Below are 70,476 nucleotides of genomic sequence, written 5' to 3' on the forward strand. Positions count from 1 at the left end.
CTTTCTAAGCTACAGGTCAGCAAGACCGTCTTTGAACCCCAGGGCTAAGGGGAAGAAGACCCTGGCGTGGGGACATTGGGCAGCCCAAACCAGGCCCTTGCATTCACAGCTCGGCAGGCAGGCAAAGGGAAGAGTGAGGTGAGGGACGGGAGTGTAGACCAGCGGGTGTCTCCGCTAGCCCCAGCCCAGCACCAGGGCGGTCTGTAGGTCCGGAGAGGACGTCCAGAGACTGAGGGTAACCACCCGGGTTCCGCCAGACGACCTAGGCAATGCCAATAAGGCGAGTCAAAAACGCACCGCAGGCGGCCCTCCGGCGCCCAAGATGGGTGGGTGGGGTTTGTGTTCACTGAGCACGCGCGCACAGAGGCCTCCGAGTTCGGGTAGCAACACGAATCACGTGGCTCCGCGCCGGCCAATCAGCGGGACGCCGAGGCGGGGCGTCCAGCGGTGCCCCTCGGCGGGAGGCGGACGGCTTCCGGCAATAATTGGACCCTGCAGCTCCGTGCGGTTGGTGGCTCTCTGGTCTGCAAGGGACCCGCAGGTGAGAAGGGACTCGGGACGGGGAGGGGCAGTCGGGCAGGGCGTCCCCGGCCCACCGTCCGGTGACCGCCGTGCTGCCCGGGGGCCCACGAGCGGGCCGTGGGTTCGTCACCTCCCTGGGTGCAGGCGTCCGCCCCCCACCGCCGCTGGCGTGTCGCCTGCAGATCCGTGCGGCCTCCCGAGCACACCTGTGTGTGCACCATCCTTCAGGCCTGCGTGTGCGTTCTCCGCCCGACACGCGAAATTTGCATCTTTGTCCTCACAGCTCGTTTCTGCCTCTGTTCCAGTGGAGTTCCATCTTCATCCCTGGGCCGTTCAAACTCCCCAGAACTCAGGCATTTGGAGAACTGTCCCTGTGAAGCATCCCCCCCTTTTTTTCCTTACCTGCAGCGCCACGGCTTGATTTCCCACCATTGTCAGAAAAGGTCCCCCATTTCCTTCACATTCCATTTTCCTTCGCTCCTGGGCATGTCGTCCTACTACGAAGCATCTGTGACGATCTCTCTGAACTGCTCGGAGTAAACTCCATTTCTGACATTCAGCCTGAAATATGCAGTGGTTTTTTTTTTCATGATCTTTCACAATCAAATTTACCCACATATACAAACTATTCACATTTGATCCAAATTGTTTGAATTTAATTTACTTGAAAATCTTATAAGAAAACTAGAGCGGTAGCAAAATCCAATGCTTATTAGGTTGAAGACAATTCATTTTAAAAAGGGATTTATTATTGTTAATTATGTGTGAGCCTGTGTGAGGGTACGTGCACGAGTGCCCAAGAACACCAGAGGCTTCGGATCCTGATGGACTGTAGTTACAGTGGGAGCTGCCTGCCTCACTGTACAGTGTGGCTGTTGGGAACTAAGGGCGGGGTCTTCTGCAAGAGCTCTTATCTATCTCTCCAACCCAGACCATACATTCTTTCTTACTCTAGAACAATGGAGATTATCCTTCTCAAATTTTAAAATGAAAAAAATAAGAGCGAAGCTTTTTTTTTCTCAGAAATTGAACCTGCCTTGCTATTTTTGTTATATTTTGTTATAGTTTTATTATAGTGCTCTTGCTGCATACTCAGAGCGTTTGTTTGGAAGATAAAGGCAACTGATGTACAATCTAATTATTTTTTCACGTAATTTATAAATAGAGCAACACACATATAAAGTCAAAAGGAAAAAAAAGAAGACGAAGAACAACAACCCAAACCAAACCACCGAAACCTGTAATTTCCTGGAATCTGTTTTAATAGGGTGTTATGATTTCTATAAATATAGTGGCTAAGAGATGGCTTGTGGGATGAGAGTCCGTAATTTTGAGTCCTGTCCTATGGGATTCTTTGCCTCTGTACTGTCATGAATAAGTAGACATTGTTTTGTTATGATGCTGGTGGGTGAACAAACACAGCCTCTTGGATATGCTAAGCTCGCGCTGAGCCTTCAAGTAGAGAGTTAAATTTGTAAAGTGTGGCTCTTTCCTACTTCACAGATTAGTGTGAGGACTAAACTGTGAGCCTGTTCTGAGTTCTAGTGTTTGCTGTAACTGTTTTCATTAGGAGAACAAGTGCTTGTTGAAGAAGAGAGAAGAGAGAAGAGGAGGAGGAGGAGAAAGAGGAAGAGGAAGAGGAAGAGGAAGAAGAAGAAGAAGAAGAAGAAGAAGAAGAAGAAGAAAGAGAAGAAATATTTTGCTTAGTTCAGGATCTTTAGGGTTAGTTTCTCCTAGGACATGAATTTGAAGAATTCATCCTGTTCTCCTGAAGCATCCCATGTTCATGGGGAATAGAAACCCAGAAAAGACTTAAAAGTTTTCGACCCCAAGTGCTTTTTGGCATTAGCTATCAATTCTTGTACTCTTGTGCTTAAATTCTAGCGCAGATAAGGGCTGGAGAGATGTCTCAGTGGTTAAGAGCGCTGGCTGCTCTTGCAGAGGTTGAGTTCCCAGCACCCACATGTTGACTCCCAACCGTATATAACAACAGTTCCAGGAGGATATGATGCCTTTTTCCATCATCTGCTGGGCACCACATTGGATGTGGTACACTCACATGCAAATAAAACACTCGTACACATAAAATAAAAAATAAATGCAACTTTTTAAAAAGTGCGGATTACACAAGCTATGTCACAGCTGAGTAAACTCAGACTTTACTCAGACATAAAAATGTTCAGAAATGATTTCTGGATTTTCTTTATGTGATGACTAGTCTTGGTGGCCACCGTGACACACGTGGGAATAGAGAGCCCCAGTTCGTGACGTTGGCCTATGACAGGGGCTCTCAGCCTTCCTAATGCTGTGACCCGTTAATAGAGTTATTTGTGTTGTAGTGAACCCCCAACCATAACACTATTTTTGTTGCTAGTTCGTAACTGTAATTTTGCTACTATTAGGAATCATGATATCTGATATATGTCCCCCCAAACGGGGCAGAGGCCCACGGTTGAGAACCTGGCCTATGGCATATTTATTGGGTATTTTTTTGATTGGTAAATGTTATATGATGGTCCAGTGTACTTTGGGTTGTACAGCCCTGTGCAGGAGGGTCTGAGCAATATGAAAGCTGTTGTGGCAAGCCACACGTTGCCAGCCAGTTAGGAGTATTCTAGGGTTTCTGCTTGTATTTCTGCCCAGTTTGCACGGAGGATGGACTGTAACCTGTGAAATGAAACAAACCATTTCCTCAACAAAGGTTTTAGAGTATTTTATCACAGCAACAGAAAAGAAACTAGACTGTCTGAGCCTCTGCAAATCCTCAAAATAAAGGTGGTATTAATTTAAATATATTAATGAAAATTCTAGCAGTTCTTGTCTTTTAACTGACGGGTAAATTTCCATAAAATGTGGGTTGTCATTATTTAAAATCTTTCAGTAACATTTCCTGAACAGATGCTCCAGGTTCCATTAAAAAAAAAATAACAGAGGTATGATCCTTTTGTTTTTGTTTTTGTTTTTTGGATTTGGGTTTTTGTTGTTGTTGTTGTTGGTTTCCCCTGAGACAGGGTTTCTCTGTATAGCCCTGGCTGTCCTGGAACTCACTCTGTAGACCAGGCTGGACTCGAACTCAGAAATTCTCCTGCCTCTGCCTCCCAGAGTGCTGGAATTACAGGTGTGTGCCCCCACCGCCCAGCTGGTATGATCCTTTTAAATTACAACTTGCCTTTGTTTTATGAGAAAGGGTCTTGCTCCTGAGCCCAGGTTGGCCTTGAATTCTTGCCTCAGATGCTTGAGCGCGAGGATTGCAAGGTGTGCATGTGTGTGTCAGCTATACCTAGCCCCAGTGGTGGTTTGTTTGGTTTTGGTTTTTAGTGGTGCTTGGGTTTGAACCCAGGGTCTTCTGGGCACCAGGCAAGTGCTATACTACTGGTCTCTAGCCCCAGATCCGGATGGCCATTTGTTGTTGTTTATTAATACATTTGCTTCCAGAATTTGCCTTAGCTTATGAACTATATAGATTATACTTTAAACTAGTGAACTGATACTGCAGTTACAAGACTGTGTCCTGACAAGTGTATGCAGTAAATTGTTAAGAGAACAGATATTTTCCTCTCATTGGGAAATTGGGCGCATAGGACTTTTATTCTTACAGTGTCCTCGCTTCAGTCCATTCAGCTGATGAAATGGTTCTACCAGACTATTTTCTCACTAAATTGTTCAATGAATTATAGACCTATAGGGTTGACAGTAATCAAAATGTAATTGGAAACACCACAGTGGCTCTTTTTATAAGTTAAAAGTTTTCAAAGCTAAAAGGTAAGTATACTTAACAGGGAGTGGCTGCCTAGATTAGTACGGTGTTTGCGTCTTGGGAAGCGTGAGGCAATTTGTTAACCATAGACATGGGTTTACCCAAGACGAGGACGAGGAACTGTTGGTTCAGGAGGGTTTTGTTTGTTTGTTGTTTTGTTTGTGTTTTTTTTATTTTGTGCTGCACTCTTCACATTAACACACTGCTCAAAAAATGAAGTCTCAGGGTTGGAGGCTCTCACGGTCCCAGTCACAGCTCTAGGACGTCAGCTCAACCTGACTTCTGCTCAGGGTTTCAGAGCTGACACACACACACACACACACACACACACACACACACGCCTCCTGCCTTAGTCTCCTCACCCAGGTGCCTGTCACTCTCTCGCTCACTTCTCCATTTATTCTCACATGTATGCATACATACGTACATACATACAAACATATATACATGCATACATGCATGCATAGCCATGTTCTGTTGTCAGGGCCTTCGTAGCTATTCTGCCTTTCTCTCTAGTTTTTCTCTTTATCACATATGGTATTCATCTTCTAAGTCTGTGTGTGTACATGTGTGTACAATGTCTGTGAATTGTCTTTGAATGTTCTCACTCATTTTTCTGAGTATTTTAGTTCCTGGGCTAGGCTGCTTCCCATAGGCAGGTGTGACATCTCATTACTTAGCCTATGCCCAGTGGTTATCATTGAAATAATCCTTCATTTAGTCATTAGGCACTTTTAAGGATTTTCAGGGTTGGTTTACTTTTTCCTGGGCCATTTCTCTGTGATATTGAGAAGCACTCGGGCAGTTATGAGAGCTGCTGGCACCAGCCATGTTTCTGTAGAGCGAGCTTAGGCTGAGGTTTCCATTTAAAGTTTCCCTCACGTCTCCTGCCCTCTAGTGTGTTCTCTGCCCCGCTTCTGAACGTTGTTGACAATCCAGTAAGTCTGGATTGATGGGGTGTGGTGTGAACTTTGCATTTTGAGATTAGTGGTAACTATGAAATAGGTTTGTAATATAGCAGGTTTAAAAATCTAAAGAACATTTTTGTTAGGCACCTCCTAATGCAGGATTTTAATTGATACACAAGAGAAAAAGATGTCTTCTGAGTATAAAGCAGTTTAGAAGGTGTATAAAAAACAAAAATGAGTTTAGCATGCATGTCACATACTAGGCCAGGACCTCTTGAAGATAATACCGGGGTAGTGTTGAAATCTGTATACTTTCCTTTCTGTTTGTTTCTTATAGTATAAATGCCTGTTGGTAACCTGGCCTTGCTGGTTAATGTAAATAGAGTTTGAGATTCCCCCAAGTACTCAAAGCAATGAGCTATCTGCTTGGATTGGCTTATCTTTTCACTGCTGAGGATATTAAACCTAGACTCGCATCCATATCAGACAGATGCCTTGCCACTTACCTGCACCCTGCGAGTGGGAAAGGGCATTCCTTTCTCGTTTTTTAAAATGATTTATTTATTTATTACATGTAAGTACACTGTAGCTGTTTTCAGACACCCCAGAAGAGGGCATCAGATCTCATTACGGATGACTGTGAGCCACCATGTGGTTGCTGGGATTTGAACTCAGGACCTTCAGAAGAGCAGTCAGTGTTCTTAATGACTGAGCCATCTCTTCAGCCCCCGGCTGTTCCTTTCTGATGTAAATACTGCATGTCTCAGTGTCCAGTTTGCTCTTCTGAAGTTCTGTGCAAATCTAGGTGTCTTCTTTATAGCTACACTAAAAACTGTCCACCCGTGAACTCCTGTGTGGTATGGCTTCTTAACAATATTTCTCTTGTCATCCTTTCTTAAAATGAGCTCTTTTGTTGCCTCCCATCTTCCTCTCATACCCTCAGTCTTCTCCCGGCTTCCTCTCACACCCTCAGTCTTCTCCCATCTTCCTCTCACACCCTCAGTCTTCTCCCATCTTCCTCTCACACCCTCAGTCTTCTCCCATCTTCCTCTCACACCCTCAGTCTTCTCCCATCTTCCTCTCACACCCTCAGTCTTCTCCCATCTTCCTCTCACACCCTCAGTCTTCTCCCATCTTCCTCTCCACACCCTCAGTCTTCTCCCATCTTCCTCTCCACACCCTCAGTCTTCTTTCCAGGTTCTTTCCCTGGCATGTTCTTTTTTTGTTTTGTTTTTCTAAAGCTTTATTTATTTTATGTATATGAGTACACTGTCGCTGTCTTCAGACACCTCAGAGCAGAGCATCAGATCCCATCACAGATGGCTGTGAGCCATCATGTGGTTGCTGGGAATTGAACTCGGGACCTCTGGAAGAGCAGTCGGTGCTCTTAACTGCTGACCCGTCTCTCCAGCCCCCATTTGTGTTCTGTAGAACTCCCTTAGCCATCTTCTTTTTCCCGCCATGCTGCTTACTCTTAGGATGCCATGCCCATATCTTTGACCGTGCTTCTGAGATACGGGTCTGTACAGTCCATTCAATAAACAAATGGTTACTGAATCTGCCTGTGCCTGGCGTTGCTTTGGGTATTGGGTAGAACACTAAGCAAGACATTGTATTGTCTTGGAGGAACATTATCTATGGCAAGAACCTAAATGACTGAGACCACAGTGGCAGGGACTGATGAAGGGGGCGGAGATATGGGAAGGGACTTGTTTGCATGGAGAGACCAGGTAAGCCTCTGTAGGGAGACAGCCTCTTGGATGTGCAAACATTACTAGCTGGGGCAGTTCTTTACATTCAGTATATACATCACTTTTGGACCTCCACGCTCAGCCAGGCATGCCTTCCCGAGCCTTCCCGAGCCCTCCCGAGCCCTCCCGAGCCTGCTGCTCTGCGGTGTGCCTGTCTAGAGCCGGGCATGCCTTCCCGAGCCTTCCCGAGCCCTCCCGAGCCCTCCCGAGCCTGCTGCTCTGCGGTGTGCCTGTCTAGAGCCGGGCATGCCTTCCCGAGCCTGCTGCTCTGCCGCGTGCCTGTCTAGAGCCGGGCATGCCTTCCGGAGCCTGCTGCTCTGCCGTGTGCCTGTCCAGAGCTCAGTGGTTGGGAGCATTTGCTGCTCTTGCAGAAGACCTGGGTTCACTTTGTCTTACTGCCTTCCTGAACCTTTGTCAGTGTGCCTCTGGTTGCACTCCCAGCCCACTGCCTCCGCTCACTGTACAGCGCAGGTCTGATCAGCTCGGCTGCTTTCCGACCTCTGGCTCTAATTTTCTTAGGATGAAGCCAGGCTCCCTCCCTCATCTGGCCTCAGGCCTTCCTGACTTCCTGACCAATTCCACTCCGGCTTTCTGTGCTTTCACTCACAGTGTTCTCTGGAGTAAGGTGGGACTGAGTCACCTGAACAGGGGTGGAAGGAGTGGGGAGCACTGTTTAGAATGCTAGTCCTCAGCTGGCTCAGGACACATCTATTGAGCAGTAGGACCCACCTGTGCTTAACCTAGTTACCTCTTCAGTGCAGAGCACTGTATAACCATCACTAGCCAGCGCCTAATCAGGTGCATTCACATGGTAAGAGTTCCAAGTGAGCCGGGCGTGGTGGTGCACACCTGTAATCCCAGCGCTCAGGAGGCAGAGGCAGGTGGATTTCTGAGTTTGAGGCCAGCCTAGTCTACAGAGTGAGTCCCAGGACAGCCAGGGCTACACAGAGAAACCCTGTCTTGAGAAACTAACAACAACAACAACAACAAAAAGGAGTTCCAAATGAGAAAAAAATTTGTGTTCTTTATGTGTATATAACTTAAAAAAAAAGATTTATTTATTTTATGTTGCTGTCTTCAGACACACCAAAAGAGGTCATCAGGTCCAATTACAGATGGTTGTTAGCCACCATGTCCTTGCTGGGACTTGAACTCAGGACCTCTGGGAGAACAGTCAGTGTTCTTAACCGCTGAGCCATCTCTTCAGTCCCTGTATATAACTTTTAATGAAAACTAATTTTTTTAAAATTTTTTTATTTTACAGGAGAACTATGCCATTTCTGGGTCAGGACTGGAGATCCCCTGGATGGAGTTGGATTAAAACCGAGGATGGGTGGAAAAGGTGTGACCCCTGTAGCCACGAGCTCAGGAGCGAGGATACCCAGTACACCCTCAACCACAGCATGTGAGTCCCAGCAAGGTCCAGTCGCTACCGTCCGCTTCTGCATTTGTCGGCTCACTGTAGAGCTCGGTCACCTACAGTGTTGCTCACCACGTTGTCTAGGCGTGTCTAATCCAGGACAGTCATGGGTTAAAGGATAGTCGGCCACAGCCGCTTGCACATGGGTGTTGAGGAGTTGACCTCAGTCTTCCTGCTTGTACAGCAAGCAGTCTTCTTCCCCGCTGAGTCATTCTTCAGCCCAGGCTTGTATCTGAAGCACGCCTGAGTGCTTCGTCCCCGTCAAACATCACCTGCTCCTTCTGTCAGCCCTCAGAGCCCCTCCGAACGCGCTCCTCTGTGCCCCTGCATGACTCGATTATGTTTCCATGCGGTGTCTTCAAGACCCAGCTGTGCTTATCATGTACTGGTAGTGCTGCTTTGTTTCTTAAGGCTGTTTCCTTGTGTGGATCTGTGTGCCCAGACGTGTCACAGTTGTCACTAGTGCTGTTAGGAGCTCAGGAATACGGACATGTGAATGGTGATTGCTCGGTATATTTCCTTCCTTCCTTCCTTCCTTCCTTCCTTCCTTCCTTCCTTCCTTCCTTCCTTCCTTCCAAGATTTATTTTTTTATTAAGAGGTCTCTGTAACAGCATGACTTCTTTTTTTTTTTCTGAGACAGGGTTTCTCTGTGTGACCCTGGCTGTCCTGGAGCTCACTCTGTAGACCAGGCTGGCCTCGAACTTAGAAATCCACCTGCCTCTGCCTCCCAAGTGCTGGGATTATAGGCGTGTGCCACCACCGCCCCGCTTTATTTATTTATTTTAGGTATGAGTACACTGTAGCTGTCTTCAGACACACCAGAAGAGAGCATCGGATCCCATTACAGATGGTTGTGAGCCACCATGTGGTTGCTGAGAATTGAACTCAGGACCTCTGGGAAAGCAGCCAGTGCTCTTAACTGCTGAGACATCTCTCCAGCCCCTCTTCTTCCTCCTCTTCCTCTTTTTATAAAGCTGGATAAGGGACATTTATCTTGGTCATATGACCAAAGGTTATAAAAATAGGAAATGTTTGCTCTAAAATGTAGTTGACTGATAGTTTATATACATGAAAAACTGAAAGGTTTGTATAATATAAATAATTTTATTAACATTTATACACATTAAATTTTAATCCTGGAATCACTTTTAGATTCTCATAAACCTGGCAGTAAAAAAACCATCACCAGAAAGTGTAGCCTCTTTCTACCTCAAAGTACCTCATAAAAACAGCAGCTGGTTAATAATTTGCCAGTGTAGGCGCTCTTCTTGATCATGACCTTTGCATCTCCTCTGTCTCCATCTCCAAGTCGCCTGATTCCCATCAAACCTTGAGCAGCTTCAGAAGCACTCAGCAGGACCCAGGGGACATCCCGCCAGCCAAGTCAGTGATGTGGGAGCTGCAGCGGGTGTGGGGTTGCCACAGCCTGTCTGTGCCTCAGCTGGGAATGAGTCTGTTCCCGCACCTGAAGGTGGCCTGTTAAATATCCCACAGCTCGTGCCCACGGAACCCCCGGGGGGTTAGCAAGCTGGCCGGGCGTCCTGTCTGTGGTCTCCCATGTCTGTGACACTGCTTCAGGACAGCAATAGCATAGCATTTTCCTTTGATAAGTTTGTGACTTTAGTTAAAAAACTTTTTCAGATTCAAAATGATCTAGTATTTGAATCAGTGCTAATAGATGGACATGAGTGTAAGTATAAGATCATAAGACTCAAGGCCCTTGGTGCACACCTGTAATCCCAGCACTTGGGAGGAAGAGGCAGGCGGATTTCTGAGTTTGAGGCCAGCCTGGTCTACAGAGTGAGTTCCTGGACAGCCAGGGGTAAACAGAGAAACCCTGTTTCAAAAAACCAAAAAGAAAAAAAGAAAGACTCAAGGCCCTGTGTGTTCTCTGGAGTTGGTGTCATAACTCGGCTGTGATGGAATGTAGTTGTATGTTTGAGGAGCTCTCTGGCTGCCCGGGTGATTGGCCACCATTGTCTGTGCTGTTCCACCACTGACAGGGATGGACAGACAAGCAGCTTTTACACCATCTTCTCTTCAAGAGCAGTGACAGGGAAATGAGCTTTTAGATCAATGGTTTCCAGTGCCATTCTCACAGGCTCCACCAGCCAGCCTGGATTCACAACACTTTCTTCCCTGCGTTAGACCAAAAACTAACTGCAGAGTATCAAAAAAATGTGGTTTCAGTTTTCATGGTGTAGGCTGCTGTTTATTCTTTTTCTTTGTTTGTTTGAGGCAAGGTTTCAATGTGTAGACCTGACTGTCATGAAACTCATTCTGTAGACTGGGTATAGTTTTAATTATTACAAGGAGAAAATGTTGTTTTAAAGAAAAGATGCTTGTGTTGTTATGACTTGACTTTCATTTCTTGTTTCATAAAAAAGGAAAATTGCTAAAATATTTTAAAAGTATTTAAATATCATAAAGGTAACTGGTTAATCTGGTTCTATTAAGTACTTTGAAATATTTGATAAACACTTATTAAGAAAATGCTCAGCACAACAGTAGTGTCAGTGCAGCAGCAGTCAGTACCAGTGCAGCAGTCAGTGTCAGTGCAGCAGCAGTCAGTGTCAGTGAAGCAGTCAGTGCCAGTGCAGCAGTCAGTGTCAGTGCAGCAGTCAGTGTCAGTGCAGCAGTCAGTGCAGCAGTCAGTGCAGCAGCAGTCAGTGTCAGTGCAGCAGTCAGTGCAGCAGTCAGTGTCAGTGCAGCAGTCAGTGTCAGTACAGCCGTCAGTGTCTGTGCAGCCTTCAGTGTCAGTGCAGCAGCAGTCAGTGTCAGTGCAGCAGTCAGTGTCAGTGCAGCAGTCAGTGTCAGTGCAGCAGTGTCAGTGCAGCAGTCAGGGTCAGTGCAGCAGTCAGGGTCAGTGCAGCAGTCAGGGTCAGTGCAGCAGTCAGTGTCAGTGCAGCAGTCAGTGTCAGTACAGCAGTGTCAGTGCAGCAGTCAGTATCAGTGCAGCAGTCAGTATCAGTGTAGCAGTCAGGGTCAGTGCAGCAGTCAGCGTCAGTGCAGCAGTCAGCGTCAGTGCAGCCGTCAGTGTCAGTGCAGCAGCAGTCAGTGTCAGTGCAGCAGCAGTCAGTGTCAGTGCAGCAGCAGTCAGTGTCAGTGTAGCAGTCAGTGCAGCAGTCAGTGTCAGTACAGCAGTGTCAGTGCAGCAGCAGTCAGTGTCAGTGCAGCAGTCAGTGTCAGTGCAGCAGTCAGTGTCAGTGCAGCAGTCAGTGTCCGTGCAGCAGTCAGTGTCCGTGCAGCAGTCAGTGTCCGTGCAGCAGTCAGTGTCCGTGCAGCAGTCAAGGTCAGTGCAGCAGTCAGGGTCAGTGCAGCAGTCAGGGTCAGTGCAGCAGTCAGTATCTGTGTAGTAGTCAGGGTCAGTGCAGCAGTAGTTACTATCAGCCCAACAGTTGAAAAATGTAGATGATAAACAAGAACATAATGTTTACTCCAACTTTGATTGGAGACATAGCAATTTTAATGTCATAGTCATATTGCTTCTAGAGTTCTTTTCATGGTTTTTCTGGTTTTGTTTATAAATGCTTAGGTCTCGATGATGTTTGGAGAATTCTAAAGCCCATCTCCCTTTCTGGAGTAACGTTTTTAAAAGAAATAAGAATAAATCTTAGTTCCTTCAAAATGAAAAAAAAAAATTATGTAATCTACCCCTTGAGTTTCCAGCTCTTGATTTCCTTGTAACTTAGCTAGTGCTCACCAGGATTTAGTAGGGACTTTATCTTGATCGCCCAAATTACCATCAAATACCCTCTTAATAAAGACATGCTAAATGAATTTCTCCATGAAAAACTTACTTTAATTAAGCATCTTTATTTCAGTATCTTAAATAATGGCGAAGAAGAAATATTCAATAATGAGTGTGAATATGCGGCCAAAAAGAGGAAGAAGGAACATTTTGGAAATGACACAGCTGCTCACAGTAAGAGAGTTTTTATGATAAGTCTATAGTCTTTTTATTTTATTTATTTATTTATTTATTTTTGTTTTTTGGATTTGGTTTTTTTTCAAGACAGGGTTTCTTTGTATAGCCCTGGCTGTCCTGGAACTCACTCTGTAGACCAGGCTGGCCTCGAACTCAGAAATCCACCTGCCTCTGCCTCCCAGAGTGCTGGGATTAAAGGTGTGCGCCACCACCGCCCGGCTAGTCTATAGTCTTTCATGTATTTAATATACATGTAACCACAATGAATTTCACGGCAGTGCCCCATGAAGTACGGTGACGGGGTGTGCACACAAACACCCTTCTCAGTGCTGCCCATCTGTCTGGGTCAGACTGCTTGCCACTAGCTGTGTGCTTGGTAAGGTTTATACATGCAAAACTGTCAAGCCTGAAGCTTACGTCTGCTTCTGAGTACCAAGTGTGGTCCTGCGCTGAGCCTCTTTCTGAGCAGGAAGGCCCCTAGGAGGATTGTCTAGATGTGGGGCCATGGAGAGTGAGGACAGGAGCCAGCAGTGGGCAGAACTGAGACAGAGGGCGATGGTGGACAGGTAGACAGGCTTAGGAAGTTCCATCACATGCACCGAATACCTGCTAAGGTGAGAAGAAGGTAGAGCCATGTGGAGAAGCGCAAAGCTGCTTCTTATAGTTCTTATATTACCTATGTATCTTATCTTATACTGCTTATATTTACTTTATAACTTATATTTAAATATAATGGCTTATTTATTTTACTTATTATACTAATATATTATTTATATATACTTCTTATTTTACTTACATTTACCATGTATGGCTGTAACAGGCAGAAAAAGACTAGAACCCTCTAGTAGGTGTACAATGATAGAGAGACAATATAGTATTTCTTAAGCATTTGTACTTTGGTGTAAAAATATCAGTTTTCTAAGTTAATAAAGTATGGTAGTGTCAAAATTAATAACTTTTCATGTACAGGTGCCTAAACACTTACATGATGTTAGAGAATAAAGTGCATTTTAACACTTACCCGAGGAGAGGCATCTCTTAGCCGGAACAGGGAGTTAATGTTAGCGTGTCCTGTCATCAGAGTGTCCCTAACATACTGAGGTTGGAACGGCTTGCCAGGTTTTAAAGACATTTCATCTTTGTTCTAGGTTTTTATCGTGAAAAATGGATCTATGTCCATAAAGAGAGCACAAAGGAGGTAAGTGTGCCATTAGAAGAGTGCGTAATGTGTGTTTCTGTTGAACATGTCACAACAATTAATCATATTATAATTAATAATTGAATCTCATTAGTAATATGAGGTCTATAACTCACATCCTAACATACACACACACACACACACACACACACACACACTACACATGACTGCTTTTTGAAACAGTGATTACAGTTATGCACATATATGTACGTATGTTCACTGATACATGTATGGCTGTGTACTGGGAAATATGTTCTATAGGCATGCATGTGGTGTTAGATGTATTTGAGGTATATAATGCAATGTTTGTGTTGTATGACCTGTATGTTACATGTTTGTGCTATGTGATAGATGTACATGGTATGTGCCTGTGTGTAATGTGTGCATAGATATGGCATATGCTGTGTACCTCTGAGTGCTATGTGGTATATTTGCATGTGCTGTGTCTGTGGTGTGTATTTGGTATGTAATGTATATGCGATATGTGCATGTGTATGGTAGCATGTGCTGTGTCTGTGGTGTGTATTTGGTATATAATGTATATGCGATATGTGCATGTGTATGGTATATGGCACATATGTATCATGTCTGGCACACATGAATGTGATATGTTTGTGCATGAACAGTGTGTATGCCACACATGTGTGTGATAATGGTGTTTGTACCATATGTGACCCGTGATTTCGGATTATGAGTATTTTTGATCCTCATGCATCTCCACATCAGCAAGGGCCCCTTAAAACCAAGCAGGCATTTCCCCGTGTCTGACCCATCTTCTGATAGTGGCAGTTACTGGGGAAGATTTTCCTTCACCTTGTGTTCTGGATTTTACTGCTGTGGACACCATGACCAAGGCGACTCTTATTTTCCTTTCTAAAGATTTCTTTATTTATTTTTATGTGTATGAATATGCTGTCACTATCCTCAGACACACCAGAAGAAGGCAAAGGATCCCATTACAGATGGCTGTGAGCCACCATGTGGATGCTGGGAATTGAACTCAGACCTCTGGAAGAGCAGACGGGGCTCTTAACCACTGAGCCAGCTCTCCAGCCCCCTCCCCTCCAAGGCAACTTTTATAAAGAACAACAATTAATTGGGGCTGGCTTACAGATTCGGGTTCCATCCATTATCATCATAGCGGGAAGCATGACAGTGTGCAGGCAGACATGGCGCTGGAGGAGCTGGGAGTTCTGCATCTTCATCCAAAGGAAGCCAGGAACAAACTGTCTTCAGACAGCTAGGAGAACACCTCAAGCCCACCCCCACAGTGACACACTTTCTCCAATAAGGCCACACCTCCTAATAGTGCCACTCCCTGGGCCCAGTGTATTTAAACCACCACAAATGCCCTTGAGTTCATCCTTCCATATTGTAAAGTGTCTCATGGGGAGCTGTGTTGAGGTTGGCTCTGCAGAGCGCTATGGACTTTTATCTGCATGATTGCTAAGTTGATGAAAACCTCTATGAGTCACTCTAAGGGTGCAGTTTTACAGTACACAATTATGAGGTTAGGATTAGTTAAGTGTTCCAGAAATGTTATTATCTTTTTTAAAAATTTATCACATTTATTTATTCAGAGCGTGTGTGTGTGTGTGTGTGTGTGTGTGTGTGTGTGTGTGTATGGTAGGGGTGGGGAGGTCTGCTTGTAAGGACGACTTGTAGCTGTCAGCTTTCTCCTTTAACTATGTAGGTCCTGAGGCTTGTTAGACTTGGTGGCAGGCACCTTCTTGATTATGTCTTTAAACTATCTTAGCTTCCTAGAAGATACTTGATTGTGGGAAAGAAAGCTTACTTGGTGATGGTTAACGTCTTTAAGTGATTGTAGCATGAGTCCAGTCCTTGACATACATACCACTGACAGACTCGGAGCTAACCTGATTGTGCAAAGCCGAGCTCAGTCAATACCTCCCTACTTTGTGGGCCGTGTGGATTCCATCTGGGAAAGCAACCAAGGGAGTTTGTTAGACTGCCATGGCATCCTGTGGCCTCGTGGGATGGGGTCTGATGTTAGGACACTTACAAAGAACTTAGGGCCGGCTGTCAGCTCTGTGCCTGGTCCTGTGCCATCTTTTTTATACCTGGTAGTGACCCAGGGGGCCATTGCAGACAGGCACTCCTGAGTGTACACTGACTTTGTTCATGGGAGTGAGTTGTCACCGCAAAGAGATGTCCTCACCACCCACCACTTTTCCCTTAGAGTGAGATGCACTTGAGATTTTACTCTGTGCTCTGCCCCTTGCTTCCCCACAGCAGTGCTTGGCATGTCGCAGAGGCTGAGAAAACACAGGACTCAGTGTTTTGCGCGAATGTGTGGTTGGGTTGTACATGTTAGGGCTGTTCTTAGAACTGTGTAGGTTCCCCATGAGGTCAGCAGATATGGTGCTGTCTCTGCTGCTCCTCAGCATCCCGAGCAGCCGTTAACCCAGAGTCACCTGTGCTTCCTGACCGCCTCAGGCTCAACTGCCCCCAAAACTGAACTGGAAGTCTATGCAGTTTAGGTAGTTCAGATGCAGAAGGAAGGCTTTAAGATCTGTCCTGACCTGAGGTGAAATCTGTACAGACCAATACAGAAAACAGGATATTTCAGACAGAATAGCAATACTTTACTTATGACCCTGAGGAGAAATTATTTACATCTCATTTTTGATTCCCAGACCTCTGTATGTCAGTGTAGCAGTTGGCTTTTGGGGTGCTCAGCTCATGATCCCAGCCTGGAGTCAGCTGTTGTCAGGCTTGAGTGATATCCCCTCAGGCCTCCTCGCACCTGTCTTTCAGAGCTGCCTGCTCTTGACGGTGGTCCCTGTAAGGTGCACTCCTTGGGGTTGAGCACATTCCCACCGGAGCAGTCACCTCCCTGCAGAGAAATGCTCCCTGAGCGTGGACAGTGCCGGGTCCTGAGGCCTCCTGTTTCCCTACCTTGTCCCCAGCAACAGAGAGCAAGGCGGTGTCACGAATGCTTATTCACCAGCAGTGTGAGAAACTGCCGTGCCTCACATCCCAGTAACACACAGTCAGCTTACAGTTAGCATTGCTGTCTTGTGCTCTATTCTCATTTATATCTGACATGGGTTTTAGAATGAATTCAAATGCCTTTCATTAGAGACTTTTATGCCCTAACCAGCGTCGGCTGTTGACTGATTTTACTTGGCTGGCTGACTTCCCTGGTTGTGTGATATCTTCTAGAGGCATGGCTACTGCACCCTGGGAGAAGCCTTCAACCGGCTCGACTTCTCAAGTGCCATCCAGGATATCAGAAGGTTCACTTACGTGGTCAAAGTAAGTGGTTCCTGCAGAAGCAACTTTGATGACTCTCAAGTGACTAGTTTGAAGGTTACAAGTGTGCGGCATTACATAAAGGGTCACTTGTCTATGTACAGAAAGGAAAGGGACAGCTCAAGAGAAGATATGGAGCGGGGTTGCAGCTCTGAGGTCACAGTTGCAAGTCCCAGGCCACAGGAACTAAGACGGTATAGGTCTTTTTCTTGGAATCGCCTCCCACATTTGAGCTCATGAGGTCCCCAATGACTCCACATACACGTTCTGTTTCTCATGTTTACTTAGGATGAGCTTTGTTGTATACAGAGGAACAACTGGCTAATAGACAAGAGAATTTAATACAAAATAGAGCTCCAGAAAGTCTCCCTGCAGTACCGCTGGCTTTTGAGACGTTTCTGCCCTGGGCGACCGATCTTCAGAAGGGAAAGGCCTTTGTGTGCCAGCCCACTTGCGTGCTAGCCCACTGCAGCTGGCTTTTGTGTGGGGCTCATCAGCTTCACTGCCTTGTCTGTGAAGGGCTGGTCAGGCTTCACACCGCTAGCCCTTCCCCGCGCTGCTCGGCTGCTCTCACTGCCTCCTAGGCATTTAGAGGTGTTGCTGCAGGGCAGATGTGAGGCTTGGCCTCAGCTAGTGTGATATGTCATGTGTGATTCTAGGCAGCACTAGTGGGTGGCAGGAGCGGCAGTCCCGGTGGCATCGTCTGGAACCAAGTGAACATAGGGCAGTGACTCCTGAGCTCCTGCAGAGATCTCAGTGCCTCTGTGCTGGAGGAGGAGCTTGTTAAAGAGAGGGGGACTTAGGTATCCAGGGAGGACACAGGCCAGCTCTCACAACGCCAATAAATAATCCTTTTTTACAAAGTAGAAGTGACAGGCTGGAGAGATGGCTCAGTGGTTAAGAGCACTGACAGAATTCAATTCCCAGCAACCACATGGTGGCTCACAACCATCTGTAATGGGATCTGATTCTGGTGTGTGTCTGATGACAGCTACCGTGTAAATAAAAAATAAAATAAATAAATCTTTAAAAATAAAACAAAACAAAAAAGTGACTTATTCTGTTCCTAAATAACAAGTTTTCTTAAAAGAGTCCGTTCTTATACCTGTTCAAAATAGAATTAACCTTGCCCTACTAGCTGGGGGTCAACTCCTGGTGCTGGGATGAAATCTTCTGACAGAAATCAACATGAGGGACGAAGGGTCTTGTTTCAGATTGTAGGGAGCTTTGGGGTCCTGCTTACTGTGGTGGCAGCTCCAGGCTGGCTCGTGTGTCCTCAGTGGTGGCAGCTCCAGGCTGGCTCGTGTGTCCTCAGTGGTGGCAGCTCCAGGCTGGCTCCTGTGTCCTCAGTGGTGGCATCCCCAGGCTGGCTCCTGTGTCTTCAGTGGTGGCAGCTCCAGGCTGGCTCCTGTGTCCTCAGTGGTGGCAGCTCCAGGCTGGCTCCTGTGTCCTCAGTGGTGGCATCCCCAGGCTGGCTCCTGTGTCCTCAGTGGTGGCAGCTCCAGGCTGGCTCGCGTGTCCTCAGTGGTGGCAGCCCCGATGGCTCCTGTGTCCTCAGTGGTGGCAGCTCCAGGCTGGCTCCTGTGCCCTCAGTGGTGGCAGCCCCGATGGCTCCTGTGTCCTCAGTGGTGCCATCCCCAGGCTGGCTCCTGTGTCCTCAGTGGTGGCAGCTCCAGGCTGGCTCCTGTGTCCTCAGTGGTGGCAGCTCCAGGCTGGCTCCTGTGTCCTCAGTGGTGGCATCCCCGATGGCTCCTGTGTCCTCAGTGGTGGCATCCCCAGGCTGGCTCCTGTGTCCTCAGTGGTGGCATCCCCGATGGCTCCTGTGTCCTCAGTGGTGGCATCCCCGATGGCTCCTGTGTCCTCAGTGGTGGCATCCCCAGGCTGGCTCGCGTGTCCTCAGTGGTGGCACCTCCAGGCTGGTTCCTGTGTCCTCAGTGGTGGCAGCTCCAGGCTGGCTCCTGTGTCCTCAGTGGTGGCAGCTCCAGGCTGGCTCGCGTGTCCTCAGTGGTGGCAGCCCCGATGGCTCCTGTGTCCTCAGTGGTGGCAGCTCCAGGCTGGCTCCTGTGCCCTCAGTGGTGGCAGCCCCGATGGCTCCTGTGTCCTCAGTGGTGGCATCCCCAGGCTGGCTCCTGTGTCCTCAGTGGTGGCAGCTCCAGGCTGGCTCCTGTGTCCTCAGTGGTGGCAGCTCCAGGCTGGCTCCTGTGTCCTCAGTGGTGGCATCCCCGATGGCTCCTGTGTCCTCAGTGGTGGCATCCCCAGGCTGGCTCCTGTGTCCTCAGTGGTGGCATCCCCGATGGCTCCTGTGTCCTCAGTGGTGGCATCCCCGATGGCTCCTGTGTCCTCAGTGGTGGCATCCCCAATGGCTCCTGTGTCCTCAGTGGTGGCATCCCCAGGCTGGCTCGCGTGTCCTCAGTGGTGGCAGCTCCAGGCTGGCTCCTGTGTCCTCAGTGGTGGCAGCTCCAGGCTGGCTCGTGTGTCCTCAGTGGTGGCAGCTCCAGGCTGGCTCGTGTGTCCTCAGTGGTGGCAGCTCCAGGCTGGCTCCTGTGTCCTCAGTGGTGGCAGCTCCAGGCTGGCTCCTGTGTCCTCAGTGGTGGCAGCTCCAGGCTGGCTCCTGTGTCCTCAGTGGTGGCAGCCCCGATGGCTCCTGTGTTCTCAGTGGTGGCAGCTCCAGGCTGGCTCCTGTGTCCTCAGTGGTGGCAGCTCCAGGCTGGCTCCTGTGCCCTCAGTGGTGGCATCCCCAGGCTGGCTCGTGTGTCCTCAGTGGTGGCATCCCCAGGCTGGCTCGTGTGTCCTCAGTGGTGGCATCCCCGATGGCTCCTGTGTCCTCAATGGTGGCATCCCCAGGCTGGCTCCTGTGTCCTCAGTGGTGGCATCCCCGATGGCTCCTGTGTCCTCAGTGGTGGCATCCCCGATGGCTCCTGTGTCCTCATTGGTGGCATCCCCAGGCTGGCTCGCGTGTCCTCAGTGGTGGCACCTCCAGGCTGGCTCCTGTGTCCTCAGTGGTGGCAGCTCCAGGCTGGCTCCTGTGTCCTCAGTGGTGGCAGCTCCAGGCTGGCTCGCGTGTCCTCAGTGGTGGCAGCTCCAGGCTGGCTCCTGTGTCCTCAGTGGTGGCAGCTCCAGGCTGGCTCCTGTGTCCTCAGTGGTGGCAGCCCCGATGGCTCCTGTGTTCTCAGTGGTGGCAGCTCCAGGCTGGCTCCTGTGTCCTCAGTGGTGGCAGCTCCAGGCTGGCTCCTGTGTCCTCAGTGGTGGCAGCTCCAGGCTGGCTCGTGTGTCCTCAGTGGTGGCAGCTCCAGGCTGGCTCGTGTGTCCTCAGTGGTGGCAGCTCCAGGCTGGCTCCTGTGTCCTCAGTGGTGGCAGCTCCAGGCTGGCTCGCGTGTCCTCAGTGGTGGCATCCCCAGGCTGGCTCGCGTGTCCCTAGTCCTTTTGTTCCCTCTACACTTGTTTGTTATCAGAAGACGTTGTTGGGTTTGAGCAGATGCTTTTTATGTGTTTATTGAGAGGATTATGAGTGTTCCTACACTGTTAATGTGTATCTGGCTGACTGGTCCCATGAGAAACGACTCTCTTCATTTCAGAAACCTTGAGTGGCGGTGACAGAAAGGCTTGATGTGCAGCTGGTTCACTGGAATCCGGCAGGGCAGCACATTTTAGCTGGTTTGGTTGCGGGTTTGATTTCTTTTTTTTAATAGGGTTTTGTCCTGTAGTGTTTTGTTGTCTTTGTCTCCTAATTTGCTTTTGGTATTGACATGCAAATCTCGTGGTGTGCATTTGGAAGACTTCCTTCCCTTCTTGGTGTATTTTGAGGAAAAGTAGTATTGGTTCTTTACCCTTGTGGTAGCACTCAGTGCAGAGCCGCGTGGCGCCAGGCTTTTCCTTGATGACCCTTGCCACACTGCCTTAGCCTTGCTGTCTGCCGCAGGCCTGTGGAGGCTCTGCTGACGCATTCTCAGGCAGACTGTGGTCTAGATGTTATTCCATGACACGGAGCTGTGGAAGGGAGGAGAGACAAGAAGGTGGCAGGTTTGTTGTGACTTGGAACAGGCAACTGACATAGCTGGATGTGTCCTCTGAGGCCTGAGAGAGTAAGAGAGTCATGTAGAGTTACATTACAGAAGCGCCTTAAGAACAAAGGAACACAAGCCCACCTGACTGTGAAAGAACAATAGAGAAAGAATGATGAGTTTTTATAAGTTGTAAAGACATGTCAGAATTCAGGCCAAACCTTTGTTATATTGGTAGATGCTAACAAGCTGGTGAAGTAAATGTTTCTAGTTTGGATCAAAAAGTACATCCTAGCTCCAAGTTATTCATAGGAAATAGCCAGAGTGTAGGACCCTGAAGTCAGGAAGAGAGGGTGGGGCAGGTAGAGAGGGAAGATACAAGAGGAGCCGGAGCATGGGAGGGCGCAGCAACCCCTGCACAGTGCCAGCAGGGCTCGGGGTGTCACAGGGTTGTGGGGCTGTGGGGCTGTGGGAGGCACAGGCATCAGGATGTCTTGGCATCACGGTTGGTATTGCGGTTGGCTCACAGTGATCTTCCCGTCTCTGATGTTCCAGTGTTTGAGGTGGTGCCTGAGGAGCTTGAGCATGGCAGTCTTCTCAGAGCTCACCTTGGAAGGAAGGGCCTGTTGATTTCTTGATTGTCTGGTCAGCTTTCGACAGTGTGTCAGATCATGAAGGAGCAGAGTCTGTTAGTGACCAGGATCCTCTGCAGCTAGGGGCTGAGCGTTTATCTCACCAGCCTGCAGCAGACCTGTTGAGATTCTTGAGCAGGACAGAAAGCAGGCTTCCATACCTCGAGCTGCAGTCGGGTCTCCACAGCACACAGAGAGAGCAGTCCTTCCCTGAAGCTGCCTTACCAGAGTGTTCATATCGGTGCACCTCACACCATGCTCCAGTGTGTGGCCTCACACCGTGCTCCAGTGTGTGGCCTCACACCGTGCTCCAGTGTGTGGCCTCACACCGTGCTCCAGTGTGTGGCCTCACACCGTGCTCCAGTGTGTGGCCTCACACCGTGCTCCAGTGTGTGGCCTCACACCGTGCTCCAGTGTGTGGCCTCACACCGTGCTCCAGTGTGTGGCCTCACACCGTGCTCCAGTGGGTGGCCTCACACCGTGCTCCAGTGGGTGGCCTCACACCGTGCTCCAGTGGGTGACCTCACACCGTGCTCCAGTGGGTGACCAGAGTGTTTCTATAGTGAACGGATTCACAGTCAGCTTAGCGTTTCTCTTCTGTCTTCAAGCTTCTGCAGCTAATTGCCAAGTCCCAGTTAACCTCACTGAGTGGAGTGGCACAGAAGAACTACTTCAACATTTTGGATAAAATCGTCCAAAAGGGTAAGATTATTTCTGGAACATTTGTTGTCTTTTTTTAAAATAAAATATTTATTGATTAATAACTCACAGAGTATACAACCTGGCCATTTACACAGTTCATTAGTTCCTAGTGCAGCATATTCATAGGGGTGGGAAACCATCACCAGTTTTATTACATGCTGTATTGGGTTGTATTTGGTTCAGTTCCCCTCTCTCACCCATTCTGCACTGGCTGGTTTTATGTCAGCTTTATGTAAGCTAAAGTCATCTATGAGGAAGGAGCCTCAATGGAGAAAATGCCTTATAGAATCAGGCTGTAGGCAAGCCTCTAAGGCATTTTTTTAAATTAGTGATTTATGGGGGAGGGCCCAACCCATTGTGGGTGGGGCATCCCTGGGCTGGTGGTCTTGGGTTCTATAAGAGAGCAGGCTGAGCAAACCACGAGGAGCCAGCCAGTAAGCAGCATGGCCTCTGCATCAGCTCCTGCCTCCAGGGTCCTGCCCTGTTTGCGTTCCTGTGTGGACTTCCTCAGTGGTGAACAGTGCTGTGAACGTGTAAGATGAATAAACCCTCTCCTCCCCAGGCTGCTTTGATCGTGGGGTTTTATCACAGCAATAGGAACTAAGACACTTGCTGACCCCTTTTCCCCCTGGTCCTCTCCTCTGTAGGCGGGCAGCCATAGCTGCTGAGCGCCCGTGGCCGCAGTGGCAGCCATAGCTGCTGAGCGCCCGTGGCCACAGTGGCAGCCATAGCTGCTGAGCGCCCGTGGCCACAGTGGCAGCCATAGCTGCTGAGCGCCCGAGACCGCAGTGGCCGCCATAGCTGCTGAGCGCCCGTGGCCGCAGTGGCCGCCATAGCTGCTGAGCGCCCGAGACCTCAGTGGCCGCCATAGCTGCTGAGCGCCCGTGGCCGCAGTGGCCGCCATAGCTGCTGAGCGCCCGTGGCCGAAGTGGCCGCCATAGCTGCTGAGCGCCCGTGGCCGCAGTGGCCGCCATAGCTGCTGAGCGCCCGTGGCCGAAGTGGCCGCCATAGCTGCTGAGCGCCCGTGGCCGCAGTGGCCGCCATAGCTGCTGAGCGCCCGTGGCCGCAGTGGCCGCCATAGCTGCTGAGCGCCCGTGGCCGCAGTGGCCGCCATAGCTGCTGAGCGCCCGTGGCCGCAGTGGCCGCCATAGCTGCTGAGCGCCCGTGGCCGCAGTGGCCGCCATAGCTGCTGAGCGCCCGTGGCCGCAGTGGCAGCCATAGCTGCTGAGCGCCCGTGGCCGCAGTGGCAGCCATAGCTGCTGAGCGCCCGAGACCGCAGTGGCCGCCATAGCTGCTGAGCGCCCGAGACCGCAGTGGCCGCCATAGCTGCTGAGCGCCCGTGGCCGCAGTGGCCGCCATAGCTGCTGAGCGCCCGTGGCCGCAGTGGCAGCCATAGCTGCTGAGCGCCCGTGGCCGAAGTGGCCGCCATAGCTGCTGAGCGCCCGTGGCCGCAGTGGCCGCCATAGCTGCTGAGCGCCCGTGGCCGCAGTGGCAGCCATAGCTGCTGAGCGCCCGTGGCCGCAGTGGCCGCCATAGCTGCTGAGCGCCCGTGGCCGCAGTGGCAGCCATAGCTGCTGAGCACCCGTGACTGCAGTGGCTGTGGTGTGTTCAGAAGGCGGCATTTTATCACACTCTTCCCTATCCATTGGGGTCTTACAGTCTTTTCATTTAGGTTTGAGCACTAATGACAAATCTCTGTATTAACCACCACTCACTGCAAAGATAAGCGTCTCTGCCCAGGCTGAGAGCAGCACTAGGCTATGAGTACAGAAGTAAATATTAGAACAGTTTAACATGTCCGTCTAGCAAAACTGCAACAATAAGTCCCTCTGTCTGTCTGCCTGCCCCCAGGGCCTGTTATCTCTCTAGTCTGCTTGTGAGCAGGTTTGCAGTGCCAGACATTTCCTGCCATGGAGCAAACACTCAAATCCAGCTGATCAGAAAGGCGCTGGTTGTCCCCTCACAGAGCAAACATTGAAATCTAATCAATCAGGAAGGCGCTGGTTGCCCACCCCACCACCCATGCCATTATTACCTGCAGCACCAGAACTTTGAAGTCTAAATCTTAACTGGAAACCTGGTGGGGGCGGGGGGCTTTTCTGACTCCAGGCAGAGATGGATCTCCCCAACAGCTAAGCCAGAGAGACGCAGGCCTAGGAAGACACTTGCCCTTCCATGGCTGTTAATCAGTCACATGGGGCATACACCCACTGGGGTCTGTAATCCGGAAGATTGCAGCTTTTTGACTTAGGTACCATGTGAGCCATACTTTTCCTTTTAATTTAATATACTTACCTTTACCTGTTAGTGACTATAAGTAAAAGGAACTTTATGTGTATATGCTATGAGCTGCTCTCAATATTTCTCCTAATCATAAGTATAAAAAAACATACACTGACTACTTTACAGGCAAAATTGTAGACCCAACCAAAAATTTAGTCAGGTTGCATCTTAAAGCCTTTAAAACTCTTATTATTACCAATTGTGATATCTGAAAAATGATGCCACTTTTAAATTGCCATGAAATGAAGTCCTTGGTTTTTAATATGATAAAACACATATGATATAACACGTATCATTTCAGCAGTTTCAGCATACTGTTGAATAGCACTGCATGCATGTGTATTGCAGCCACTGCTGTCTCTAGATGGCTCCTTTGTACCTAACACCTGTGCCCATCGCAACCCATCCACTGGCCAGCCCCTCCCCTGCCCCACCGCTGCCTCTGGGTCTGCTGACTGAGGGGCTTGTGTACACAGAGTTATACGATACTGTGTTCACCTCCTGTAAACTCCCTCCTACGTCATAGTTCTTGTTTGAGTTCATGAAACAGGTCAGGATTTCCTTCACCTCTTAGCTTGAGTAATGTCCCTGTGTGTGAAGGGACCACGTTTTGCTATTTCTTCTTCTGTTGATAGACGTGCGGGTTATAAACTTAGATAATTAGCAGTAGTCCTTGCTTGATTTTGTTTTATCAGTTCTCGAAGACCATCAGAATCCTCGCCTGATCAAAGACCTCCTCCAAGACTTGAGCTCAACTCTCTGCATCCTCGTTAGAGGGGTGGGGAAGTCAGTGTTAGTCGGGAACATCAACATCTGGATTTGCCGCCTAGAGACAGTTCTCAGCTGGCAGCAGCAGCTGCAGAATCTTCAGATGACTAAGGTATGCTCCTTTTCTTTGTTTGGTTTGGGGGTTTGTTCTCTTTTCTTTTTTTTCTGTCTTTCTGTCTGTCTTTTCTTCCTTCTTCTTTTTTTGAGACAGGATCTTACTATATATCTCTGACTGGCACCACAGCCCAGACTGGCCTTAAACTCAGAGATCCACCTGCCTCTGCCTATAGAGTGCTAGGATTAAAGGTGAGCGCCATCACACCTGACCTAAATTTATTTTTATTTGACACAAAAATTGTATGTGCTTAGGAGATGCAGTTCGATTCTTCATAGATCTGTGATGTGTATCGACCATGTCAGGGCGGTTGGCAACCATCACCTCATATATTTACCAACTCTGAGGTTTTCAGGGAGTTGTGGTGGTGACGTATGCTGCTGTGCTGATGAACAGTAGCTGCCATCTCTCCTACCCTGGGCCCATTAGCATGTATTCTCTCCCCTGTCCTCTCTGCCTTCCCCCAGACTATGGCTACCACTGCTTCACACTCTACTTCTTTGAGACCAGTTTTTTCTTTTCTGCGCGTAACTTAGAACACGTAGTATTTAGTTTTAACTCTTCTTGACTTCTTTCATATAGCAGGGTAGCCATGTTAAATGCTTCCATTCATATTGCTGAAGATGACAGTGTTTCATTATTTCTGTGGCTGAATAAGATATAACACATTTTCTTTATTAAGTCACATCAGTGAGCACTAGGCTGACCCCATGTCTCGGCTACCATGAATCCAGCTACTATAAAGATGTGATTTCAGGTCCCTGGGTTGGATGTATACCCCTTGACAACACTGTGGTCACACACACACAAGTTTGATCAACACTGTGGTCTGTCTGTCTTTCTTTCTTTCTTTTTTTTTTTTTTTTTTTGTTTTTTGGATTTGGTTTTTTTTGAGACAGGGTTTCTCTGTGTAGCCCTGGCTGTCCTAGAACTCACTCTGTAGACCAGGCTGGCCTCGAACTCAGAAATCCGCCTGCCTCTGCCTCCCAGAGTGCTGGGATTACAGGCTTGTGCCACCACCACCTGGCTAGCCAGTCTGTTTGTATTGTTTGAGGGGCCTCCAGCAGCTTTTCTCTTTGCTTATTCACGCCCACCTGGCAGCAGTCCCTGCGAGGTCCCCATTGCTTAGCACCTGCATTTGTCATTTGCATTTCTGTGGTTAGTGATATTGAGTGTTTGCACATACTTGCTGGCTACCTGCATATCCTCTTGAGAAACCTCATCCAGCCAATTCACCCCTGTTGAGTCCTGCAGTTCCCTAGCATCTGTAAATTAACCAACCCATCAGACAAACAGCTGGTCCATAACAGCTGGCCGGGTGTTCTCGCCCATGCTGGCGTCTCTCTCTGTGCTACAGAAGCCTGTTTGTTTGTGTGAACCATATTATATATCATGAACATGCTAAGTAGTCAGTGAGGAGGAAGTTTAGATTTAATAATAGATACAAATAAAGCTGGTGAGACCAGATAGACCCTGAGCCTGTCCCTGGGTGACTCGCGGTGCAGACCGCCTCTGCCATGAAGCAGGATTAATGCCATCAGATTTCAGATCTACCATTTTCTAGGTGTTTTTCTAGTTAAAATAGAGCGGGGGCAGGCATGTCCAAGGGTAACTTACTGGGCACAGGGAAATGGCTATGTGCCAGCCCCTGGAGACCACCCTGCAGAGCAGTGAAGACAAGTGACCGTCAGGGCACATGGCCTCTTCCCTGTAGTCACGCTGAAGCTGTCTCTCCAGCATGGCCATTAGTTTTGTTGAAGAAAGCCACTGTGTTCTCTCCAGCTGACAGGGCTGAGTTTCCTTTTAGCAGGTAAACACGGGCCTCACACTCAGCGACCTGCCCTTGCACATGCTGAACAACATCCTGTACCGTTTCTCAGACGGCTGGGACATTGTCACCCTGGGCCAGGTGACGCCAACCCTGTACATGCTCAGTGAAGACCGGCGTCTGTGGAAGCGACTGTGTCAGTACCACTTTGCTGAGAAGCAGGTGAGTGTGGGCAGCTGGGTTGCTGCTCTGTGGGCTCTTCCGTCTCCCACCCTTCTCCACCTTGCATCCTCTAACACCAGGTAAGAAGCAAGGAAGGACAGAGAGGAAAGGAAGGAGACTGAGTCAGGTCAGGGATTCGAAAAGGAGTGACATTCTTATGAGACCACTTCCTGATGATTAGGAGTCTCGGGTTTTGTGCACAGGGCAGGTTTGATCTTCACCATCAGGATATCTGATTTCTCCTTCTCATTCCTTTTTTGTGCACAACTATTTAACAAGCAGTAACCAACAACAGCCAACCAACAACCAACAACCAACCTTCCAACAACAACCCAACCCAATCCCCCCACCCTTGCTGCTTCTTGGGGCCCCAACATTTTTACTGTCTGAAAAAAAACCTAGAATTCTGGACCTTACACAATTGCAGAAACTATCCGCAGCAGGCAAAATCACACCATACTAGAACATAAGACAAATCACAATCAGCTGCTATGGACAGCCTGAAGCAGCTTCATGTCCCACACCTGGATTAAAATAAAACCACATCCCCACAATATTTCTGTGTTTTTTTAAAGAAACCTAAATTCTAACTGTGTGTAGTTTAGTCCCTGGAGTCAGATCAGCTGGTCACCATCATTTGTGCTCAGATGACGTTGGGGAGGATGTAGACTCCATAGTCAGAGACTTGATAGTGAATAACTAGAGTATACTGAAGTTGCTTCTGAATTCTATCAATTACAAGGCTCATTTTTCATATTGAAAAGGAATAATGATTCTAAAAATGTCCTAGTACCAAATAACTAGCTGAGTTGTATCACACTTACTGGGAAAGGTCATGGTGTTCTCTTAACCTAATAAGTCACATTCTGGCTCTGCCTCCTGCCAGCCCGTTGTCCCGGGAGAACCAGTGGATCCTTGTAGCTCCTGCGCTTCCCACTTGGTGCCTTGCTAGTTGATTCTCCTGCTCCAGAGTGAAATCCCACCTCTGCGCTTCTGCAGCATCTAGGCATTCCTGGTTTATTGCATAAAACAGTATCTATTTCATACAAGGATAGGAAGGGGCAAGTGATTCACTGTCTGCCTTACAGACGTGGATGTCACTGAGCTGCAGGAGCACTGTGAAGTGGGGGTAAGATTATTATTACTGCTTTATGGCAAGGATGGGCAGAGTAGAAAGCCGGTCCCATCTGAAGAAAGAATCAGGAGTCTTAGCCACATTTGAGATTCCATCCAGCTTGAAAAGTCCAGTGAAGCATCTGGAACACGGGGCACCTTTTATAGGGCTCTCAGGATCTTGCTTGCGAGAAACACTGGCGTGGACTTCAAAGGTGGTGGTCAGGGTTGATGTACATGTCCAGCCAGGACCCTCGGAGAGTCCGAAGCAGAGCCCCAAGGAAATGCCCAGACCCAGAGCAAGTCCGTGAGTGCTCAGGGAGCTCTGGGTCCTCAGACATGCCGAGTGCAGTCAGGATGCTGCAGGCGGCTGGCCATGGTAATGTCCATTGGACTGGGTGTGCAGAAGCTGGGCCTGAGGATGGCTGGGTAGGCTGCGAGCCCACCTAGCAGGAGGCTTGGGCTACTCCATCTGAGTGGAGGGGACGTCCACTGCCCCCTGGATCCTTAGCCACCCTGTCTCTCCCTGCTCCCTTTGTCTTTCTCAGCTGGCAACCATGTTTCTGCCCCCACCTTTTTGAGATTGGATTTGAGTTGGCATCAGAAATGCAGGGGAGACTGGTTAGCCTTTTGGAGGGAAGATTGAGAGCTGTGGATAGAGTGGTGAATAAATGTCCGTCTGGGATGTGTGTCACACAGTGCTCTGGGACCTTCCTCCCAGGTCCCACAGGGTGAGGAGCGAGGGCTCGGGCTGGGCTCCAGAGCCCGGCGGGCCTGCGTTATATATCCAGGTGTCACACAGCCCTTCAGGATAGCCGCTGGCTGGCTGTGAGTCCTGGAAGTTCCTTGAGGAACAGTGTTCACCTTCTGTAAGAACTTAGATGAGCACTGTCTGTCTGTCAGCACCTATGAGTGCGTCGTTTGCTGCGTATTTCCTTGATTGAATCACAGAACAGCCTGTGAGATGCTCACAGTTCTCAGGAGTGATTAACAGCAGGACCCTGGCTTCTCAGGGTTCTCAGGAGCTACAGTTAAGGTCGGGCCAGCAGCCCCTCAGTGACACCAAAGGCTGTGCAGGTCCCGGGTTAGCTGTCCATAGTGACAGCAGAAGGGGCCGTTGGCCAGATGTGTTAGATGTGAGCAGCTGGTATGGGCATGAGACTTGAGTAACAAAAGACCCCAGGTTCTTATGTAGAGGAAAGCATCCGGGAATGTGGGCGTTCCTCCTCCTCACTGTGGGCATGGAACCGTGAGGAGGGAAGAGAAAGCCAGGCAGAGGTATTTTTGTCTCTAGAAACTCATGTTTCCATGGTGCTTAAAGGACACGGAAATTGCTATAGCCAGGCCTGTAATTGGCCTCTGCTCTTCAGTCTGTCTGTGCTTCAGACTCTAGTAGAAGTTGGAGTCCCTCATTGGCTCCATTATTATTTCCAAACCAAGTCCTTAAAAGGTGTGGCTGATTACATGGTGTACGAGAGCTTGTTTTCAGTAATAAGAAGCAAAACACTCTTAGAAAGCCGTAGCAAGGCCCAGATTATATTGCCAACCCACTTTTTGGTAACGCTGGTAGATGCTACCCAGTTAGTGTCTCTGTCACTGTGCTCAGTTTTGGAACACCATTGTTGCCTCAGGAGCCTTGTGCTCCGTCAACTGTTGTCTCAGCCTCCTTCCAGCCCAGAGCAACCCCTCATGTACTTTCTGACTGAATTTCCTGTCTGGATGTGTGGTATGAGCAGAATGTATACCACTAAGGCTTTTGTGACCCCACCACACCCCGATAAAGCCCTTCAGGATGGTCTGTGATAGGGAGCAAAGCTTCGTTCCCTTGGGGACTACAGAGTCCACTTTTTTTGGCGTGCCATGCTTTGGTGCCCATTCATCTGGTCAGGGGCACTGGCTTTCCTGGCACCTTGTAACTAGTAGGATTGTTGCTGTGGACATCCACTGAGGGGTTTGGGTGCAGACGTGTTTTTCATTTCTCTGAAGTAACTTCCCAGTGGTGGAATTACAGTTCGCATGCTGTGTTTAATCCCTGGAGAAACTGTGTTGTTTTCCACGGTGGCCACACCATTTGCATTCCTACCAGAGTAGACCAAGCTATTGATTCCCTACGCCGTCCCCAGCACTTGCTGATGCCTGACTTTCTACTTTATTGCCACCCCAGTCGGTACGAGGTGGCACATCCTTCACTTCGGGTGGGTGCCATTTCGTCACGAGGACATTGACCATTTGTGGGTCTTGGCGTAGAAATGCTTTTTCAAGCCCATTATCCATCTCAAGTTAAGAAGTCCTGCGCTTTATTTCTCCTGCATCCGAGTCTCTTATTTAATACTCACCACAGCCCTCCTTCAGAGCTGTCTTCTGTCTGTCATGGCTGCTGCTGCCACTATGTAGGGACACCACGGTTTGCTTGACTTGTTCCTCATTGACTTAATACAAATTTAATTTCAATCTTAAAATGTTTTGTGCATTGCTCTGCCTTAAAAAATGTACCTATTGCATATTTTTAAAAATCGTCAAATAATTCTGAACAGAGTTGTCCTTTTTTCAGTTTTGTAGACATCTGATCCTTTCAGAAAAAGGTCATATTGAGTGGAAGCTGATGTATTTTACGCTTCAGAAGTATTACCCGACCAAAGAGCAGTACGGAGACACTCTACACTTCTGCCGCCACTGCAGCATCCTCTTCTGGAAGGTAAGGATTTAGGATGGACTTGGGATGTGAGGACAAACTGTTCATCTGCATCTTAAACATAGAGGTGAGCAAATGGGAAATAATACCTGTGATGGGAGTGTTACTGGAGGAGGCACTGTCCTTGCTGCGGATGTAGCCTGCTCCGGGCCTCCTCATGCCCTGGGCCTCCGCTCGCTCCCGAGCAGTGCGCCTCACACCTCGCCTCAGTAAAGAACATGGACTTGTCTGTCCAGCCCTCTGGGAACACCTGGGAGTCAGGCCCACTGCCGCAGGGGATCAGGACCAGCCTTTGGCCTCTTCTCTCAAAGCTAAGTTCTCAGGTAGGCAGTAGGGCCATGGGAAGCACAGGCTTCAGAGTAAATGTGCAAACTTAACAAGACTGTAACTTTTTACCCACAAAGACTGATCCTTTAGTGAAAACCTTAAATGTCCCTATTTTCATATCTGAAATAGGAAACCAGGAGTCCTTCATCCCTTTGTGCTGTTTTGAAATCTCACTACCCATTTTCCTCTGGTTACAATAATGTTTCCCATAACCAGAGAAGAGTCCGTGTGTCCGTTCCTTCCCCGGTAGCTGCTCTAATATGCTTAGATGGTTTGCTTTACACTTATCTAAATTTGGGACATGAGGCAAACTCTTAATTGTTGGCAAAGGACAACCTTTTAAAGTTTTTTCCTTTCAAACTCCATTCACAACCACATAGCCTTTATTATGATGGCCCAGAGCAGGGCAGAGAGCATAGCTGTGGAGGAGGCTGCTGTCTCTGGCACGGACAGCCAGGAAGAGTCTGTCCTCTCTGACCTTGGTTCTTTTCTTTCTGAAAATTAAAAATGTGTGTGAAGTGTCTTTGCAGCAGGCGGACCGTTCTCTAGAACACCCTCTCTTGAGAACAGGGTCTTCTTATGATCAGTTCGGCCTCAGTTCCTTGCTGTGTATACATACACAGAAAACAGCCCGCTAGTGTCCCATCTTCCCTAGACATGGGGTGGAAAGGAGCCCCACTGTGGTGCCCAAATCCCGCGGGGTTCTGTCTGCTCATCAGCCTCCCAGGATTCTGGTGCAGCACCCCTGTCTGGGTGCTCTGGAAGATAGACCTGTCTCTGTCCCAGTCAGCATAGGTGAGCCTGGCAACGCTCAGTGGGAATTGACACACCTCCTAGAAAGGGCTTTTCATTTTTTTCCTGAGATTATTTTATACTATAGAAATATTAAATGTATAGATGTTTGTATGGAGAAGATGGCTTATGGTTGTATATGTGATACCAGTTTTTCTTGGACTAGTATCTTAAAACATTTGGTGCTTTTCCTGTCTGAAAAAGGAAACGGAGCAAAGAAAGATGTGTGCCTTCTCTGTGCCTTCTCTGTTGAGGAGTGTAAAACGTGCTGCTCGAGTTTCATGAAATATGTAAGCTCTGGCCATTTAAACTGGAAGATGACTTTCAGTTTTCAAAAAAATTGGCCTGCAAATTTCTACATTTAACTGACCTCACACAGCGGCTGTGCTGATCGCAGGTAGAACAAGTCATTAAAGCGCAGGCCCTGGCTGGTCTGGGAGAGAGATGGAGGGCGGTGGCACTGGGCCACCTCCAGAAGGATGTCATGTGTGTTAGCACAGTTCTCCCACCTCTCATCCGTCCAGAGGCCCCGCTCCTTTGAGGATTGTTTTCCAGGCGTTAAGTGTGGAATGTAAGGAAGACCACCTTTCTTAATCCCCAAGCTGTTAAGCTGCCACTGCCCAGAAGAGGCATCCTTGGGAGAGCGTGGGATACAGTCAGGCAGGCCCAGCTGACCGGTGAGCTACAGGCTTGTGGCTTTGGAATGGTGCCTGCTGTTAAGGGAACTCTGCTGACTGAGACACATAGTGTGGGAGCGGGGTGGGGAGTCCTCACCTGGCCCTGAGTATGGTCAGGAGCCACACTATGGCTGAGCGCATCTTGCCCTGTGCCTGGCGTGTTCCACGATGACCGCCTGCCCTTATGGGGACCCTGTCCTTCTCCCAGGCTGGTTTCCCATTGCTCTCCTCCTGCCGTCCTGGAGTGATGATTCTTCCTTCTTCCAACTGCTGTGCAAGACTGAGCCGTGTGCTCCCACCCAGGTTACCAGCACACAGAGGCCGCCAGTCTCTGTGCATGTCTCTCTGTCCCTTCTCAGCTTCCCGACTCTGTGAAGCCTGTCAGAAACTGGAGGCCGAGAGGGCTAGGGAAGCTAGGATGGAAACTTAGCCTTTCTGTGTCCTTTTCTTGTCTCAGTATTTCAGTAGCTGGACAAGTCCAGCTGTGCTGAGATCTCTGTAGGCAGGAGAAGCAAACCTGACTGAAGCAGGAATGGGCAGAGGTCGCAGATCCTCCTTACTGGCCCTGTGAGCAGAGATGAGGGCCACGCATTCCCAAGCAGGAAAAGACAGATTCTTCAGTTAGAGCGCACAGGAGCAGCCAGCACAGGGCTGCCCACCTCAGGAGCAACAGCAGATGTTGGTGGGCTGCAAGAAACTAAGCATCTGCCAGGCAGTGGTGGCACACGCCTGTAATCCCAGCACTCTGGGAGGCAGAGGCAGGTGGATTTCTGAGTTCGAGGCCAGCCAGGTCTACAGAGTGAGTTCCAGGACAGCCAGGGCTACACAGAGAAACTCTGTCTCGGAAAAAACCAAATCCAAAAACCAAAAAAAAAAAAAAAAAACACCCAAAAAAAAAAAAAAAAAAAAAGAAACTAAGCATCCAAAATGGATATGGGCCTCTGGGTGCATGCAATGTGCAGTCAGCTACATTGTTATTCACAGAGCAGACCCCAGGACAACGAGAGTGGCTGGGGCCTTTCCCCAGACAATCTGTTTTTCCCACAGAAATACGAGGACTGTTTTATGTATTTTCAACAAATAATTGAGTGTATGGCCTTCCAGATGGTCAGTGTGGGAACCTTAAAAGGAAGTGGAACTGTTTCTCTTGCCCTGGGCTTTCTTCTTTGTTTTTTATTTGTATTTATTTTTTTGAGACAGGTTTTTCATTGTGTGGCCCTAGTTGGCCTGAAACTCTTCGTGGAGGTCAAGCTGGCCTCCATCTCATAAGAAATCCATCCTTCTAAGCACTATGAGCACTGAATTAACAGCACTGGCTGTCATGCCTGGCTTTGTATCTTTTTGTATACCTGGCTAGAGAATCTCTTTAATTGTATAAATGCAGGGTATCCAGCAATGCTCCATCTTCTCCTAATGTTTTATACTGCTCACATTTAGTTCTGCAGTGTCTCAGGTATCCTCACAGGTGTAGCTCCCACCTCACGCCGAGCTCACCTGGCTCCATCTAACCCTGATTTTCCTTCCTTTTCCTCCCTTTGCTGCTCCCTTGCTGACTGTCTCCACGGTGTCAAAGGACTACCACCTTGCTTGGTTGTTGAAGGTACTTCCTGTGTGCTGTTCTACCCTGTGCACTTCTTTGCCCTGTCAGGTGGCCACTGTGATAGCGGTGCTTGCTGTCCACAGGCTAGACTTATCCCAGAAAGCTGACCTCAGGGTGGCCAGTCTGCTGGAGGCCAGAGAAGCAGCTCCAGCCAGGCTGAGCCTTCCCAGATGGTGCGAGCTTTTTCTCTTGTTACTTCTACAAAAAATAATCCTAGCTCCTTGGTTTTCTGTACTACCAACCCCACACCTACTCTGGAGACAGTGCTTACGGTGTGCCTTAATGTCTGTGTGCCAAGACAATCTCCACCTCACCCCTAAGCCTACAAGGGAAGAAGGGGTCAGTCAGGAGGCAGGGTGTGGAGGGGTGGGCCAGGAGAACAGCTTCCAAGCCTTACAGGGTGACTACAAACACTGTCACCTGTCAGTAGACTGGGGCCACCCAGGCTGAGCCCAGCGGAGTCGTGTCATTTGTGTGGCAGAGGGAGGGATTGGGATCCGCTCAGCAAAGTGCACATTGTGTTCCGTAGCTGTTCAAGAACGTGCTCTGACCCACCCGTCCCCTCGCTCTCTCCTCAGGACTCGGGACACCCCTGCACCGCGGCTGACCCTGACAGCTGCTTCACGCCCGTGTCCCCCGAGCACTTCATTGACCTCTTCAAATTCTGATGGTGCCCTCGGCCCCGTGCCCTTGTCCACAGCTGTCCCTTGTGCTTTCTGTGTCGTGTAGTTGGTGTGAGTATTCTGTGACACAAGTGACGACAGGCTCGGTGACTGCCTATACCTGTGTGGCCCTCGCTTGCTTCCGGAGACCCTGACAGGATGCGGAAGATGCTCGGGTAGTTGTGCACCATCCGTGAGGGAGAGGAGACCACAATACCATTTGTACTTCTTTCTTGAAACTCTTCTCAGCTTATAAAATTTACAATTTTGTATATTTTTAAATATGGATCAAAAAGAGTTTTGGATTTTCAGCCCCATACTTTGTGCCGAACTGACAAAACAACCGAGGATCTCATTCTTGGTTGTCAAGCGGCAGCTTTCCATCCTGCAGTCACTGGGATGGAGAACTAGACAGTTGATCCTTGTAAATACATTATGCAGAATATTTATTTTTCTTAAAATGTATTTTCACAACCCCAGTGGCTGTGCCCAAATGAGTCCTCATTGAATACAGGATGGACCTAGGAACGAACGTGCTCGGCATGCTCCGGCCCACTCGGTGGGTGGGGCTGTGAACGGGATGCACTGTCCGTAGCTAGCAGCACTGACCCTGTGTTTCTGGGGACCCCTGCCATGAGGCCATCATGGATCCAGACCTGGGATGTGGGCTTCAAACCAGAGCAGAGCCCCTGCCAAGGAGCCGGAAACAGCCCGCGAGGCTGAGCTTCGCTTATAGAAATGACTGTCGTGGGTAAAGTAATAAGCCATGTTTATCTGCTGATCAGCCTCATCAGATTCACTTCTAACTGAGTGGTGTTGTCTTTAAAATGTGCTGTTTTATTTTAAAAATAATGCATGTGCACTTTAGAAATTTTTGAAAATAAAGATACATGAAAGAAAGTTCTACAATTCTTTGAATGTTCAGCATTGCTGCTCAGCTGACTGAGGACACAGTGGACTTCTGTGTCCTCCGTAGATCCAGTCAGGTACCCTAAGTGCATCATCTCTTTAACCTTCCTAAGCACATTAAAGTTTGTAATTGCAGAGTTATAGATACAGAGTAACTACACAGTTATAGATACAGATAAAAAATTTCATTTTCCAGTCTTATACTCTGTCCTCAGACAACAGCCAAGAACATTTATAATTGCCAACTGAGTCTCTTTGACACAGTGCAGACACCCGGCGTCCTCGCGCACACTAAAGTCAGTATTTCTTAAAACTATGACCATGATGCCTGCCCTTCCTAACCAGAGGATTCCGTACTGAGGGCCTGGTTTCCATTGACCTCAATTCTCAGCAACCACAAGATGGCTCACAACCATCTGCAATGTGATCTGATGCCCTCTTCTGGTGTGTCTGAAGACAGCTACAGTGTACTCATACATAAAATAAATAAATCTTTTTTAAAAATGGGGTACAGAGCAAGCTAAACCAAGAATTCTCAACTGAGGAATATCTAATGGCAAAGAAGCACCTAAAGATATGTTCAACATCCTTAGTCATCAGGGAAATGCAAATCAAAACAACCCCGAGATTCTACCTCACACCAGTCAGAATGGCTAATCAAAAACTTAGGGGACAGCAGATACTGGTGAGGATGTGGAGAAAGGGGAACAAGTTCTCTATTGCTGGTGGAACTGCAAGCTGGTACAAGCACTCTCGAAATCAGTCTGGAGGTTCCTCAGAAAACTGAACATAGTACTATCTGAGGACCCAGCTATACCACTCCTGGGCATATTCCCAAAAGATGCTCCAACATATAACAAGGACACATGCCCCACTATGTTCATAGCAGCCTTATTTATAATAGCCAGAAGCTGGAAAGAACCCAGATGTCCATCAACAGAGGAATGGATACGGAAAATGAGAATTCATGAAATTCGCAAGCAGATGGATGGAACTAGAAAGTGTCATCCTGAGTGAGGTAACCCAATCACAAAAGAACACATATGGTATGTACTCACTGATAAGTGGACATTAGCCCAATAGAAAAAGCTCAGAATACCCAAGATATAGTTTACAGACCACATGAAGCTCAAGAAGGAAGACCAAATATATGCTTCAGTCTTTCTTAGAAGGGGGAACAAAATACTCATGGGAGGAGATACAAAGACAAAGTGTTGAGCAGAGCCCGAAGGAAAGGCCATCCAAAGACTGCCCCACCTTGGGATCCATCCCATATACAGTCACCAAACCCAGACACTATTGTAGATGCCAAGAAGTGCTTGCTGACAGGAGCCTGATATAGCTTTCTTCTGAGAGGCTCTGCCAGTACCTGACAAAAAGGCAGATGCTCACAGGCAACCACTTGACTGAGTATACAGTCCCCAACAGAGGAGTTAGATAAAGCTCTAAATGAGCTGAAGGGGTTTGCAACTCATAGGAAGAACAATACCAACCCCAACAATACGCCCCCCCCCCCCCAGGTCTCCCAGGGAGTAAATCACCAACCAAAGAGTACACAGAAGGTACCCATGGCTCCAGCCGCATATGTAGCAGAGGATGGTCTTGTCAGGTATCAGTGGGAGGAGAGGCCCGTGATCCTGTGAAAGCTCGATGCCCCAGTGTAGGGAAATGCCAGGGCAGGGAGGTGGGAGTGCTTGGGTGGGTGGGGGAGCACCCTCATAGAAGTAGGGGGATGGGATAGGGAGTTTCTGGAGGGGAAATCTGGGAAGGGGATAACATTTGAAATGTAAATAAATACAATATCCAATAAAAAATGGGGGGGAAGAAAGAATGGAAATGGTTTTGGTGTTACCAGTGAGGGAGGAAAAAGACTGCATACTGTTCCCCTAGAGAACAGGAGTTCAGTCCCGAGCACCCACTGTGGGGTAGCTGGTTCACAGCTGGATATCCAGCATCCTGTTCTGACCTCCATTGGAGCGTGCACTCCTGGGTATATACCCATGCATGTCTGTGTGCACACACACCACTTTTTGCTTATTGTGGGCTGCCTGGTGCTGATTGTGTTCTCAGGTTAATTCTGCCTCCTCAAGAGGGGCTGCCCTGATGAGCAGTGGATGTGTACTCAGGCAATTTCATGTGAACCTTCTCCCCATTGTAACTGATCAGAGAAAGGCTATAGAGCCTGTGACTGGGCAGTGGGAAGGAAAGGCGGGGCTGGAGATTTTAGGGAGTCGGGAAAGAGTAGGAACGAGGGAGGAGAAGGTGGAGGAAGAGGAGGTAGAGGAAGATGGAGCAGAACCACATGGCCCAGAGAAGCTGCAAGTAGCAAGGGAATCTCATGGCTGGGGAACAGAGAAGGGTAATGGTGAGTCTGCCCAGTCTGGGCGTGCAGCTTAAAAATACTAAAGTGGAGCTGCGTGTTCTCACATGGGCTCATTGGGGTTGGAGATGCACTGCAACATTCGGGTTTGTTTGTTTATTTCTCAAGACAGGGTTTTTCTGTGTAGACCAGGCTGACCTCAAACTCCAAGATGTGCCTGCCTCTGCCTTCCAGGTGCTTGGGATTAAAGATATGGACCACTAGGATTTTTACAAAGCTTTTGTTAATGTTTTTAATTCTTTTGCATTTGTTATGTTTTTAATTCTTTTGCATATGACAGAAAGAAGCTTTGACCCCGGCCTGTGAGTTGCCAGTCTTCGCAGCACAACTTGAAAAGAGCCACAAAGAGCAGTCCTGACTGCTTGTTGCTAGTTTATTAGCCATACCAGTTTGGTGTTAGATCTTTATTCACCTGGCCCCATTCTTCATGCCGGCATCAGTTGATGACATCAGCATTTAGTTTGTTCTGGAGTGAAGGGAGAAGCCTGTACTTTTTTTTTTTTTCAAAGACTTATTTATTTATTATATGTAAGTACACTATAGCTGTCTTCAGACACTCCAGAAGAGGGAGTTGGATCTCATTACAGATGGTTGTGAGCTACCATGTGGTTGCTGGGATTTGAACTCAGGACCTTTGGAAGAGCAATCAGTGCTCTTACCCGCTGAGCCTGCTTCTCTGGACTGATAGTAAATATACCTGCTTCTGTGGAGTATCCCAGAGAATTAGAAGGGAAAGACTCACCTCCAGTGTGAAGTGCGACTTCCACTGAGTGGCCCAAACCAGACGGAGGACAAAGGCCTGTGCTGGGTCTTTTTCCTCGAGCGAGTGTGCCTGTCTGTGCTGCTGGTTTCCCCGAGCGAGTGTGCCTGTCTGTGCTGCTGGTTTCCCCGAGCGAGTGTGCCTGTCTGTGCTGCTGGTTTCCCCGAGCGAGTGTGCCTGTCTGTGCTGCTGGGACTCTCTGCTGACGCACGACTCCAGCATCTCACTGTGTTACTGAGCCGGCTGAAGCTGCCAGCATCCTCTGCCTCAAGTGTGTGAATGGCATTGTTCGGCTCCTATCATATAAGCCAGTTTAATAAAGTCACTGTGTAACACACACACACACACACACACACACACACATGCAAATGTGTTCATGCACATATGCACACACACATGCACGCATATACACATGCGCGCACACAAACCCACGTGCACACACACACATGCACACTCGCACGTGCACACATTCTCTATTGGTTCTGTTCCTCTACAGGACTCTGCTTAATACATATTTTGATGCCAAGGAGTGGGATTATTACCCTGATAAGCCTGACCTTGAAGTTTGGGGGTCTTTGGACTGGTTTGCAAGAAGATTGTGGAAGAGTGGAGCTTTAGGCTACAGAATCCCCAGAATGCTCTAACAGACCTTACTGAGCCATTCTGGTAGCTGAACAGAAGATGAGAATTCTGATAAAAACGAGAGCAAAGACCAGGCTTGGGAGATGTCGGGAAATGAGGACTCTGTCATCAGATGTCTGGCTAGAGGCTGTTTGTGTTGTATTCTGCTGGAGAATCTGTATTCAGCTCATACCCTGAACGTTTTTTAGTGAGACTAAATTTGTTTTTCATAGGGAATTTTAAGGCAGGACAACACCTAAGCTGTGTCACTGCCCTTAAGTGGTTGTCGAAGTCAGAGAAAGGTAAAAGGAGGAAAAGATGCTCAGTGAGGAGGAGGAAGAGGAGGAGGAGGGAGTCGTGAGCCCGGTACAGTGGTGCTGATGCTGACAATGGGATTGATGCTATCAAAATCACACCAGGGCCCAGGCCAATGGAAAAGCTACCTTGAAGGCGAGGGCCTGTCTGTCAGCTCCAGGATGTTAAAACATGAACTCATTTGCAGAGGACTTAGGCTCAAAGGCCAGCACCCACTTGGAAGCTCAACTGTGTGTAACTCCAGTTCCAAGGGGTCTTACCCTCCTCTGACCTCTACAGGCACCGGGCCCACACAGTGCCCAGACATACACGCAGGCAGAACACCCATACGTAAAAACAAACTACTTTTCAAGAGTAGAAGGAGAGACGAGTGACTGGACAGAGGTCTCCAAGGGAACCCTGCTTTAGAAATACCCGGGGAGGTGCTTTTCCAGGTTAGGCTGGAAGACACACAGAGCGGCCATGGAGGATGTACAGGGGACCTAACTGTAGCTCAGTTTGACCTTGTCCTGGAGGTGCATGTCTTTCAGGCACACAAAATGCACAGGTTAGCGGATCATGGGGGCTTTCGATGAGGTTTCTGAAGGCTGCTGAGGCAGGCTCTGATTCCATGCGAGAAGCTCTCGGGTAGGCTGTGGCGCTGTGAAGGTGAAACCTAAAAAGTAGTGGGGACGCGTGCTGGTGTGTGAGAGACGGTAGCTGGGAAAGGCTGTAATCACCAGTGAAGCCAGCCCAAGAGAGAGGCCACCGGCTGCTGTAGGCAGCAGAGCTGGGCGACACATCTCTACATGCTAGGCCTCAGGGCACAGATGGTGCCGCCCTGAGTTCCAGACACTGAACGTGGAGCTGTAGGGTTTGTGGTTTACCCTGCTGGAGGTGAGTTCTGTTCTACTGTAAACCTTCCTCGCTTTTACCTTGCAGGGGCTCACAGTTAAGAGAGACTTTCTTGAAGCACAGAGGGGTGCTTCCCGACTTCTGAGCTGAAAACCAGGGGCTCTCCAGGAACCTTGGGGGGGGGGTAAGGTGCGGGGTGGGGCGGGGGTGGGGTGGGGGAGGGGTGTTGGTGCCAAACTCGGTCTGCTGAGGCAGCCAGTTTTGTGGGGCTTTGCCAGGCTCCCCACTGAGAGACAGCTGCTCCTACTGCTGAGGCACCAACTGAACAACTGGGCGCCAGCCTCCAGGTGCAACTCAGCTGTTACTATTTTAATGTCACCTGATTGAGCAAATCACTTTATGTTTCCCCACCCACCACATCCGTACTATTCCTGTAGAAAGTCCCGACTAACACAGCTGGTTGGTTTCTTTGAAAACAGTTGAGGTATCTACATTTCTACATTTTAAAAATAAAAGCATTTCCTAAAACTCCAACACTGATTTTGGCCTTTGTAAGAAGATTAACTGTCAGACACCATTGCGAAAGATCACTACAGCCATTTGTTTCTGTGACGAAGCACATCTCTCCTTTGCAATCTGAAAAATCGTGCGAATACATGATTAATTTCTGATTGCATAAGCCGACCCCTCCAGATTGATGGCTCACAGCCATGAACTGGGAAGGGAGAAATCAAACCAGATATGTGGAGACTCTAGGTGCCTGTGGGGAAACCAGCAGAGGTTCCCAACACACACCAGGTCACTGGGCAGAACCCAAGCAGCGGCCAGTGCGTGTTGGCGCTCTGCATAGAGACTGGATAATATCTGAATCTTAGGAAGAGGGTAACCCTGGCCCTGGGGGGAAAGGTTCAAGGCAGGCCTTACATCTGCCAGAGTCAAAACACAGCAGCCATTACCTGATGGTGTGAGAAGAACAGGGTTGCAAGCCCACAGAGCCACCCACTACTGTCCCCTGAGTCCCGAGGACAATCCAGGCCCTGTTTGTAGGCCATTTGTCACACTGCCCATCCAAAGATGCGATACCAACTACAGAGAACAAACCTGGGCAAAGCAGGCAGTGAGCGCTAGACCCTTGATCCCATCCTAGATGTTGGTATCGGGGCATCTGAGACCCCAGACACCTGTGACATCACATAGGCAACAGAGAGACCTATATGCCTGTAGCCAAGGCAACAGCCACCATGTTCCCAGAATCCATTGGGCTCACCTTTACCTGTGACCACATCACCATTCGTGTGTGTGTGTGTGTGTGTGTGTGTGTGTTTATGTGAGTAGCACCCCCCTCTCTCTCTCATTCTCTCTTTCCTCTTCTCTTTCCACTGCCACCTTTGCCCTTTCCCTCAATAAGCCCCACGTGGAGCCTTTTGGCCCGGTGTGGTCTCTCTGCTGCTGCTGCTGCAGCCATTCACCGACCCTGCCGCCGCCGCCGCCGCAGTTGCCCACTGGTCATAACACTAGATACTTCTTCAAACAAGCAAACAAAAAAATTATGAACACTGGCTTTTCTTAGTCGGTTTTGTTTGGCTTTGGTTTTTGTTTCTGTACTCCAGATAGACTTTATGTAGCACAGGCTGGCCTTGAACTCATAATCCCCATGTCTCAGCTTCTCAAGTTTCAGGGATTATAGATGTATACCACTCGGACAACTCCCTGGAGTTAGCACACCCACAGAAAGCTTAGGGCTGGCTATGACTGGCTATTTCCTGAAGGATGACTGGCCTAGGACCTCCTCACTACTCCTGCCCATGACTGGTACCTCCACACATGGCCACAAGGAGAACACAGATTTCAACAGTTGACCGGACTATTTAACTTGAACCTAACCAAGTTCATCTTACACCAATGCCCCCATGCCACCTCTCAAGGTGAAGACACCCTGGGCTTGGTGGTTTGTCACAAGGCTATGTGCAGACCACCCCTCTTTTGAACCGAGGACTAGTTAGAGGAAGGTAAATCAGACACAATATTCCAGGAGTCTCTGGAATGTGGGGACCAAGGGCTTTGCTCTCCAAGGTCTCCTTCCCTTGACGTGCTGGGGATTTTCCAATTTCCAGAATCATTTTTATTTATACCCTCCATAAAAGCTAGTGTATCTAAGGAGAAATAAAATGGTTCTCTGCCTTGGGTCAATTGCCTGGCTGGTCCAGGTATTAATTGCCCCGGAGGAGTGTACTATGTGTAGCACACAGTACTCAGCTGGAGAGGCAAACGGGCCTCTGGAAAGCCCGAAACAGAATATAGCTCCTACACACAGCCACAGGGAGAATACAATCAATTGGTTATGTGCACACACTATAGAGCCAGCCAGCGTGACCCAGCTCTGTGCAAAGGCTTTTATTTTAGTTTATGACCTGAATCTTCTCAGGTGACGAGGAGGCTGGGGTCAGGGTGCTGGAACCTGTGACCACCTCACTCCATCGTGCCTGGAATCGCTTAAGCGATAGAGGACACATTTAAGCAGACACTCAGGTTATAGACATACTGCACTGAGTGTGATGCCCTGACCTTAGCTGTTCTATTTAGTGGACAAAGACACTGGCTATAGTCAAGATTAATCTAGGATGAAAGCCAGGAATAGTCATTAGTTCACGGCTTTACTAGCCTTAGGTTCAGTTTCCACCTTGTGGGCCTGTACGTGCCTCCTCTGCCCGGCTCCGTGACCCTGGGCTCTGGTCCCTGAGCACCCCAGATGGATGGACGGATGGATGCTCCACGGCACACACGGATACAGCTGACACCACGGCACACACTGACGCAGCTAACACCACGGCACACACTGACGCAGCTAACACCACGGCACACACTGACGCAGCTAACACCACGGCACACACTGACGCAGCTAACACCACGGCACACACGGACGCAGCTAACACCACGGCACACACGGACGCAGCTAACACCACGGCACACACTGACGCAGCTAACACCACGGCACACACTGACACAGCTAACAACCAGTAGAACACGTTTGGTTTCCCTGTTACATAACAATGTCAGTCAGCAGCGAGTGCTGGATAACAGTAGAAGGTTCCACTTCAGCCATGTATTTGCCTGACTCCGAGGGAGCCCCCTAGTGGTTACTATATTTTAAGACCAATGCCAGGAAGGGGACAGGCTCCTCCTAGGAGAATTAAGGATGGACTCTGGCTGGACCACCATACAATGGAAGCCTTGCAGCAGCAGTTCTGTGAAATTGGAGCCACTTACCTGAATGAATAGACCATAACTGCAACCCTGGCCAGCACTTACGACAGTCTCTGCTCCACATGGATAGAGATGGAAACCCTAGGCCTGACAGACGCCCTTGAGCAGAGTCTGCAGGAGCCTGGGTAGGTGAGTTCAAGTAGGTGGACTGGTAGCTCGGTGCTCACATCCTGCTGGGAAAGGCCGGGCGTGCTCTGGGCACACGAGGTGTGCGCACTGTGTCATCGCATTGTGTCATCGTCACCCATTAAAGTGACTTCTTGGAGTTCTTCCTCAAAACTGAGGACTATTTACGAATGTTTCAAAAAACTGGTCAGAATTAAAGAAGCCGCCTTTCCTCCTTACGCGGGCTTCTGGTGAGTCGGGCGGGCGACTAACCCCAGCTGATGACTGGCTAAGAGCCAGAGGACAAGGAGTCTGTTAACAATAGGGCGAGCCTCCTGGACACCGGCCAGGAGGCATCAGGGGCGGAGGCAGCCCTGGGAGCGCAAGCCCGAGCAACAGGGCTGCAGTGAGTCTGAGCCTGACTAGGGTCAGACAAGTGAATGGCAGAGGTGCAGGGCCTGAGAAACAGGGTGGAGCTCCTCCCCCTTCCTCTTTAAGGGACACACGGGCTTTCTGCTTACAAGGGGCCCAGCGCCTACGGGGGTTGATTTTTCTTTTTTCCCTTTTCTTTTTTTCGAGACAGGGTTTCTCTGTGTATCCCTGGCTGTCCTGGAACTCACTCTGTAGACCAGGTTGGCCTCGAACTCAGAAATCTGCCTGCCTCTGCCTCCCAGAGTGCTGGGATTAAAGGCGTGCGCCATCACCACCCAGCGGGGGTTGATCTTAATAAAGGTCACTGTTTGGGGTGGAGAAGACTTTTTTCCAAGGGATGGTTACATTTTTCAAAGAGACAGACGGGTAAATTTAAACAAAACAAGCCCATCCTATCTCTGGTACACTCCTGTTTCTCAGCTCAAGTCTTAAGAGAGAACGTTTGCTTAAGGGTTTATCTGACTCTTGAGCAAGGGCAGCGGATTGGAAGCAGCCCAGGGCACCCAGGGTGTGGTCACCCTCCACGGCAGCCCAGTGAGAAGGCACATGTGCAGAAATTCATCCCAAACTGTCCGCTTACTTATGGAGGGTGGCTGGCCACGTCCTGGGAGGAGGACTGCGAGGTCACCATGTCAGGAAAGCCCAGGCTGGCCAAGGAGACAGACACAGATCCTTCCTGTTTTCCTTTTTTAAATATTTTAAATTTTTTTATTTAAAGAGGTATTTATTTAGTATGGGAGTACACTGTTGCTGTCTTCAGACACACCAGAAGAGGACATCAGATACCATTACAGATGGTTGTGAGCCACCATGTCATTGCTGGGAATTGAACTCAGGACTTCTGGAAGAGCAGTCAGTGCCCTTAACCACTGAGCCATCTCTCCAGCACCTCTTTTTGTTTCCTTTAATACTTATCTTTCAGGGGGACTCTGTCCCTCCTGAAAAGCACAGAACAGAGTTCTAGGTACAGTTCCCTCTGGCAGCCCCAGAATCACGGCGACATCGCAAACTGCTTCTGAACAGAGCAAGTTTGTGTGAAGTCTTTGAAGAGATGTTCTTCAGAAAGTGTACCAATAAATATACACACTAAAGATCTCGAACACAAGATATTTTAATTTGATACAACAGAAGAAAAATAATCCTTTGTAATCACTCTTTCTGGTTTACAGTGCATCTTCGCCTCCTGAGAGGAGACGGTAAAGGTCCCTGTGTCACCATGGGCACAGTGAGCCGCAGGCACTCAGCACTCGGCCCAGAGATCACGGAGGCTGTGTGTCCAAGGGCATGCTCTCTACATTCTCAGGGCTGGGTTTGTGTTCCTGTGCCACAGGCGGTTAGCCAAACACACCAGTGGGTTCGTGCTGTGGGCGCCAGCATGAGCCTGCTCTTCTGTCCTACCCTGCAGTTACAACGTTCTGAAGACAAGAGACAGGGCTCATGCACTCAGCTGCTTACCTGAGGATACTGAAAGATTTTCACACTCACATGTTAGCGTAAAAATTACAGACTTTGCATTATGAATCAAAATCTTCATAATTTCACAGCTTCCAGGTCTTAATTTTTTACTTGAACCCTCCTCTCAAAGCTCATTAAGTGAACTTATTGTTCCATTTTTAAAAGATTAACAGCTCGGTTTATGGGTGGATAGACTGCTGTGTGGCCGGTGGATGGGCACGGGTCGCTGGCAAGGTGGACAGACAGGAAGCTGTGGATGACAGGTAGATCTAGCAAACCTGGGCCACTCAGCTGTGCCACAGAACATTGCGTGGGACACCCAGGTACACAAAGCACAGAGCTTACACTACGGAGACTCAAGGACAGTGAGGCTGGAGGCCTTTAATTCTTCACCAAAACAAAGAGAAACACCGCTCCCCTGTCCAGGCACTGTAACTGGGAAACAAGACAAACGTGGACCACCTGAATGTCCCCACAGAGGGCACAACCCTGCCAACACGGGCCATACCCGAGGACAGTCAGCAGTGGCAGGCAGGCAGAGCGGGGGGAGATACACTTCTTACAGCAATCATAAAAGTTTCACATTTTGAAAAACTAAATATCTGAGAAGAATAGAAACGAGGCACTTCAGTGTTTTATCTACAGTTTAGCTCTACAGTGAGCAAGTTAATGTTTTGTGAGCAAAATTAAGATTATTGGGTAGCTAAAATTTATTCCTAGCATTTCTCTCATCTTTAAGTTTAAAATCAACATTTCTTTTTGAAGAAAATAAAATTCTGTATTTAAACGTTCAAAAGTAAAAATAAAATTTCATAAAAGAACTCGGTGCCGCCCAGGCCCACACTGCAGGCCGCTCCTCCTCAGCAGCTGCGCCCCTTGAGATGTCCGGACACCCTACCTCAAACCACCTTGCTTCTAGCATCTAGGTTTTGCTTTGTTTTTAACTTAATAAGGAAAAATGAACCTATTGTTAAACTGAATAACTGTAACCTTTGGAAGATGCTTCTTGTATTCTGACAAAGGGAGAAAGAAGGGTGCCACAGAGGCCACGTTCAGTTAGCTGCAGCACTCAGGTCGCATGCAGGGACAAGGTGGGGACGTCCTAAAGACCCAAGTGTCTGAGGCTGGCATGAACCTCAGAGGAGACTGGCTCACAGGACAGTGTCTACGAAGCACACATCCGCTCAGCACACACACCCAGTGGGTGGATGTTTCTGCAGCAAGGCAACGAGATGTTACCAGGAAGCCATGGTGTGCGCGTCACTGAGCACGAGACAAGCAGCTCAGTGGGTTCCTTCCCTGGGCTATGAGAGGGCTCAAGAATTAATGGTGCACTAGTGGGCGGCTGGAGGGCTTGGCCGGCCGTAAAAGCAATGTGATGTCCCGTGAGGCGCCTTCAGTTCACTCTACTTCTTCACAGGTTTCTGTCAGGTGGCCTTTGCTCTGTCGCCTGATGCTGACCAGCTTCCCCGCTGACCGGAGGCTCCAGCGGGAGCTGCTGGCCGAGTTGGCGAGGCTGGTGTACTTGGTGGAGCCCTTGGTATCGTCCTCCCAGGCAGACCAGGGCGGGCAGGCACCTACACCATCCTCGGAGTGGTCAGCGGCCACGTCTTCAGCAGTAAGTCTAGGAGGCTCCCAACCTTCGATCTGATCTGGTTTTTTAGGCTGAGCATTCTGTTTCAAAACCAAGGTATCCCAAAATCCTGATTTCTTCTCTGCCTTCAGTTCTTCTTTCAGTCGTAGGTTAGTTCTGTAGATGAAACAGTTTAGTTTGGTCACACAGTGATCTCATAATGTGTCAGTTTTATGACTTTTTTTTCCCTAAAGACTTTAACTTGCTTAGAAAGCCAACAGAACCCTGTGCATAACTTTGAAATAAATACTAAAAATAACAGTGGAAACTTAGTGGGTATAATCCTATAGAAGCCATGCTCTGGCATTCCATGCAGCGTGGGCCACGGACCAGGTCTTAGACAGGAGACTGGACGCTACTGTCACAAGGAACCAACTCTCAGAGGCCATGGGAGGAGTATGTGGGCATTTGAGCAAACCAGACATGAAAGACCAAGGGCCGGTTTATATGATAAGGGGAAATTCGATTCAGTAAGTGGGTTTTCAGTAGGGTGGCTCATATAACAAATTCCTCTTAAACATTTAGTAGTTTACTCAAGAAAACAATTACTCAAAACTTCGATCTCTAGCTCCATCCATTTGCCTAAGAATTTCATGAATTGGAGCTAGAGAACATCATACTAAGTGAGGTAACCCAGACTCAAAAGGTGAATCATGGTATGCACTCACTAATAAGTGGATATTAACCTAGAAAACTGGAATACCCAAAACATAATCCACACATCAAATGAGATACAAGAAGAAAGGAGGAGTGGCCCCTGGTTCTGGAAAGACTCAGTGAAGCAGTACTCGACAAAACCAGAACGGGGAAGTGGGAAGGGGTGGGTGGGAGGACAGGGGAAGAGAAGGGGGCTTACGGGACTTTCAGGGAGTGGGGGGCTAGAAAAGGGGAAATCATTTGAAATGTAAATAAATTATATCGAATAAAAAAAAATTTAAAAAAAAAAAAAAAGAAAAGAAAATACCCTCCAGACTTGCTTACAGAACATCTTGTAGAGACCTTTTCCCAATTAAAGCTTCCTCCTCTCTGAAAAAAAAAACACACACAAAAAAAACTTCAATCTTGAAAAGCAAATGGCTAGTCTGTGGGCGCGGCGCACAGCTTTGATCCCAGCACTAGGGAGGCAGAAGCAGGTAGTTCTCTGAGCTCCAGGCCAGCCAGGTCTATAAAGTGAGTTCCAGGAAAGCCAGGGATACACAGAGGAACCCTACTGGGAAAAACCAAGGGGGGGGGCACGGGGGGAAGAGAACAAGAAAGTAAAGGAAATGAGTGACAGAAAGAACTTGCTGTCAGTGTCCTCGCTGGCTGGCTCTGAGCATCTCTCAGACACCGTGGAGACACTAGGACACATCACCCAGTGACCTCCTGTGAAACCGCTGCTCCACTGCTGCAGGAGGCCTGCATCTGCCACCATAGATAGTCCTCTACCAGAAGGAAACAGCTATAGGCTTTCAGGTCACACCCTATGGTAACAGGCAGCTGTCACACTGTTACCTGGAAATGCAAACCTAACATTCTGATACAGGTACAATAAGGGAGCAACAGTGTGTCTGTTTACAGTTTCTCTAATCTTTAGGGGTTCCTTCCCATCACTACTTGTGGTTTTGCTCAGTTTTGAGGGTGCTATCAAACCAGATCAGTGTGTGTGCGGAAGGGCCCTACCTCACCCCCACCTCAGTCCTAACCCTGTGAGATCAGCTGTGCATTCCTTCACTGCCTGAAGTCCCAGAGGGGCTGCTGGGCCCTTCTGGCTAGGGAGATCCACAGCATTCCCACGGCTCCAGGCTGCCTTCTGTGAGGTCCATTTTCAAGTTTTAGCTTTTTACTTCACTTTAGCCTTTCAGAATGCTTTTCTGGTTATATAACTTCTACCCAAGGTATATTTTATTTGTCCCTGGGGCACTCAAAGAGTGCATCCCCATCTCTTTGTGCACCCAAGCATTCATATATCACAGTTTGCCTGGCTTTGCAGCCTGGGGCAGCAGAGGCCTCTCCGGAGGCAATGGAGGGTGTGATAACCCCTCTCTCTCCTTACACCACAGCAATCTCTCTGCACCCCTGGTAATGTCACCTTCTCAAGATGTCTGCTTCTGACTTACCCTTTGGACTTGGGAGATCTGGATGTTTCGAGTAAATGTTCTTCGTCATCTTTATTAAACAGAGAAGTTGCTTCTTTCCAACCTCTGAGACTTGCTCCCTGAAGTAAAGGTAAAAGGTAAAAGGTAAAAAGGGTGTTAGAGCTGATGCCACAATGCATAGATGTCTCCTATGCCAACAAGTCCACGGACGGCTTATGGGTGGCGGTACAGCTTGGAAGATGCAGCACCCGGAGACTTTATTAGTGTTAATGTCATACAAGTGGCTGACTCACACCTCAACCGTAGAATCTATGACACACTTAGGCTGTCACATGGTGTGGGCACTGAGCAGGGAACCGGGTAACAGGTGACGCCTTACATGTGCAGGTGCTGTGTGAGAAACACGACCGTGCGCATTGTGTGCTTTCACGGAAGGACTGGACTGTGCTGGCATCAATGGCTATGACACGGTTGGTGAAGGCATTTCCAGCCCCATTATAATCTCACGGACATGGCGGTGGAAATGCCAGAGGCCAAGCACATCCCAGACCCCTCCATATTTACGCGAAATAGTTCCCACCTGCTCATTTATGTTCCAGGGAAACTGCGTCTTGTAATGTACTAGCCCATAATGTTTTACTTGTGGAAAGTCATGTCAAAGCTCAGCTGTGGCCCAGTGAAGATTACCACGCAGGAAGGAACTGGGCCTCAGGTGCCTGCAAGCCCTCCGTGTCCCTGGCGATGCTGCTCTCTCGAGATGGCTGCTCATGGGTCACCCTTTGGACCTGGGAGGCTGCCTGCAGGCCCTGCGCTGTCCCCAGGCTCCAGCATCCTGAGGGGATGGCGATGCCCACCCGACCTCCACAGAGATAAGCTCGAAGAAGAAATTATGTGTTTTGTCGATTCTGGAAAATGATTTTATGCAATTTCACAGATGAAATCTAGATCTTACCATGAACATACCTGTAGATTATTAAGTATCTTAGTAAGCAGAAAGGAATACCGAGAGACCCTGGGAGTTTCCTGGAAATCTAATTTTACATCCCCCATATCATCATCCGCTGTTTTGTGTGAAGGGAACTGTCGTGGAGGTTTTTTTTTTTTAACTGAGGTGTTAAAAAAATACAAAAAGAGAGTTGTAAAAATGGAACTGAGAGGTGGCAGAGGCCTCTGATATGGAGACAATATAATATATATTTTCATTATATATTATTTATATTCCCCATGAGGGCAGTGGGAAACCTTCAAACATGCCCAGGCAGCAGGCTCCCACTTTCTGCCCCGTGTCACTTCAGGAGTCCACTCTAGGCAGAGGCCTGTCTCCAACTGTCAGGCCCTCCACCAACTCCCCTGTGTTAGAATCCTAAGTGGTGCACCCACACCAAAGAAGTCACTGCAGCCAGGCGGTGGTAGCACACGCCTGTAATCCCAGCACTTGGGAGGCAGAGGCAGGCGGATTTCTGAGTTCGAGGCCAGCCTGGTCTACAGAGTGAGTTTCAGGACAGCCAGGCTACACAGAGAAATCCTGTCTTGAAAAAACCAAAAAAAAAAAGGAGGAAGAGGAAGAAGAAGAAGAGGAAGGAGGAGGAAGAAGAAGAAGAAAGTAGTCACTGCAGGCTACGAGATGCGAGGGTGCCCAAAGACACCCGTCGAGAAACACAAGTCACACCAGTGCTGGGGCTGCTGGGGCTCAGGTGAGAGCAGTCTGTGTTGTCTTCACCAGGTAGGGGGAGTCTAGGTCTCATCCACTTAGACCCCGTGGCTAGCACTGAGGAACTGTCCCCAGAGTGCCTCTGGGAATGGAGACAGACCCACAAAACCAACAGTGACTCCCTGTGAGGATACAGACTGTGAGGGGAGTCAGAGCCAAGGTATTTGGGGGGGGGGGGGGGTATGATGTTCACCAAGCCCAGACGGTCCCGTGCAGACATCACAAAGCACAAACACCCATCGAGCCAGGCCAGCTTGCCTCCCCCTCCCCAGCTGGGGCTGCGCATTGCACTGACCCCTGGCTAGAGCTGCCAGGGAGCCAGCTGGCATTGTAAGAAAAGCCAGCGGGAGGTGGAACTCAGGAGCTTGAAAACCACCCACGTCTTGTTTAAGAAGAAGATGCGCAGTAGTCTGCAGTTAATGGGATTTAACCAAACAGCCTTGAGGAAGAGACATGAACAGAGGATGGGAAAATGTACCCGGAAAGGAAAACTTCCTAGATGCAAAAGGAGAGAGCGGTAAAGGCACTTTTCAGGAAGGAAAGATGGACGTTCCTTCCTCAAGTCAGGGTCCTGGAGGGGTGATGAGATTATTAATACAGACAGGCTTACTGGGCCAGTGGCCAGCTGTGGCCAGCTGTGGGCAGCTGGGCCTCCCGTGCTCCCGTCCACCTGCCTAATCACCTGCTGGTGTTTCCTAAGAGCCGCCTTTACCGAGCCTGCTGGTGTGACTTCAAGTGTGCATTGCACCCTTGAAGCAGTACTCACAGGCAGAACAGAACGGAACGGCTGACGTCACACACAACAGATTGGTTTGATGGCCGAAGTCCCCTCCTGCTTCTCCTGGCCTGTTAGCATTCTCATTTGTCAACACCTCAAACATTAGAAGAACCCAATCATGGTTTTTCCCGTCTCTCAAATAAAATGCCCAAAAGTTTTCAGGAATTTAGACTTTATAGTCTCTGGGTCCTTCCTCAGTGAACACTCTTTCCAATACGGTTAGCTGGCATGTCCTGTGTGGTGTCAAGTCTGCTCAGGCTGAGGGAGTTATCAAGGTTTGTTAAGTTTATGTTTTGCTGGATTTGGAGCAAAAAAATAAAATAATAATTAAAAAAAAGGCTCCAGGACTCAATGCTGGTGTTTTTACTGTGAGTTAGCTCTATTTCGGAGACCCCATAGCAGCCAGCCTGAGGGCTGCATCTACACCACGACCAGCCCTTAAATAAATAGGAAAGGTTAGATACTAGTCATTTAAAGTCATTTCTGGGAAGACTGACCCTGAGGCTAATGCCACATAAACACCCTAGACCTGAGGATACTGGGCAAGTGAGTCTCCTGGGAGTCAGGGACAGAGGACATCCTAGCAAGGCGTAGGCACAAAGCTTGCAGCCGTGTCATACCTATGCCGCCCCGTGGGAAGATCTGTATATACACTAACTCATCAAACATCAGCCATCACAGCAGACAAGATCTTACACAAAGCTAACAAGGCGCCGGTGTTCCCAGGTCCCCGTGCAGGGCACATCCCTCAAGGAGCAAAGTCTGGTGCCACCACCAGTCCAGCAGGTAACAGCCTTCCATGACACAGGAGCAAGGAAGGCACCGCCAAGGCTTCTGAGCTGCAGCGCAGCCACACTAAAGTGCTGAGCTAGGAGTCTGTGGCTCGAAGCACATTACCAAAGTACCCAGCATTCCGCAGGGCAGCTCTTCTGACTCCCTGGAGGACAACTGCAGAACTCTCCACAGAGTGAAGAGATAATAAATGGAGAAGAGCTCTCTTTTTCTTCTGGGTCCCCCCACTACTGTGGTGAGGAAGTTTCAGGATCCCCCGTAGACCGTGAGCTCTCCACTATACCCTCCAGCCTCCATCCAGCACAGAATACCTCATCTGCAGCACTGCTCTCACTGGTCACAGGTGACGGCCCTGTTCTACGGGTGCTCTAGGCAATAGCATCCCTTGGACGTTGTGTCCTGTGAATCAGCTTATGTGCACATCAGTGCCCTGTACCCAAAGCCCTGCTGCATTGCAGCAACTGTGTGTTCTGTGAGTCAACTTGGCAACCAAGGCCCTGTGTGGTCCTGTGATCCTACACGGGGCCCACACTCCTGAGGTGATGGACCCTGGTCCTTCTCACTGCAGTGTCCTTGATCAGGCAAGTGCAGCCTGGACTGCCTCAGTGACCCTGGAAGGGCGGGCATGCCAGGCAAGCCCAGATGGTCCCCCTCCAGGAGGGACCTCCCCTGTGTTTCTCTCAGGGAAACCTCACAGGAAACATCCCACAGGAGTGGTAAGAGCAGGCCTTGCTGTATCAGAAGATGCTAATAGTTCAGGGGCAGCAGACATGGACCTGAGGTGGGGCTTGCCTGAGGGGTGAGCGTACAGCCTTCACTGTGTGGGCATCTAAGAAATTTCCTTCTGAGCTTTCTGCCCTTTAGGGAAGACATGACAAACCTAAGAAGCAGCCTGAAAGTCAGAAAAGCACTCAGTGAACCAACGACAGGGAAGGCTAACAGGGCAAGAAGGGAGGGGAGCTACAGACAGGGAGCGAGTGCCTTCAGAGTAAATGCAATCTATGCTCTTTCCCCGGTTCTTCAGTCCTGTGAGTAAGTTGGTGTGTGGGAAAGGAAAAGGCCTCTCAGCTCCCCAGGACTCTCACTGGAGTGGGGAGGCCCAGGGAGGAAAAGTTCTCGCACGGACTTTACTTGAGATCTTGGCCTCTCCGGCCTGCCCCTCCCACTCTGCTCTGATTCTGTCCTAATTGTCCATGGCCCCAGTTTCCGGAAGTGCTGAAATACACAGATCGTGGAGAGCTGACTGAGGGGGCTCACCTAGGCAGCTACAGGGATGTCACCATCAAGGCGGCTGCTTTGGAGTCAGCCATGCCTCTAAGTGAGCTCAGTAAACACACTGGTCCCCCAGGTGGACGCTGATGGAACTGCACTTTGGTTTGTTGGCACACTAGCAGGAGGTAGATGCTTGTTTACATATATCCCAGAGAAGGGTCCCACAGCAGGCAGTGATCTAGGTGGTGGGGGCAGAGGCTTCCTGGGGGCCATCAAGAGCTGTCAGCATCCTGTTCCTCTCCGTGAGCACTGTAGACATGATTGTCACAGCAGAGCTATGTTCAGATCATGGGCAGGCTGGCCACCGACCCAGGCAGGCTGGCCACCAACCCAGGCAGGCTGTTTGATCAAGATACATGAAAGATGCAGAGAGATGACCCAAGTTATCAATTTGGAACTCAGATTATGTTAAGCTAAAACACTCAGGTTAGAGAGAAACTGGTATTCTGGAGAAATTTAGGATTCTAGGTCAACAGTGAAATCAAACCCAAGGCCTTTTATCAGAACCAGAGTATCAGGCTACAGGAGCGTTTTCACGAGACTCGGAACATCTGAGAAGGAAAAGCTGCCGAGTGGCGTGGTCCTACAACTGCCCTCACAGAGCCAGGGGCAGAGCAAGAGGGAACGCTGGACCCCAGTCAGAGACGGCTGCTCCAGGCTCCTGTCCACCGAGATAAACCACGAGAAACACAAACACACACACACCTGTGTCCCGGCTCAAAACACACAGCCAGTGTGAGAAGTTCAGAGGGAAAGGGCTGTGGGCGCTGAGATGGAATATCCACAGAGAAGGCACAAAAGAGTCTGCTGTTTTCTGTGCTCATTGGGTGGGGTGTGTATGTATAGGACACACACACACAGAGAGAGAGGGGGGGGGAAAGGGGGAGAGAGAGACAGAGAGAGACACAGAGAGAGAGATGGATCCTGTGTTTACAATGTCTCTGGGAGATGAGCAGGTTGGCTCACTGCAGAGAACTGGGGGCCCGGAAAACAGAAGTGAGGGACAGTTTGAGCCCCTCAAACTAGCGTATCACCCGTCCTCTCAGGCTGTCGTGTGGAAACAAGGCAGTGATTATAACACTTCTTACCACAGCTCAGATCGGGCCAACAGAAAGATGTGAGTTCACAGGCGGGGGCAGGGGGTGTGGAGTCAGTCTCCTATCTTTGGCCTTCATGGTTTCCTCTCAGCCTTGGGCTGGAGGCAGGGGTGGGGGGGGATGGGAGGGGGCACCCATAGGTATGAAGCAGGCAACAATAGTTCCTATTAGTCTGAGAGCAGAAGGGCAGAGGCAATGGTTAGATATTACCACCCACACGACAGACAGATTGGGAAAGGACCAACACACAGACACAATACATGGTAACAACAACAAAGACAGCGGATTTCAGGTATATCCTGGGCCATGCGAAGCACTGGATGGTACCAGGGTGAAGGTGGATGTGGGCGGCCCCCAGGCCATAAGCTTCTCCATACTTCATATTATAGGGCACTGGCGAGACCACAAGGGTCAGAGTAAGGGCACCCACACGAAGAGCGTTAGTTATGAGGCTGCAGAAATACTCCCTCGGTAAGAGACCAAATGGGATTGGTCTGTGAAAGGAATTCTATACCACAGGTAACATGGAAAAGCGAGAAACAGGATGGCAGCCATGTTTGTAACCCACAGAGCTCAGCTGGCTAAGAAGGCAGACAGCGCCACAGTCCACAGCAAGTACTTACTCGGTACCCTGGAGCAGAGATGCAGTCTTCGAGAGAGACTGCTTTCTACTGAGTTATTAAAGAGGGTTTTCAGGGTCTCTCGGATCTGCCCTGGAGCTCAGAGACTAAACAAAGACCGGATGTGACCAGATGACCAGCACTTCACCTGGGCTTAGGTTGGGAACAATTAAATGGCTGTTCTCAAAGCCCGCGTTTGAGCGTGGCTTATAGACATTATATGCGGAGGGCAGAGGGGACATCGATAGCTCAGGTTGCTCTGGGACATCTCCGAGGTTGCCAGGAGCAGGAGCGGCACCCAGACACAGACACACAGACACACGGTCACACACACACGCACGCAGTCACAGGGATGTCCTGAGACTTAGGCAGGACCACAGGACTCAGGCTCCTAGCAGACAGCTCTTGGGTATGGAGGTGCTCCCTGAGGATGCAGTCCCTGCTCAGCCAGCGCTCCTCCTCCTTCCCATCCCCCAACCTCCTGTTGTCCCTCCCCAGTAGGAACACTGCCACAGTCCTTTCTGTTCTCCTAGGAGGCAGGGATGAAGAGTCCAACTAATGACTTTTTCTAGAAACTAGTGCTCTAGAGTTCTATTTTCTCTCTTCCTTCCTTTTTCCCTTTCTTTCCTTCCTCCCTCCTCCCTCCCCGTCTCTTTCTTTCTTTTTGTGAAAAGAAATGGAAATTGCTCAGCAACACAGAGACCAAGCAAGATGAGAGGGATGCTCATGAGTGCCAAGGACAGACAGATCCGGACAGACAGACAGACAGACGGGCAGAAGAGAACAGTGTCCCTCTTCCTTTTGCAGCCACTTTGTCATTCCTCAGAACATGGAGTAACTAGAAAAAACAAACAAACACACAAACAAACAAACACACAAACTGGGCCTGCAGTGCTCATCCATCCTAACAGCTGCCAGGGCCTGTGAGCTTGCACACTGCAGCGAGCGAATGTGCAGTCTCAAAGCCCAACCCTTGGAAGCACTTGCTCCCCGCCCCGAGGCTGCCTTCTCTAGACCAGTCTGGAAGGCAAGTTAGAATGAGCCAGGACCCCCACAGACCGAAGGCCCCGCGGGGCTGTGCCCCAGGCAAGGATTAAACCTTCATTGTGTTTGATCTAAATCTTGTACTGCTACGTTAACTGTCTTGTGAAACACTGTCTTGTGAAACACGGAGGGCGGGCGGGCGGGAGTCGGGCGAGCAGCTGCAGTTGGTGGCCTGCAGCAGGTGTAAAATGGGCAAGGTTCTGAAGGTTACAGGCCTCACAAATAAAGGCCGGCCGGCCAGCTTGGGAAGCTTGAGTCAGGCATCTGGAGGAAGATGATAAACAGCAGTGGATTTAGGATGGAGGAACCCCGTGCCGCCACCACAGCAGCCCCACCCCCACCCCGTTGCCTACCGCCAAGGCAAGGGCAGCACTGAAGGCTCAGTAGCTCCTAGTGATCACAAATGCCATTCTCCAAAGAAAGCATTACGTAAGTAGGTCTGGCGATTTCACTAGAAGATGAGACAAGACAGGAAACGGATCCAGATTGAAACTGCGGGAGGAGGAAGGGTCGGTGAACTGGGGGATGGACGGACGGACAGACCGCAGAGCTAGGTAAGGGAGCACTGAGAAACAAACCAGGAGCGTGTAGGGAGGGAGACCCACGCTGCGAGAGAGAGCAGTCTGGGGACAGCAGAGATTGATTCTCAGGCCACAGCACCAACACGGGCCGGCCGGAAGGAAAGGCACAAGCGCCCACCGATAGCTTCAAGCTCACGCAGCCCAAGCCTTCAGCACCTAGTGCGCACGCTCCCTGCAGACTGGCGCTCGCTCGGTTCCTCTGGGCCCTCTTCCTGCCACTCTGACAGGCAGCTGTAGTGAGCCGCACATGCCAGAACCGACCGGCCAGTGGGGCTGGCCTCATCTGGAGCTCTTTTTCCTAAACTTCAGACACCGTTGCCTGACGGCAGGGGTGGGGGACACATTACTTAGTTTTAGCTTTACGTGACATGCGTGACTTATCCACGGAGTAGAGGCGACGGTCCGCTCGCTTTTTTGCCCATGCAGGATCTTTTCTTTTCCCCATGCTATAAGACACCACTCATTCTTGGCCCAGACCCCCGTGTCCTGAGCCAGCCGCACTGGTCTTCCTGTTCTAGGCAAAGCCCGGCTCCATCTCACTCTAAGGATGCCCAGGCAGGAAGTGGGAAGGAACAGGATTTAGAGTTGCAGGATTTAGAGAAGGAGAACGGGGTTCCCAGAACTCACGTCCACAGCAAACTGCAGAGACAACACACATGGGGTCCTTCTCCAGGATTCCACGTGCAATATTAAGGCAGCCCAGAATCCAAACAAATAACCTGTCCTCTCACCCCTAAAAACGTCTATTTTCAATGTCTACTGTGAGATATGAAACTAGGTATCAATTACACTAAAATTAATTTTAACTATTTGCAACCACAATATTATAACAAGTTAGAACAGAAACTTAATTGTACTGTAAGTCAAAGAATTCAGTTGAATAAAAATGCCAAAACAAACCACATCTAATACATAGACCAAAAGCGTGTGATCTGTATTTACAAATCACAGCAATAATCTAAATTACTATTACAAAATGAACTTAGAAAGGTACGGTGCGCACACTCAGTAGACAAAGAAGAACAAGGGCAGTCAGTCACACACCTTTAGACAATCCTCCAAGCCCTCTGAAAACCACAGAACCTAGGCATGGCGGCCATGGCTACCCCACCTCCAGTTCCTCAGAAGCCTGTGCAGAGCCAGTGATGACTGAGGCACACCAGCCCAGGGTCAGGGCTGGGACGCCTCACAGGAAGCAGACAGATGCAAATACTGAGAGAAAGAAAAGACCTCCCACCAGTCACCTGAGCTCCAGCCTGAAGAGTTGGAAAAAGAAGAGCACGTGAACCACAGGCGGGCAGATGGAAGAAAGGGAGGCCAGGACAGGGACAACGGACAGAGGGCAACACCGAGAAATCAGGAAAGTGATGACAAAAAACGTAAACACTGGGGGCAGGGGCCCAAGGCCTGAGGCCGAAACATCATCTGAGCCTCTAAAGTCAAGATCAGCCTGGCTAAAAAATGGATAATCTGCTTCAAAGGAGTATCACAGACAAAACTGACACGTTTAATTAACTGAAGGAAACAAAGATTCACATTGCTCAGGCTGAAAATGAAACATTACTCCAAAATATAATAAATAGCTGAGAATTAATGTAACTTATATTGAACGAAACATTACTCCAAAACATAATAAATAGCTGGGAATTAATGTAACATATCAAAATGGACTGATTCCTGCAAACACATAAAGGACTAAACATTTCAATAAGAAATAGAAAATCTGAACAGATCTAAAACAAGCAAAGAGTGGGAACTAGAAGTAAAAAAAAAAATGTCTCCAGGGCTGGAGAGATGGCTCAGCGGTTAAGAGCACTGACTGCTCTTCTAGAGGTCCTGAGTTCAATTCCCAGCAACCAAACGGTGGTTCACAGCCATCTGTAAAGGTATCTGATGCCCTCTTTTGGGGTGTCTGAAGACAGTTACAGTGTACTTACATATAATAATAAATACATCTTTAAAAAGATAACTAAACATAAAGACAGCAAGATTTCATATTTAGTCTATGAAATTATAATTTTTTAAAAAAGTCTTGCAAGATCTGAACAGATGAAAAAAGCATCTCATATTTTATGAATCAGAAGACTGAAGTGCTGCTAACTTAGCAATGTTCCTGAAACTGATCTACAGATTCAGTCCCTATGGGAGTCTCGGCTGCCTTCTCTGCAAACAGTGATAAACTGGTTCTAAGATGCATATGGAGTAACTAAGAATCCCAAACAGCAAAATTAGCCTAGAAAAACAATTACGCAGAAGAGCTAAGGTTTTCTTTTTTTTTCTTTTTTTTTTTTTTGGTTTTTCGAGACAGGGTTTCTCTGTGTAGCCCTGGCTGTCCTGGAACTCACTTTGTAGACCAGGCTGGCCTCGAACTCAGAAATCCGCCTGCCTCTGCCTCCTAGAGTGCTGGGATTACAGGCATGCGCCACCACACCCGGCGAGCTAAGGTTTTCATCTCAAGACTTGGTACACTGCGAGCCATGATCAAGACTGAGGTACTGGTGCATGTACCCTGGGGGTCGAGAACACATGGCACACACAGTGCAGCTGACTGTCCAGAGCAGCACCGTGACGCTTCAGCAAAACAGGAGTCATCTTTCCCACCAATGTGACAGCTAAACTACATGCCAAAGGATCAACTTAGACTTACTTCATATCCGGTACACAGGCGCAAGAACACAGGCACGGTTATAAGACCTCAAGGTCTGTGACTCTTAAAGGCAATTAGGGTGACTCTTTAGGACTCTGGACTTGGGAATGGAGAGATGGCTCAGCGGGTAAGAGCACCGACTGCTCTTCCAGAGGTCTTGAGTTCAAATCCCAGCAACCACATGGTGGCTCACAACCATCTGTAATGGGATCTGATGCCCTCTTCTGGTGTGTGTGAAGATAGCTACAGTGTACTTTAAATACATACATAAATACACAGACTCTGGATTTGGAAAGTGACTCCCAGAATTTATATTCAAACCAGAAACAACAACAAAAGTGAAAGCGTGCTTCAGCTGATTTGAGTCAAGAGAAGAAACAACCTCCTGACCTCCTGCTCGGGAAGTAGCTGCAAAATCTGGTACAGGCAGGCAAGAGGCTTTTATCTAGGACATATGAGAACTTTATATTTCAGCAGTAAAACTACGGTTCACTCAGCCAGGTGGTGGCACACACCATTAATCCCAGCACTCGGGAGGCAGAGGCGAGTGGAGCTGTGTGAGTTCGAGGCCAGCCTGGGCTACAGGGTGGAAACTGCAAAACCAAACAGAAATTAGGAGTTGCTGATTCTTTTTAATGAGACAAAATTGAAAGTCTCAGGGGTTGCCAAGGAAACATAAAATGAGACAGAAAACTACTTCACACCCACTGGGGTCGTTAGAATGTAAGGTCAGCTATCAGCAGGGGTTGGCAGGAACACAGAGCACCCAGAATCCTCATGACAGCCATGGGATGGAAACTGGTCCAGCCATGGGATGGATGGCTGTTTTCTCAACGGCTAAGCACAGAATCAATCATAGGGCTATTTTCATACTCAGGGTCGGAGGTCGACACAGAATCTTGTCCAGGAATGGTTATACCAACACTGTTATAGAAACAATCCAAACCTTCATCGGAGTATAAAGGACAAACAAACCTTTACATCAGGCCAAGGGAGTATTTAGATTCAAAACAGTAAGGACGGATGATTGCATGGACCAGTGTGCTAGGTACAGAGGTCAGTCAGGAACCCCGCACAATTACACGACTCCCTTTATGTGACATTCCCACACCGGAAAAGTTACAGCAGCAGAAAAGTACTGCGGCTCCCTTAGGTTGTGAGGGTAGCCAAAGCCGGGCGCTTCCTGTGAGGGGAGACCACAGCTGTGGAGCACAGCGCCCCTTCAGGTTCTAGAGCTCCCTGCACCAGTGAGCTGCTAATAAAACAAAAACAAAAAACAGGGCTGGAGAGATGGCTCAGCAGTTATGAGCACTGACTGCTCTTCCAGAGGTCCTGGGTTCAAGTCCCAGCAACCACATGGTGGCTCACAACCATATGTAATGGGATCTGATGCCCTCTACTGGTGTGTCTGAAGACAGCAACAGTGTATGTACTCATATACATAAAATAAAATAAATCTTCAAAAACATTAGAAAGGAAAATGCAGGGGACTGGTGAGATGGCTCAGCAGTTAAGAGCACGACTGCTCTTCCGAAGGTCCTGAGATCAAATCTCAGCAACTACATGGTGGCTCACAACCATCCGTAATGAGATCTGATGCCCTCTTCTGGAGTGTCTGAAGACAGCTACAGTGTTCTTACATATAATAAATCTTTTTTAAAAAGTTAAAAAAAAAAAAAAAAGAAGAAAAAGAAAATGCAGGCAGCACACTGAAATGCTGAGGAACCCAGACCCCCAAGGAGCTGGCCCAGAAGTTGCACATCAGAGTCTAGAAGGAGATGCTCTTGGTGTGGCAGTGCATGCCAGCCACACCCAAAACTTAGGAGATGGCGGCAAAAGAGGAGTGGGCAGTCAGACCCATCCTGCATTACATACGGTTTTAGGCCAGTCTAGCCACCTCTACATTTCCCTGTCTTTATTGTCACAAAACTTTAAAAAAAGAAGAGAGAAAGAAAGAAAGGAAGAGAGAAAGAAAGGGAGGAAGGAAGGAAGAAAAGAAAAAAAGGAAACAAAAGAAAGGGAAGGAAAAGAAACTATTTTAAAAACCAACTCAGAGGCTGGCAAGATGGCTCAGCGGTTAAGAGAGCCAACTGCTCTGCCAAAGGTCGTGAGTTCAAATCCCAGCAACCACATGATGGCTCACAACTATCCGTAATGAGATCTGATGCCCTCTTCTGAGGTGACTGAAGACAGCGACAGTGAGTGAGCAGGGCCAGAATGAGAAGAAAAAGTGTCTGAAGAGAGCCACAATGAACCTACATATAATAAATAAATCTTTAAAAGAATAATAAATAAAATAAAAACCAACTCAGTAAGTGCAAACATTCCGAGAGCCCTAACTGGATGGATACTGGCACCTTTATCTAACAACATTAAGTGAGAGAGAGGCAAACAGCAGGTCATAGGAGAAGGACAACCATTCGCTGTTAGCTTTCTATGTGAAGGGTCATACGACACAAATAGAAAGAATCTAAGCCACTTTGATCTTGGACCTGGCGCCTCTGGAACCCCGGGAGATGAATGTTTGCTGTGAGGCCACGACAGTCACACAACATAAAACCAGAGAATGAAGACGTGCTTGGTACGGAGAGAAATCTGCAGCTGACACGCACAGGTCTACCTCGAGGTGGCTTCTGCTTTGGAAAATGGCTCATGGGAAATGTAATGATGTGTGAGCTGTGGAGGCAGGTGGACAGCTTCTACTTTACTCCCTCACACAGAATGCAGGGTTCCTGCAGTAGACCTGGAAGTGGAGCGAGGCCGAGAAGCTGCGCTTTATGACCCTCCACGCGCCCCAAACCCACCCCTGAAGCTCCCACAAAGGATGGGTGAGCAGTCTGAACTAAGAGACTCACCCCATCCCCCATCGCCGAATCTGAGTTGGTCAAGGGATACATACCATTGCCTTGAAAAGATTTACAGGAAACTGTGTCCTACTTTTCCCAGTTTGTAACTTACAGTTTGAATGGTGAATCCCCACAGAGAGCTCGGGGGTAGAGAGAGGCCAGTGCCGGGCATCTTACAGTCCCTTGTCAGCATTATCACAGGAACTGAAAGGAGTTTTAAAAACAAGCCAAACAAGTGCAGAAGGACCTAGTTAAGCAGATACCGCACACTTACCTAAGGACACCTGGACTCACACAGCCTTGAATGGTTTTTAGCTAGGGAAGCTAGAACAGCAAGTGTTTCACGAAACTCCCTCGTTAGCATAAAAGAGAACAGCTGGAGACATGGCTCAGCAGTAGAGCAATGGCCACTTTTCCAAAGGTCCTGAGTTCGAATCCCAGCAACCACATGGTGGCTCACAACCATTTATAATGGGATCTAACACCCTCTTCTGGAGTGTTTAAAGACAGTCACAGTGTACTTAATTACATATAATAAATAAATAAAAATAAATCTTTAAAAAAAGAAAGAGCAGTGAAAGATACAATTGTCTGTCGCTGAAAGCAAATGCACATTGTAGACTTATTTGTATATTTGCATGAGTATATAAAAAAGGCTTAAAATACATTTTTTGAGACAGAAGGAGTTATGACCTAACAACATTCAGAAATCTTGTACTATATGCATCATCAACTTTGATTTTTTAAAGCAGACATTAGATTTATTAAAAAACATTATCTCCTCTTATGTGATAGCTGGAATGAATAGTCCTTATAAGCCTCGCTGAATTTCGTATTATATTTATATTAAGTTATATTTATGTCTTAATGCAAACAGATGTTTCTCTTTTTAATCTTTTATCTTCTATTTCAATTATAGTGTTTATTTTTAACATTTCGTACATGTAAACAATGAAAAAACAATATTAGCCGCCCATCTCCCCCCAACTCCCCCATAACTCCCCAACATGATCTCTTCCCAACTTTATGCTCATATTTTTTGATAACCCACCATAGTCCGTCTAATTAGTCCTATCGCTAAGACATTTATTTTCAACATCATCATCAACAACAACAACAACAAAAAGCCAATAATCTAAAGAAGTGCAGAGCAATTTGTTCCCGCGTGTAAAAACTAGTCTGGGAGTGGTGGGGAGAGTGTAGTCGTGGGAATGGTGGGAACCTGGGGTGCGGGAGATACAGGGCACAGGTACAGGTGCTTGTTCTGCAAGCCTGACCATCAGAGCTGGATTTCAGAGGCAGGGCAGTGAGTCTGCACTCCAGGACCTCCGACGGCAGCTGGGGGTGGGGCAGGAGGCTGGGAAACGTAAAAACAAGGAGACCCTGCTCACCAAATCACCAACGGCCGCCCGTGGAAAGCAAGAACTGACCCTAAAGTTGTCCTCTGACCTCCCCACATTGCCTGCACTCACAGATCACACACACACACACACACACACACACACACACACACACACACACACAAGGTTGTCCTCTGACCTCCCCACATTGCCTGCACTCACAGATCTCTCTCTCTCTCTCTCCCTCTCTCTCTCTCACACACACACACACACACACACACACACACACACACACACACACAGGACAGCCCAGCAGTCACATTCTCTTACTTAAGTTATCTGGGATCTTACAGAAAGCCCACTCTGCCTGCTTACAGGAACTTCAGCTGCTCTCCAATCTTGGAAGGAGGTGACGATGCCCTGAAGGTAAACAGGTAACTGGTCTCCTGAGACAAAGGGACAGCATTCAGTGCCAAAAATAAACTTACCACTGAACCATGAAAAGACACCGAAGCAATCTTAAACACATACTGCTGGCTAGAAGATGATTAAAAAAAAAAATCTAAAGACTGCAAACAAATGCTCATTTTTGCGTTTAAGAGGTGCCATCTAGCTACAAAACCTTGAAGGCTAGGAAAATAAAAGGTAGGAAGGTTCTAGGGATACCAAAAGATAACTTCTGGAATGTAAATTCAGACATAAGCCATACCCCAAAGCTTTACACTTATCAGCTAGAATGTCTGTGCGCTGGCAGCGTTAGTAAATTCCCAAGAAATGTCTTACAATGAAACTTTATTCCTAACAAATGCTCTTCTGCTCCAACTAGGGAAGAAGCAATCTCGGGACTGCTTCCAAGTTTTCAAAAGAAAGATTTGCAACATCTACAGTTTTCAAGATATGCTTAAAAAATAACAAAATAACTTTATGCTTAAAAATAGGCTTATTTTGTGACCTAAATTTCATAGCACGTGAGAGGAATCAAAGTGTCCCGAGAAGGTGGGCGGGGAGGCCTCATACACATCCACCTGGGATCCTGTTAATTAAAAAATTCTAGACATTCCAAGCATATCTCTACACTTGTCGGGCCAAAGCTTTTTCTGTATAAAGGTCTCTGATCTCTTCTTCCGGGGAAGGGAGGCGAGAGGGGATCAAAAGTTTAAAAAAAGGAAATACGTGTTGGGCAAATAAATACCCAGCACACTTTATATTCACTATAGTCACCAAAAGAAAAATAAAAATAAAAGGAAAAAACAAAAACAAAACAAACGAAACAACAACAACAAGCTTTTAAGTCTGAGCGAACCGCCGTCCCGGGCACCATGATTCAGGAATTCTCTGTCTCTCCTACTCTGGAATAAAAATACCTGGCCTGAAAACGGTCACCCCGCGTCCCCGGTGTCTCAGGCCGAACCCTAGAGCCCTTGTGGCAGCAGAGCGAAGGGCAGCGTCGCTGGCCAGTGCGCAAAGTGCCCGGGGTACGTGTCCCCGCGGTACCCCACACACGCTGGCTCTGGGGCCCACGACCTGCAGGATCCGGCCACTCATCAGAGGGGTCCTCCGGGGCAGTCACCTGGCAGCCCCGAGAAGCGTCGGGTCCCTGCCAACTCCGTACCGAGCACGCGACCCCATGCACCTGCACTCACTCGGCCTCCAGAGCACCCCGCGGCCCGCACCTGCGCCCCGACGCGGGTCCTCACCGGCGCCGGGGCGGCTGCTGATGCCGGCGGTGCCCCTCGCAGCACGTCCTCTTCCTCGGGGGGCTCGTCCAGAAGCACTCGATTTCGGCTCAGCTTCCACATCTCGGGTGCTCGACCGCTCGGCGCAGCGTCGCTCCCGGACTGAGGGAGGACGCCCGGCCTGCCGCGGCGCTGGGACGGAGCGGAGGACTGGGCGGGGAGGGGCGGTCAGCTGCGGGTGGCCGTCCCCTGCCCGCCCCCAGGCCCGCCCCCAGACCCTCCTCCAGCCTTCAGGTCCCTCAGGTCCCCTGCCCCCTGGCCCTCCCCCACCCTGACACCCAGCCCGCGGGTCCTCTACTTCCCCAGGAATGCCCCAAGCTCCTAAAGTAGGTCCCCCAGGGGAATCCAGTCGGCTGAGTGCTTTACCAAGGGACCGAGAACCCGGGCGCACCAAAACCACGTGACATTTCTCACCGGCGGCCCCTCAACTCCCGGCCCTCCGCTCACCCAGCCCGATGGGCGTGGTCCATCCTGGATCACCAAGGCAACGCCAAGGTGGGGCGGCGCAATACGCATGCTCGCGTGCTCGTCCCGTTGGTGCTGGGGGGGGGGGGGGGGCGAGGGCGGGGCTTCTCGGACAGCCGACTGAGGGGTCGTGGTCTATGCTGATCCTCAAAGGTTCATTAATGGATAAGGACCACTGGAGCGGAGGTGGGGGGCACCTGCAAGGGAGGGAGTTTCTAGGGAAAGAGAAGTCTTCCTGCATAGACAACGGTCACTTTGAGCTGCCTTGAGGCCTGCACTGAAGGAATGATGGACACATGTTGACCAGAGGAGGAAAGAGTCAACCGGAGTCCAGGGAAGGGTCCCAGGGCCCAGAAGAAACCAGGTAGGTGGGGTCACAGTGCCAGGTGGACTTGGGTCCTCAACTTCCGCCATCTCTCAGGGTGCCACTCAGGCTAATACATCCTGAGCTCAGATCTCCAGCCGCAAAAACAAAAAACAAAAAACAACATAAAACAAAACAAAAAACCTGGGCATGGTGACGTAATGAGGTGGACAGAAGACCGTGTCCACTCAGTGTGGCCAATCAGTGTGCTCTGGCCTAAGAGATCTTATCTTTGAAAACAAAGTGGAAAGTGGTAAAGACACCAACTTCACGAGCACTCACACGAGGACTTGTACCTACACTCACTCTGTCCTGTACACACATATCAGATAAATAAAACTGCCCACAATTGTATGCTTTGGTAAAAGACAAGCACTGTAGGTAAACAACGAACTGCCTTCTTCGCCTTCTAAAGTGTTTAAGAACATTCAAGGGGTACACACAGCACAGAGAGAACCTTCTCAAGTCAGCTCAGACCTGGCCTGTCTGGGACAACTCAGACTCTTGCAGTAACAGAGAACAGGCAGCCACAGGGTATTTGCAAATACAGCAAGCAAAGACTTCTCAACGCGGTGGTTTACAGGTGCAGCACTGGCTGCCTCTAAGGCTACATCCTGCCGGGATCAATGGTCAAGGTAAGTTAAACTAAACTGAAATTCTGATAACTCAGAAGGCCAGGCCTGCTACCCCAAATGCTAAATTCTAGAACACTTTTAAATGGCACTAAACTCCTGTGGAAGAGCTCACCGGTTAGCAAGGGAGAGGGGTAAGTAGAGATGGTGGCTCTGCAAGGGACGTCTCTCAGGTCCTGGGGATGTGTTGTGGATCACTTAGTTCTCTGAGCCATGCTGTTGTCAAAGTCTGTGAGAGGATTATTATACAGTCTGGCTTCATAAACAGGCAGTCTTTACACATACAGGTTTATTTTGAGATCGAGAAAGATCTTGCCTAACAGCCCTTTTCTGAATAGTCAGTTGGAGGAAGCTGTAGATTTTAGGCTGAATTGGCCTTTATTGAATAAAATAGAATTCATTGATGTAGAAATTGTTTTTTACTTAGCTACTTATCAACTGTGTCGCCTCACTCTGAATTCAAAATGTACAAGGCCCAACTTACTGAGATATTAGTGGATTGATGCAACACAGCTCTTGTCGAAGGAGAGGGAGGGTGTCCTCTGAGGTGTGGCTCAGGACACAGATTCAGGTCGGCCTGACAAGTCTCACCATGAAAGAAGCGCACAAAGTTTTATTATCACAAAACAAAAGAAGTTGTAAGTCAGCACTTTCTTTTTCTTATTGATCTTGGTAGGAGCATGAGGTAAGGGGGCTTCATACCAGGGAAAAATCTTCTCAGTCTTGGGTGGTGACGTCATTAGTGTCCCGGTTGAAGGAGGACACGGGTTAATGATACAGCTGAGACCTTTACTTAATAGTCCCAGGAATGTTAGGTCGGATACAAAGGTAAAAGATTATTTAAAGGACTAAAATAACCCAAGATGGAGTTGGTTCTCCACTGGCCACCTTCTGTCTCTCCACAGCCATGATGCTCCAGGGCGGTGGTGGCTTTCAACCTTCCTAACCCTGTGACCCTTTTTACAGTTCCTCGTGCTGTGGTGACCTCCAACCATAACATTGTCATTGCCACTCCATAACTGTAGCTGCTGTTAGGAACTGTAATGTGTTTTCCAATCATTTTAGATGATCCCTGTGCAAGTGTCATGCAACCCCTGTGAAAAGGTCCTTTGACCCCCGTAGGGGTCTTGACCCACAGATTAAGAACCGCTGCACTGGGAGTGGGGATGGGTTAGGGGGTTTTAGGAGGGGAAACGAGGAAAGGGAATAACATTTGAAATGTAAATAAAGCAAATATCTAATAAAAATTTGAAGGAAAAAGAAACCCTGCTGCTTTATACAGCCATGGTCTGCAGCTGCAGGGTCTCTGCTATGGAAATCACCTCGTCAGAGACCTCTAGTTCACGGATAATGGACAGGAGGGGCAGCCATCACGAAGCTGATGACGAGCATGTATTGGGAAGCACAGAGGTCCTTTCTGTCCGAGGATAACCTGAGCATAATTCTTCCCGTAGTGTAGAGCTTCCCGCAGGAGTGCAGCGACGGAGGCCATTAGCCAGCCTCCTCTTTCAACAAGGCAAGCGCTACCCAGGGCTACCAGCTGTCCCTTGCACCTCGAACAGCCTTCACTCCTAACAGCCTGGAAGCAGAGTGGAAGTGTCCCCCAGTGTCCCCCACGTCCTTGAAAGCCTCCCCACCCACAGGCCAGGGCCAGTGGCTTCCTCCTCCTGACCCTCCCCCACCCTCCACGTTCCCAGACGGCCGAAGGCCAAGACCTTTTCCTGATTTTCTGTTTCCTCCTCAGGAAATGATATGATTATAATAAAATACCGAGAAGAATAGTAACTACATTTGCCCTTCCTTCTTGGACTCTATTTTTAAAAGCGCTTCTGTATCTGGTATCTCATGTGAATCACTCACTCCCAAGTCTTCCCTATCAAGGGTGATATTTATTCCCTCTTGAAAAGTCACAATCATTTTAAAGGTGTTAAAGATTACTCGTGGTACTTGGTAAAAGGGCGAGGGAGGCTGTATTCAGATCCACCCCAATAGGCTACAGGACCGCTGCAGGGGGTCCCACAGTGGGCAAGTGTGGGTTCCACCCAATACAGTGAGAACAAGTAGGGATCTGGATACAGGGAGCCTGCTTGTGCGCCTGTGTGTACCATGCATACATGGTACAGTCCGTAAGAGGAGACAAGGGGAGCGGTGGGGGTGGGGTGGGGTGGGGTATTCTAGCTCAGCTGACCTTAACGACCTGAAACTGCTGAAGGCCGGGAAGGTGGGAAGACACCACCCAGGGGTTGTAAAGGATGAGGAACTAGATCAAGTGTGTATACTGAGGAGGCCGGATGAACTGACTACTGAATTCTTTGCTCCAGGGCTGCCGATGGCACCCAGGTAATAAACACACTCTCTTATCACTGAGCTACCTCCCTCAACCACACAAGCTCTTAGACAGTTCCTTGTTAATATAGGGCTCTAAAAGGCTGGAGAGTGAAGCCTGGTGGTACCTGCTGAAAGGGTTCAGAGAGGACGGTTTGAGTCTGACAAGATTGAGTCCACCATCTGAGGTCCCTTCGGAACACACTTCCCAACAAGCCCCTAGTTACCGAATCAGCCAAACACCCTTTGGGGGTGGTGCCTCGGATCTTATCAGGGGTTTGCTGGTGATTGAGCATCTAATGAAGGGGATTTCTAGGAAGGTGAA

The 70,476-nt window shown here is 48.9% G+C and overlaps 2 protein-coding genes across 5 annotated transcripts; one reads left to right on the forward strand and one right to left on the reverse strand.

Moving 5' to 3' along the window:
- Positions 1–430: 430 nt before the first annotated feature.
- Positions 431–36,018, forward strand: Fbxo25 (F-box protein 25). Of its 4 annotated transcripts, XM_052162304.1 has the most exons (12): positions 432–541; positions 2,093–2,244; positions 8,203–8,343; positions 12,184–12,284; positions 13,436–13,485; positions 16,672–16,764; positions 22,003–22,096; positions 25,075–25,259; positions 27,070–27,252; positions 30,917–31,060; positions 34,427–34,453; positions 35,032–36,018. In XM_052162304.1, exons 3-12 carry the CDS (start codon positions 8,210–8,212, stop codon positions 35,119–35,121), a joined length of 1,101 nt encoding a protein of 366 aa, XP_052018264.1. In that variant the 5' UTR covers positions 432–541; positions 2,093–2,244; positions 8,203–8,209; the 3' UTR covers positions 35,122–36,018. The 4 variants fall into 4 exon arrangements, with proteins under 4 accessions (XP_052018265.1, XP_052018264.1, XP_052018263.1 ...); XM_052162305.1 differs by lacking the exon at positions 2,093–2,244 and having other exon boundaries at positions 431–541; positions 27,073–27,252; XM_052162303.1 differs by lacking the exon at positions 2,093–2,244.
- Positions 36,019–45,828: 9,810 nt separating this feature from the next.
- Tdrp (testis development related protein) lies at positions 45,829–66,812 on the reverse strand. Its single transcript, XM_052162577.1, has 4 exons — positions 66,732–66,812; positions 66,327–66,515; positions 49,923–50,020; positions 45,829–47,940 (listed from the first exon to the last, which is right to left on the reverse strand). Exons 2-4 carry the CDS (start codon positions 66,426–66,428, stop codon positions 47,592–47,594), a joined length of 549 nt encoding a protein of 182 aa, XP_052018537.1. The 5' UTR covers positions 66,429–66,515; positions 66,732–66,812; the 3' UTR covers positions 45,829–47,591.
- Positions 66,813–70,476: the final 3,664 nt, after the last annotated feature.

The sequence above is a fragment of the Apodemus sylvaticus genome, chromosome 18 (genome assembly GCF_947179515.1).
Source record: "Apodemus sylvaticus chromosome 18, mApoSyl1.1, whole genome shotgun sequence".
In the NCBI taxonomy this organism is placed as follows: Eukaryota; Metazoa; Chordata; class Mammalia; order Rodentia; family Muridae; genus Apodemus; species Apodemus sylvaticus.

Excerpts from the sequence above, each read along its gene's own strand:
- Fbxo25 (XM_052162304.1), top strand. The coding sequence starts at position 8,210 with ATGCCATTTCTGGGTCAGGACTGGAGATCCCCTGGATGGAGTTGGATT. Across the intron at positions 8,344-12,183 it reads TACACCCTCAACCACAGCAT|TATCTTAAATAATGGCGAAG; the intron begins GTGAGTCCCAGC and ends TCTTTATTTCAG. Across the intron at positions 27,253-30,916 it reads ACCACTTTGCTGAGAAGCAG|TTTTGTAGACATCTGATCCT; the intron begins GTGAGTGTGGGC and ends TCCTTTTTTCAG.
- Tdrp (XM_052162577.1), bottom strand. The coding sequence starts at position 66,428 with ATGTGGAAGCTGAGCCGAAATCGAGTGCTTCTGGACGAGCCCCCCGAG. Across the intron at positions 50,021-66,326 it reads CAGCAGCCGCCCCGGCGCCG|GGAGCAAGTCTCAGAGGTTG; the intron begins GTGAGGACCCGC and ends CCTTTACTTCAG. Across the intron at positions 47,941-49,922 it reads AGATCTCCCAAGTCCAAAGG|AACTAACCTACGACTGAAAG; the intron begins GTAAGTCAGAAG and ends TTTCATCTACAG.